Source organism: Vipera berus (assembly GCF_964194415.1).
Source record: "Vipera berus genome assembly, chromosome: 11".
In the NCBI taxonomy this organism is placed as follows: Eukaryota; Metazoa; Chordata; class Lepidosauria; order Squamata; family Viperidae; genus Vipera; species Vipera berus.
In genome coordinates this window covers 21,914,378-21,986,466 of record NC_138214.1, presented here as the reverse complement: position 1 = coordinate 21,986,466, position 72,089 = coordinate 21,914,378, and the positions used below count along the sequence as shown (strand labels likewise).

At 46.0% G+C, this 72,089-nt stretch overlaps 1 protein-coding gene across 1 annotated transcript; it reads left to right on the top strand.

Moving 5' to 3' along the window:
- Nucleotides 1-17,610: 17,610 nt before the first annotated feature.
- LOC308673064 (vomeronasal type-2 receptor 26-like) lies at nt 17,611-46,760 on the top strand (the record flags this gene model as incomplete). The annotated part of the gene is made up of 5 exons (XM_081336444.1): nt 17,611-17,828; nt 18,456-18,751; nt 31,415-32,190; nt 43,963-44,089; nt 45,086-46,760. 5 exons carry the CDS (start codon nt 17,611-17,613, stop codon nt 45,994-45,996), a joined length of 2,328 nt encoding a protein of 775 aa, XP_081192570.1. The 3' UTR covers nt 45,997-46,760.
- Nucleotides 46,761-72,089: the final 25,329 nt, after the last annotated feature.

Sequence of the window (72,089 nt, the reverse complement as noted above, 5' to 3'; positions counted from 1 at the left end):
ACCGCCCTAGGCGCCTAATGGACCCTGATAAGTTCCAGGCAGCGCTTAGGGACACACATGCACTCCCTGCTCACAGCTTGGCGGATGCCTTAGTGGAAGCCTGGGAAAAGGCAGCCACGGAGGCTCTGGACCGAGTTGTACCCTTGCGGCCTCTGACCCGGCGCAGATCCCAGCGAGCCCCATGGTTCACCGCGGAGCTCCGGGAGATGAAGCGTCGGAGACGGGGCCTAGAGAGCCGTTGGAGATCCAGTCGATCCGAATCCGACCGATTGCGATTAAGAATCCTCACCAGGTCTTATCTCGCTGCGATAAGGGTGGCAAAATCCAACTACTTTTCCACCCTCATCGCGTCCGCAGATAATCGCCCGGCTGCCTTGTTCAGGGTGACTCGCTCCCTATTGAACCAAGAGGTGAGGGAGGAACCCTTGCAGGGTCGAGCCGAGGAATTCGGTCAATATCTGCTGGATAAAATTGCTCGGATTCGAACTGGCCTGGACTCCAACTGGGCTGAGCTGGAAGAACAAGACATGGACAGTCCTGTCGACGTCATCTGGGAGGAATTTGATCCTGTGACTCCTAAGGAAGTGGACAGGATTATGAGAAGGTTGAGCGCCTCCACATGCTTACTGGACCCGTGCCCTTCCTGGCTGGCCTATGCAGCTCGAGAGGGGACACGAGGCTGGTTCCTAGCGGTCATCTCTGCTTCTCTGAGTGAGGGTCACTTCCCCACCGCCTTGAAGGAGGCGGTGGTGAGACCTCTCCTCAAGAAGCCCACCTTGGACCCATCCTCTTTGAATAACTTTCGTCCTGTCTCCAATCTTCGCTTCCTTGCGAAGGTTGTTGAGAGCGTGGTGGCGCACCAACTTCCTCAGATCCTGGATGAAGCGGTTTATCTAGACCCGTACCAATCGGGTTTCAGGCCGGGCTACAGCACGGAGACGGCATTGGTCGCTCTGATGAATGATCTCTGGAGAGCCCGGGACAGGGGCCATTCCTCTGTCCTAGTCTTATTAGACCTCTCGGCGGCTTTCGATACCATCGACCATGGTATCTTGCTGCGACGCCTCAGGGGACTGGGAGTGGGAGGCACGGTTCTGCGTTGGTTCTCCTCCTTTCTCCAGGGTCGCTCGCAGTCGGTGCTGGCAGGGGGACAGAGGTCGACCCCGAGGCCTCTCGCTTGCGGAGTCCCTCAGGGGTCGGTCCTCTCGCCTCTCCTGTTCAACATCTACATGAAACCGCTGGGTGAGATCATTCGCAGCTTTGGAGTAGGGTACCATCAGTATGCTGATGACACCCAGCTTTTCATCTCAACCCCAAACAATATCAGTGATGCCCTCGACGTGATGTCCCGCTGCCTGAAAGCGGTCCGGGAATGGATGGGGAGGAACAGGCTTCAACTGAACCCGGACAAGACTGAATGGCTGTACGTACCGGCAAGCCAGGATATTCAGAACGTCCCATCCCTTAACATCGGGGACAAGTTACTACCCCCTGTTGATAGGGCCCGCAACCTGGGTGTCCTCCTAGACTCGCAGCTCTCCCTGGAAGATCACATAGGAGCTGTGACCAAGGGGGCCTTCTCCCGGGTTCGACTAGTTCGCCAACTACGGCCTTATCTGGACCTGGATGCCTTACGTACAGTCACCCATGCCCTTGTGACCTCTCGCCTAGACTACTGTAACGCTCTCTACATGGGGCTGCCCTTGAGATCCACTCGGAAGCTTCAACTGGTGCAAAGTGCAGCGGCACGGACACTCTTGGGAGCCTCCCGATACTCCCATATCACACCTCTCCTCCGTGCGCTGCACTGGCTTCCGGTTGCCTTCCGTGTGAAGTTCAAGGTGCTAACAATGACATACAAAGCCCTACATGGCATGGGTCCGGACTACCTACGGGAGCACCTTCTGCCAATGTCAGCACCTCACCGTCCTGTGCGCTCCCACAGAGAGGGCCTCCTCAGGGTGCCACCGCTCAAGGAATGTCGGCTGGTGGCCCCCAGGGGGAGGGCATTCTCAGTGGGTGCGCCAGCCCTCTGGAACAGCTTACCAACCGAAATCCGGATGGCCCCCGACCTCCGCACCTTCCGGCGCGACTTAAAAACCTTCCTGTTCCAGCAGTCCGGCCTGGCCTGATAGCTTTAATTGGGGTCCCAGTTTGTTTTTACTATTGTTTTTTATTGTTCAATCTGTATACCTTCCTTACTCTGTACACCGCCCCGAGTCCCTCGGGAGAAGGGCGGTTTATAAAAACAAATAAATAAATAAAATAAATAAATAAATAAATAATTTACCCTGGCTGTTCAACAATTGTCATAAAGTATCGTTCAGGAAAGTGGAACTGGAGGACAAATATATTTAGAATATTATATGCTGTTCTGGATATTGTCCTCAGCATCTATATTCTTATTTTCCAAACAGCTTCAACAGTTTATTACTTTATATTCTAGCTGCCTATTGTCATGATTTGGTGATGGCAGGCAACTTCCTAAGATGATTAAATCTCCATGAAAAGTCTCTGAAAAGAGGTAAGGCCACATTAAATGCTATTAATGTCTTAATCTATGTCAGTATGTTTGTCTTTTTAAAATAATTTATTTTTTTTAGTGTTGCAGGAAGAACAGTGTGGACTTCCTGCAATGACATCTATAAAACAACAATAAAAACGTATTGGGGAATGTAATACTGTATATAGTTGCAGTCAGTATGCAAGATGTTAAAAATGACATTAACATTTGGAATATTGCATTCAGCTTCAGTGTTTTTAATTACTGTCTGTAAGTTTGTGTTTTTAAAATATGGTATTTTGTCAGTGTTGCAGGATATGTAGCTGTAATCAGTATATAAGACATTAACATGAAAATAAATACAACTCCTTTTGGTTAGGTTATCTTTAAAGGTAAAGGTAAAGGTTCCCCCGCACATGCGTGCTAGTCGTTTCCGACTCTAGGGGCCGGTGCTCATCTCCGTTTCAAAGCCAAAGAGCCAGCGCTTGTCCGAGGACGTCTCCGTGGTCATGTGGCCAGCATGACTAGACGCCAAAGGCGCACGGAGCGCTGTTACCTTCCCACCGTAGTGGTCCCTATTTTTCTACTTGCATTTTTACGTGCTTTCGAACTGCTAGGTTGGCAGAAGCTGGGACGAGTAACAGGCGCTCACTCTGTTACGCAGCACTCGGGATTCGACCCGCCAAACTGCCGACCTTCTGATCGACAAGCTCAGCGTCTTAACCCACTGAGCCACCGCGTCCCTAGGTTATCTTTATTTCCCTGCAAATTAAATCAAAGATGCTGAAATGGAAAGTACATTTTTTAAAAAAATGTGTGGTACCCTTCCCCAATATTTTTGTTACTTATCATTGCTAAGGCATGTACTGGTTGGGCATCCTCTTTTGTATAGGCAAAAAAAGCCTCTGCTTTTTTTGGAGAGGGAACTAAGTCCTATCGTCATTAGCACTCTTTCTGATAGCTGTTGAGGCCTCTAACAACCAGATGACTGCAAGGAATATAAATCTTTTCATCCTGCACAGTTCAGTCAGAACTGAAAAAGTTTCTTGATGAGAAGCAAAACATTTTCAAGGAAAAAACAAGGTCCAGTTGCATTTTGAAAAGGCACTTTTGGGACAACCATGACCTGGATGACAGAATCTCCCTAGACTGTTCAAAGTTACAACGGCGCTGAAAAAACTGACATGACCATTTTTCACACGACCGTTGTGGCATCCCCACGGTCACATGGATCAAAATTCCAGTGCTTGGCAACTGGTTCATATTTACAACGGCTTTAGCCATCTTCTGACAAGCAAAGTCAGTGGGGGAAGCCAGATCCACTTAACCGCATTGCTAGCTTAACAACTGCAAGGGACTGTGGCAAGAAAGGTCATAAAATGGGGGGAAACTTCCTTAACACATTTCTCACTTAACCACAGACTTTTTGGGCTCAATTGTGCTTGTAAGTCAAGGACTACCTACCTGTATTTGCTCCAACTAGTGTGATCAGTGGGAAGAGATGATGAGAGTTGTAGCCTAAACTAGATACAAGTGCTGGGGGGGGTGACTTCTGGACTGAATGAGGCCCAGAGACGATGTTTGTGGCTGGTGAATTCCGTGAACCCACGGAAAGGAGCTCGGATCTGATCCTGCAAATATGTACAGAGGTTTTTATGTAAATATTGGAGGGTTCAGAGTTTCAACTTTTTGAGACAGATAGAAAAGCCATGTATTATTTCATAAACTTCATTCCCATCACTGCTTCGTTTCCAAAGACCTCAAAGTAGGGCTGGGGAAGCAGCTATTGGTTCCATAGCAACATGCAGAGAGAGAATGTCTGAAATGAATCTTGCGTGTTGTGCTGGACGAAGTGCTTTCTGTTTCTGCTTGGCTTTCAGTTAAGACTAGTGCTGGTTTTCTTTGTGGGATTTGACCGCAAGTCTCAGAATTGCCAATTAGCAGGCTTGGAATTCTGCGTCTCAAAGTCACAGCCCGTCTGAGGATCACCAAGTTGGAGGAGGCTGTTCTGAGACCTTAGTGACTAAAGGGAGAATTGTGTCCCAGCTGTCATTTCCTTTTCCTCGCAGCTGCATCCTCTCTCACTGTGTCTCTCCTCCAGAATGACTAATCCTGCTGGGGTAGAGTGAAGGGGCTGTTGAACAGGATTAGATGGAGGTCTTCAAAGACCAGTGAAGTGATCCCGTCTAGTGATACTACAACCAGAAGCAGGCACCGTCGGTAAGTTTCGGCTTTAGGAATATGATGCTGGGATTATTCAGATACAGGATGGAGTGTTGAACCTTGGATACTGACCACCGAAGGAATGTGGGGGGGGTCTGTTCCTGGTCCTCATAGATGTGAGATCAATGAGGGTCCTTTTAACTCTACAATCTCAGTTCAGGTACAATATGAATGAATACAATAGGAATCATCTTTCTAGACCAGGGGTATCAAACTGCCGGCCCGCAGACCGGATGCTTCATGCTGAAACCGTGCCCATCCCATTGCTGGCAGTGGAAAAAAAAGTTGTGATAAGTCATCACACATCACGTGACATTGTGAGTTTAACATCCCTGTTCTAGACAATCTAACCGCATGGCTCTACCTGTTACTGCAGGGAGAAAAAAAGCTTGCTTGCTAATTTGTGTATTTATTTACTTATATCCTGCCTTTATTATTTTTATGAATAAGTCAAGGTGGCAGACATATACCTAATACTTCTTTGTCCTCCTCCCCACAAGAACAACCTGGGAGGGTTTGGGATGAGGGAGGATGCCACTCAGTTGGCTTTCATGCCAAGGGCGGGACTAGATTTTCCAGTCTCCTGGGATCTACCTGGTACCTTAGCCACTATCTATCTAGATGTCAAGACTCTAGAACAGACATGTCAAACACAAGGCCCGGGGGCCGGATCCGGCCCGCAACGTGGTTTCATGTGGCCCGCGAAGCCATCCTGGAAACAGTGAGGGAACGGCCCCCACTGCCTTGGCCCTGGCCCAGAGACCCTCCTCCTGCCAGAGACCCTCAGATCTGTCCCACTCCTGCCCAGGCCCCCATAGGCACCCTTGATGCGAACGATGTAGAGCTGGCCACGCCCACCCAGTAGGCCATACGCACTCTAGCCACGCCCACTCTGGCCATACCCACCCGGCCCCTTGAGGGCAACCACAATGCTGATGTGGCCCTCAATGAAATTGAGTTTGACACCCCTGCCCTAGACAATAAACCTTATTATTAATATTAACAAAATAATGTATCGGTCAATTATATGTTCTTTTCTTTTTTTCCTTCAATTCACGGAAAAGGTGCTTGAGGGTGTCACTGGAGCAGCCATTTATTTTTTACACCAGCCAGTCAGAGGATGTTAAGGCAGCACTCATCTTTGCTGCGAACAACCTTCCATAATCCTTTAATATCATTATAACCAGCATAGATGAATCAAGAAGGATGTTGGACATCCTTCCCTGCTCAGTAATTAGATCAAACAGGTTGGTGTTTGATCTAATTTGGTTGCCAGTTTTTCTTTATTTTTCCATTATAAAGATATATTATTGTTGTTTAATTTTTAGATGGATTCCATGCAGAAAAACCCAAGTGGCCACAGTCAGTGGACAACTTGGAGGTTACAAGAAGTGAGTGGACCAAGGACCTGTCCAAAAGAAGATTAGTCCTAGTTGAAGGCAGAGGAATTGGATTCTCTTGAGGTTACCTGGTGTCTTTTGCTGGTTTGTATTTCCTGCTTTGGGTTTTTGGGTGGGGATAGTTGCCCTGACAGTTAAAAAGAAAGAAAACCAGGAGCTTGGTAATGTTAATATTATTTCAGTTGCTACGTTTTATTAATGTTTCTTGCTAATTTATTCAACGATTGTCCTGTAAGGTCACTGGCTCTTGGCAAAACTTGAGAAATCATAAAAATTCAACCATGAAAACTCAAGCAGAGGCTTCTTAAAGGTACAGCGCTTTACCTTTAACGATCGAAGTAAGTCCTGGGTGGGAACACAATCTGAATTCTGGCAGCAGTTGCGTTCAGAAGTGCCACACTTTAGAAAATTAGTAGCATTGCTTGATAAACTTTGTTAGCCAATCAAACAACAGAGTTATTACAATATAAGGAAGACATAATAATTCCTGTACATTCCCTTATTCCCTCCTTCAGTGCATCACATCTGTGTACATGTTTCCCACACTCACATAAAATTTGTCCCTGACGCAAATGCTGATTACAGAAGTGAGATAGCAATAGTTAGGCTAAATCATTTATTTCTTTTTTCTAGTTCCAGTTACAGAACCCTACAGTCCTAAAGAATCATTCTGATTAGAGGAACTGGAAGGCAAATACTTTTATAATAATATGTGCTGCTTTCAATATTACATTTTCTCTCTGAAAACCTATGTTCTGCTTTTTCCACATAAAATGTTAATGCTGTGACTAGCTGCTATGATGGAACACAAATTAAGGTGCTTTATAATTAATGGTCCAAATAGCATAAACTCTGCAGAATGGTGTTCAGAGAAGGGCGGAATATAAATGGAATTAAAAAAAAAATCCTAGGCAGACTTACATTTGCTTTTAAGATCCTCCAACATGGCACATCTGTCCATCCTGACAGTGTAAAACAGGGGTGTCAAACTCAATTTCATTGAGGGCCACATCAGCATTGTGGTTACCCTCAAGGGGCCGGGTGGGTATGGCCAGGGTGGGCGTGGCCTACTGGGTGGGCGTGGCTAGAGTGCGTATGGCCTACTGGGTGGGCGTGGCCAGCTGTCCATCGTTCGCATCAAGGGTGCCTATGGGGGCCTGTGCAGGAGTGGGACAGATCTGAGGGTCTCTGGCAGAAGGAGGGTCTCTGGGCCAGGGCCAAGGCAGTGGGGGCAATTCCCTCACTGTTTCCAGGATGGCTTCACGGGCCACATGAAACCACGTTGCGGGCCGGATCCGGCCCCGGGCCTTGTGTTTGAGATGTCTGGTGTAAAAGATTGCAGGTAAATTTACCCCATATTGTTTGGAGCAAAGAAGCATCCTTGTATGCATTCGTGAAGAGATGTAGATTGTAGAACAAAGACAAAGGCAGGAAGTCCTGCTATAAAACTTAAAACTCCACCCACTTAACTAGGTAAGCATGGTATTCACTAAACAGTCAGATTACCATTCCCATAAGGCACCTCTTGAGGAAACAACATTTAACCCTGTAAATGCTACATGTTCTTACATACAATGCTTCTAATATTAACCCTGTAAATGCTGAATACACTAACACAGTTCTCAATTCCTAAACTAGATATAAAATACAGCAACTGAACATATACTGGTCCAGCACAGCTTCCAATCATCACTATTTGGTGATGGCTGGCAATTTCCTAAGATTGAGGCTCCATGAAAAGTCCCCAAAAAGAGGAGAGGGGGAGAGAGAGAAAGAGCCCATATATTTTTTGTCTTGTGTTTGTCCTCATTGTTCTCTGCTTTATTTTTGAAATATATTTTTAGTTAAGGCATCAAACCAGAAAACAGGAGACCTGGTGTCATGTCCCCTTTTGGATGCCCTGCCATTCTATTGGAGGGGAGGGGAAGGAGGCGTGATGCATCCGGCCCTCAGGCCAGCAGTTTGACATGCCTGGGCTAAGGGATCAATTCTCTCATACAACAATTCCCTTTCAAAAAACCCATGTTTTAAGGGAACTTTTTAATTCATTGATCAAAATGTGAGATTATAACAAACAAAATACCAAGTGTTTTTAATTAGTTTTAATTTTAAACAAGTCTGATAATTGAAGTAAAAAACCCTAAGAGGGCTAACTTTACTGTGGTCTTGATATTTTACAAAAGAAATCAGAAAAGCAGATAGACCAGCTCAGAAAGGAGAATCAAAATCTGAGTTGCAGAGTTCAAAAACAAGATGGAGAGAAAACAGAATTCGTCAGAGAAAATAACAATATTAAAGAACTGAAAAGGTGAGAAATATTTATATAGCAATGTTTTTTCTTTCATTCAAATTTATTTATTAGGGATGCAATTGACATGAATTGGGGATAGCAGCTATCCTGCACGTCAGTCTTTGTACTCAGATTGCAACTCTTTTTGTGCTGGGAAAAGTGGAGAACTCAGATAAATAACTGTCTCTTTATACAGACAAATAAGCAAGCAAGCAAGCAAAACTCACCATTCTTTAACACTGACAAAGCAGTGTTTGTGTTTATATGGAATCTTATCACAGCCCTGTAGAGACACAGAAATTTCTCTTCCCAGCTGGAAGAAAGAAATGGTTCATGTGGAATCCAATAAACAAGGAGACAGATAAATAAGATAATGTTCTGCTATTTATATATGTAATGGCAGGATAGCATTGCCTGGTTATCATTACCTTTGATGGCTACACATTACAGCCTTCCAATACAACAGAAGTTGGAAGAGATCTTAGCGATCTTATAGTCCAAGGGTCCCCAACCTTCAATCCATGGACTGATACCAGTCCATGGCCTGTTGGGAATTGGGCTGCACAAGCGGTGGGTGAGTGCATGAAGCTTCATTTGCACATGTGTGGAATCTAGGTAGTGTGCATGAAACATCCTCCCTGCCACTGCCGGTTCATGGAGCCAGAAAGGTTGGGGACTGCTGTTCTTGTCCAACCCCTGCCCATGGCAGGAGATCTTATACAATTCTGAATAAATGTCTGTCTGGCCCCTGTACTTTTTAAAGAGAAGAAAGACGGGTCCCTTAGACCAGGGGTCAGCAACCTGAAACAGCAAAAGAGCCACTCGGAACCGGTTCCGTCACACACACACAAAAGTGGGAGCCACAAAATGTGCACGCACATGCGTGCACACACATGAATGCGCAGAACAAAGCAAAACGTGCACCAGCCCTGGCCCGGGGGGAGACTCGCAGGCCGAGATGACCGTGGAGGGCCGCGCAAAGACGAGGAAGGAAACGTTCTTTCAGAGGATCCCGCCCAGCCACCCCCCCCTCGGAGGCAACGGGCCTTTCCCCAACTGAAGGAAGCCTCAGGAGCGTCTCCCGCAGCACGGCTCCCCCGAGCCGGGAGGCACCTGCGTGGCAGCAGCAGCGGGTCTCCCTGGCTCTGGGTCGCAGCGCCGCCTTCAGCCCGGGCACCGCCGGAGCCACCCAAGCGCCATGCCCCTCCTCCCAGGGCCTCCAAACCTCCACCGGCCCATTTGGAGAGCTGCTGCTGCTGCCTTCGTCAAATATGGATGAAGGCAGCAGCAGCTCTCCAAACCGCCGCCGCCCGTTTTGGAGAGCTGTTGCCTTCTTTCGGCCCCAAAAGGCACCAGCTCTCCAAACCTCCGGCGCCCCATTCTCTCAATGGGACTTTCTTACTCCCACTTTTTTTACAGAACGGCGGAGGAGGACTGGGAGCCGCAGGAAACGGCTTAAAGAGCCGCATGTGGCTCCGGAGCCACGGGTTACCGACCCGTGCCTTAGACTATGCATGGATTATCATGGATTGAATTGTATCTGCATCAAGATTATGTATCCTCTCCCCCTCATGAGGGAAATGCTGGGCTACCTAGCCAAGGTGAAGATTTTTATTAAGCTGGACTTGAAGGAAGCCTATTACTGAATGAGGATTAAAGAGGGGGATGAGTGGAAAACTGCATTTAACTGCCCTCTGGCTTGCTACCAAGTTCGGGTGATGCCATTCACGCTGCAAGGGCGCCAGCAATATTCGTGGAGTTAATGAGATCCTGTATGAACACCTGTACAAAGTGGTGCTGGTATACTTAGAGGACATTCTAATTAGAATGGAATGGAATGGGATAGGATAGGATAGAATAGAATATCTTTATTGTCATTGTGTAACTCACAACAAAATTTATACTGAGACCATGTAAGGCTAGTGACAGCAATATTTGAAAAGTTACACAAAGCCCAGCTCATATGCAAAGCTGTCTAAATGTGACTTTTCAAAAAAAAACAAAAAAACAGCCCAGACTATCTGTGGTATTGCATCTCTAATGATGGGATGGAAATGAAGCTAGGTAAGGTGAAGGTATTCTGTGGTGGGAGGCCCCCCCGGACCTGGAGGCAGTTGCAAAGCTTCTTGAGATTTGCAAACTTTTATTGGCAATTCATCCCCATTTTTCCCCAGATAGCCCTGTCAGTCACGAACATGATGGGGCAAGCAGAGCTCAGGCGATGTGCAGGGACCACCCCTTCCTGATCCTGGAGCACGGAGAGTGGAGAGGAGGAGGGAACAACGCAAGCAGGCCCGACTACTCAAGAGGAGAGCACCCCACCCCTCTCCACAAGGCACACCTGGGGACTGACACTTAAGGAGACGCTGTGGGGAGAGGCATTTGTCGGGAACAAACACTGAATTATTGGAGGTTTGTGTGCCGTTGTCAATGTTGGGAACAACTCTGATCTCTTGTTCTGTGTTGTGATTTCTACTTGTAAATCCTGAAACTGACCATTGGACTGGGTGACAAACTTGATTTGGTGCTCCAAATCTCGGATTGAATTTTGGCTTCTCTTCTGGAACTACTCAGGCAAGCTTGTATTTCCACAGACTCATTAGATTTTGATGTACCGTATTTTTTGGACCATAAGACGCACCTGACCATAAGACACACCCAGTTTTTAGAAGAGGAAAACAAGAAAAAAAAATATTCTGAACCAAATAGTACCGGTATACTAAAACAGGGCTTTTCAAAGCCAGGGTTTGGCAGCTGGCGATGCGCTTGTGCAGGGCATTCCCGGGGCTGGCAGGCCGAATGGGGACTGGCCTCTCCCTCTCCGTGTTAGAGCAGTACCCGCGGAGGTGGCCCTGCAGCCCAGCTTTCTCTTGCAGAAAGCAAGCTGAAACGGAGCGAGGGAGATTGCCAGGAACGCAAATCAGCTGATCTCATGCTCCTGCAATCTCCCTCGCTCCGTTTCAGCTTGCTTTCTCTTTTGCAAGGGAAGCTGAAACGGAGCAAGGGAGATTGCAGGAGCGCGAGATCGGTGTTTCTCAGGATGTGCCGATTCGTGCTCCTGGCAATCTCCCTTGCTTTCCACTTGCGGAGGTTGGGGCTGGCCATACGGATCACCTTCGGACCATAAGACGCACCCTCGTTTCCCCCCCCACTTTTGGGGGGGGAGCGCGTCTTATGGTCCAAAAAATACGGTATGTTCCTTTCTTTGTTATCTACTTGGCCTTGAGTAAATTGTTGTTCTAATCTAAAAACCTTTGAAATGACTTGCAGTCAGAGGCTGCTGAAGGTGTGTGTGTGAGTGAGAGAGAGAGAGAGAGAGAGAGAGAGAGAGAGAGAGAGATTGTTCTGAGATTTGCCAGAAACATGGGAGCATTTGAGGGAACATTTGGAGCAACAAAGGGGCAGTTTGAACTGCCAGCTGACTGTGTTACCTCTGTGCCGTGCCCTGGGTCATCACATGGCCTCCCGCATGTTCCAGTACAAAAATGCCCAAGAGGAAGTAGTTAACTCCATCATCCCATTCAGGCAGCTTGCAGCGCCAGCAATTATGAGACAGCAGAGAACGGTCTTTCTGCAGCCACTAAAAGATGCCTTGGGGGGAGGGGGGGACAAGTGGTTCCAAAGATTAAGGAGTTAAGGAGGGCTTGGCATGGAAGGGGAGTAAATTGTACATCCCAGCCAGCCAGAGAACCTTGGTCCTGCAGAAGAGCAATGACACAAAGCCGCAGGGCATTTTGGGTTTGTGAAGACTCTTCACCTGGTAAAGACTGTTTTGGTGGCCAAAGATGAAAAAGGACATAGAAGCCTATATAGCCAGTTGCCCTGTGTGTACCTCCTTGCTACAGTCAGTAGCCAACCTATGGGAGGAGATAACCAGGGCTTTTTTTGTCATAGAACGCTCAGAATGGAGTTCCGGCACCTTTTTTGGATGGAACCTTGTAGGGTAGGCAAGGCAGGTTGTATGACGTGTGAGTTCCGGCACCTTTTTCTTTTACAAAGAAAGCAGTGGAGATAACCATGGACTTACCGTGGAGTTGCCAGAGAATGCTGGAAACACAATAATATGGATTGTCATTGACTTGTCCTCAAAACAAGCAGACTTTGTAGCATGTCTGAAGGTTCCTTCTGCCCGAATATTAGCCAAGATGTTTGTACAACATATCTATAGACTACATGGAGTCTCAAAGTACATTATCTCAGAGAGGGAGTGCAATTCACTGCAAAGGTTTAGTGGGAATTTTTGAAAATGATAGGCTCTTCCCGAGGGCTTAGCTGTGCCTGTCATCCTAGTACCAATGGGGCGTCTGAATGTGCTAACTCATTGGTACAGTAATACCTGCGCTGTTATGTAAATTATCAGCAGACTAATTGGGCCGAGCTCCTCCCTTTCGCAGAGATGGCATATAACAACTCAGTACATACCAGTAGTAACACTGGGTTTATCCCTTTTAAGGTGGCCACAGGAACTGAGTTCATGCCTATGCCAGAGCTCCCAGAGGGAACAACCTCCTCAGTGTCGTTGGCTGATTGGATGGATTCTCTAAAAACCACATGGCCTACCATGCACAAAACACGCTAGGGAAAGCCAAAGAAAGCAAGCAGATCGAAAAAGGGCCCCCCAGAAAGAATTTACAGTGGGGGATTAAGGTGTATCTATCCATCAAGTATCTAAACCTGAGGCAACCTTGCAAGAAGTTAGGGCCTTTCCAAAACGTTTGGATCATGAATCCTGTCACAGTGGAGCTGAAGTTGCCAGAAAGCCTCAGGCGGGTCCATCTGTTGCTCGCTGCAGTCTTTTAAAACCCTTTCATGAATCTGGCTTAAGGCCGGTCAAGGAACCATTTCTTCCCATTCTAATTAAAGGAGAGGAGCACTATGAGATCAAAAAGTTTCTCAATTCCAGATACCACAAGGGAAAATTACAATACCTAGTACTGTGGAAAGGCTACCCGTTAGCAGAAACTGAGTGGGTGGCTGCTCCAGATGTTAGGGCAGTGAAGTTAAGTTTCATAATAGGTACCCTCAATGGCCCCAATGAGGGGTGTGGCCACAGTTGGTTTGTGAGTAGTGATGTGTATATATGTTTATTGTTGTTTCAGATCTATCCTTCTGGGGGATCAGCATATCAAGACTGATTTGCACTTTCACCTATATTCTGCTTCACTTGCAGCTTGACAAAGAAAAGGGAGGAGTGGGATGCAGAGTGGGGGGAATGCATCTGAGCATTGTCGGTTCCTATGGGACAGCGCTCCAACCCAAGGACACGTCAAGCAGATGGACTAGCGTGGCTCGCTGGTTGACATAACAAATGAACAGAAGTGATTGGTGGACGTAATGGACTGTGGCTGGCCCATAGGGAAAGGGGGGAATTAACCGCTAGCTTTTGTGCGGGAAACCCAGAGCTGGTTTTGCTTCATCTGTGCCAATATGATTTATTCAGTAAAATTTATACTCTTGGTAACCCAGGAGTTTCTTTTTCTGGCTATAGTTCTGTATATTTGTTGAAGGTTGGAATTCTGGGGTGTCTCTCTGTGTGTGTCCTTCCTCCCTCTTTCTCACACTCACCTGAAATTCTTAAGTAGAATTTTAATAGTAGCCAGCCTAGCTGGGGTGCCTAGTGGTGTCCCCCTTCCACATCTTCAGGAGCCCCAAGGGTTCCATTCCCAAAACTTCATTGGGAAAAGAGTGCAAGTTGATACTGAACCACATGTGGAAGGCCCAGGGCCCCAACCCTTTGTGATATAGATAAATCAGATTCAGTTTGGGGGCCAATGAAGTTGTGTATTTATTAATATTTGACGAGCAGAAAATCCAGCCCTACAAGTGGGCCAGTATAAGCCATCAAAGCTGGCCAGAAAATTGAGCTGGGGAGGAGGGGCTGATTCAAACTTTCGGGAACCAGAGAATTGCACAGGAGTCAAGATAATTCCATGTTTGTGCAGCAACCCTGCAGCACAGGGCCTCCCAAACTTTGCCCCACCGCAACCTTCTAACATTTGTGCAGCCCTCTCCCTAAGAGAAAAACAGATTATTTCTTTGAGATTGGGACTGGGCCAGAAATAGACCCCTCCCCTTTAATCACTGAATGGTAATTGGCCATCTCCACATTATAGATTCTAAAACTTTGCGGCATTGCAAATGCTTCTGGCAACGTGAAGAACAAAGCAAGGAAGGCCGTTGGATAGGATAGGACTGACCCTCTGCCTGTACAAAGCAGGTCTGGTTCAATAATAATTTTCACACCCCTCTTAGTTTCTTATCAGCCCCTTATTTACACTGCCAAACCTGAAGGATAAATCTTAAGTTTTCAAAAAAAAGGCAAACGCCACCCAACAATTACAAGTTCTGGCAGCCTGAGCCCAAAGCCACCAAGGATCTGGTAGCCAGGCTCTGAGAGTTGAATATGAGGGGCAGACAGTGGGACAACTTTCAGGTAGTGGGCCTGGGCTATGGACCGTCCCTTCCTCACCATCAGGATGGACCTGCCTATCTGTCAGGGCTGCCTCCCTTCGATCCCTTGGCTCCGTAGATTTAGAGAAAAGGTACTTTTCCTAGGAAGGAACTGAATACAGGAGTCAGGGAAAATCTCAGACAAAAAATGCATGAAGCATCAACTTGAACCAAACCCTGGAGCCCAACCCCTTGTAGCTAAGCAACCAAAGGTCAAGCACCAGCCAGGAAATGTTTGATTCAGGTGCATCATCTCTGGCTGTTACATACCAAAAGCCGGAAGATGTCCTTGGACATACCATATTTTCCAGCGTATAAGGCGACTGGGCGTATAAGATGACCCCCGACTTTTGAGAAAATTTTCAAGATTTTTCGTCTTATACGCCGGAAAATACTTACATGCCAGTTGCCAAGTGTCTGACACAAGCCCGATCCAGCCCCGTCTGATGCAGATGGTGCAAAGCCTCCCTTCTGAAGCCCAAAGGGGCTTTTCCTTCCACCCACCCTTTGGAATACACGCACTCTTCCAGGCCAGACTCTGCAAACGGCATGCCAGAAGCCGCAACCACCGCGGGAACTCAGTCCCTGCCTTTCGGCAACCTGCACAGCCAAGCGCGATCCGGCTTTGAGATAACATTTGCAGATGGAGCAGCCGCCGCGTCTGGAGCCAAGCCCTGCCCAGGAGGCGGTCGGCCAGGTGGGCCCGGAAGACGCGCTGGAGAGCCGGGCTTGGGGCGGCCATGCCGAGGCCGGCTGGTGAGGGCCGCTGTGTGGTCTGCGGGCGAGAGGGGCGCCAGGCCAAGTACCGCTGTCCAGACTGCCGGGAGAGATAGCGGGTAGCAGGGCGCGCTCTGCTTATGCTCAGATGCCGCTTGGGTGAGGGGGAGGGGCATCCTGCCGCTCCCGGGGTCTGGTGTTTGCAAGGGGGAGGGGAAGGGGCTTAGAGGCTCTTGGGGGTGGGAAGGGAGAGTCACGGAGGGGGGACTGGACTAAGGAGGCTTGAAGTTGCTTTGCAAGAACGGGGGCACTCGATTGATTTATGTACTATTTTCCGGCGTATAAGACGACCCCCCAACTTTTGAGAAGATTTTCATGGGTTAAAAAGTCTTATATGCTGGAAAATACAGTATAAGCAAAATCCAAGCAGGCAGTTGAAAAACTGAGCAAAAAAAATCTCCACTATCCTCCAGCACACTTCCTCCCTCCCCCCCCTGCGTTTCCCTGGCAGCAACCTGGCTGATATTATCCCTTCAGTTCCCCCCTCCCATTCAGCCCCCCCGTTCTGCCTTGTCGACCAATGTGGACAAATCATTGCCCCTTGTTGTGTAGTGGGTTCTGAAGAGTAGGAATGATGCCAGGCAGATGAGTACAGTCAAACAGTTCTTTATTTGGTGACCAAACTCTACTGAGGGTTTAGGGGGTACTTGCACTCTTTATATACCTTTCTGAGTAAACAGCCAACCAATCAGATTGAACCTAAATCTCCCGCCATAATTGACTCCCGCCAAAACAGTTACAGTTCAAATGCATACTAGTAGTGACTGTTATACAAGTACTTAGGTGTTTCTTTAAACCTTAATACACAACACCACCCCCCTCCAGATAAGAAACATACTGTAATCCCTCAACAATTGATCCAGATAAACCAGGAACACAACAGCACCTTTAAAAAAATGGAGGTATTTTGTGGGGGTTCACACACAGCTTCAGAAATGGGATTGTCAAAGAGATCGAAGTGCATCCACAGAACCAGAAGAAGGGCACCGTGTCCCCCTAAATCTAGTCTCTGGGTGGGTGTGGTTAGAAATCAGGTTGCATCATCCACCGTGCTGTGTGCACGATCTCAGTTGCAGACCTAGCCCAAGGTTTGTTTAATAAACTAAGAAAGTACAAAATATAAATGATCTCAGGGTCTTAAATGTATGCAGAAAGACAGAAAGTGTCAAGGAAAAGAAAATTTCACTTCAGACACAAGCAATCTTAATATCGTCTAATTCAGAATTGATATATGAAATTCTGATATAAGAGAAAAATCACCAACAATGATAAATGTAACTGGCCCTACTCTTAACATCAGGCAGGGTTCAAGGGTACTGACTGCTTCCTTGGTGTCAGAAGACAGACAGCTCTAAGCCACATCAACTTAGAGTGGCCCTAAACTCCATAGCTCTGGTTGACTTTTCCCAGCAGTCTCTGGAGACGAGAGACCATGTTGAAGGACAGCAAAAGTCAGTTCCCTTGTTACTGAACTATCTTCTTCCTGCATTACTTTCTGGACATGTCCAGGGAGGGAGGACCACAACCACTGCTAAGCAGCGACCCAAGGGGTTTATCTGTGCTTTTTCACTCACCTGCTTTTCTCCAGCCTCTCCTCTGCACATGGCAATCAGAAAAAGTTCAGGGTCCCAAGAAAAGAAGCTGCTTCTCACTGTAATTGTCACCATCTGGGCCTTTGAGACCTTTTCTGCCACTCCTCAAGTGACTGCCTTTGATGTAAACATCAGACTGAAAGAACATGCAAGATATCTTTCATCAGAAAAGATAAAAGCTTCAGGTCATGCACTGGGTTACACAGGTTTGGGGAGAGGCAGGGTCTGTGCTCTTGAATGTACCTTTCTGTCCTTGCCAGATGAAGCTCAGTTTGTCTCTGTCTGAATCAGGAAAGCCACTGGCGTTCTTGTTTTGTGAGAGGGCTTTGAATTCTTCTTTTGAATTGGGAAGGGGGTTGATTCATCTCATGAATTATGGACCTCCTGCTTCTGATTCTGATGCTGCTGATGTCCCAGCCAGTCTCTGGAAAGCTTAGAATGAAATGCCCACCGAGTTTGGTGAACCAGGATGAAAACAGACCATGGAGCTATTACAGCCCAGGTGACCATCTCATTGGCATGGTCCGCAGTGTAATAAAACTATTGCATACAACACTGACTTTCAACCAGGCTCCTTCTAATCAATTTGACTTGTAAGTCATTCAGTGTGATGGAGTTGCATTTGCAGCTCTTAGGGTCTCCTTTTTTTCTTCTTATTTCACTTAGTACTATATTGCAGGACCTGTCTAATTTGTTGAATCATTTTGATTTCCGTGACTTCTCTCTTTTCTCTGATTTTGTGGAAGGGATTTAATTCCAAAAATGGGGCAGAATAAATCTTGTAAAAACTCCAGATTATTTTCCTCTCTCCATCCAAACTTGAGTTCATCACTTGAATGCTAACTTTTGTTTAAAGTAGTGATTGAAACAGGTGTCCTTGCCCCCGGCCTGCCCAGTTCCATGTTTTAATAACTGCTCGTTGATATACAATTTTTGATCCTTAAAGAAACAAGTGACTTTTTTTTAGAATTGCCAGATTTTTTTTCACTTATCAAATTTCCTCTTCCTTTTATGATGTTTTTACTTTCATGGGCAGAAAAAAAACCTTCTACAAATAATATTTGTGACTCTTAGTGTTGGTGGAGGACTATGTCGGTCAGTATCAGTATTGGATCAGTGTTGGCATAAGACCTGGCTTGTGGAGACACAGAGGATGAATTTGATAAAAGTATTTTGTTTCTGTTCATGATGATGATAATAAGATGAACGTTGTTTTACAGATCTTTCACTAAAAGTCATTTCTTATTGCTGTACTATATTTTTGCCATTGAACTGGTCAACAAGAATCCCCAGCTCTTGCACAATCTCACATTGGGCTACAACATCCATGACAACTATGTGATACCACTTGGCACTTCAGAGGCCTTGCTGGACATGCTCTCCACTGGAGAAGGCAATATTCCCAACTACGGCTGCGGAAGGAAAGACAATCTTTTGGCTCTTGTTGATGGAGCTGCCAGGGACACCTCCATCCAGATGTCAACCTTAGTAGGCCTCTACAAAGTCCCACAGGTTTGTGCGTGCATGTGTGTGTGTGTGTGTGTGTGTGTGTGTGTGTGTGTGTTTAATCTGGTAGACTGATGGGTGAGCAAAAGATCCAATCATATTTTCTCTAAGGAATTCAAGAGCTGATTTTCACCATGGCTGTCGTAGGGGTCAAAGCTGGGGATTGGGACCCACATTCTGTCATGACACCTCATTACTTTGGGGGCTTCTGCTGCACACTTTTGAACTGGTAAGACAAGAGTGCACACATTAACCACTGTTATTCACTCTAGACTTTAATGATTTTCCAGGATTAATTACGGATCTTGAAGTAAACATGCCTAAGGAGCTAAGTCCTTCTTTTTATGCTGACAATATTATAATCTCGAGTTGGAAAGTTAGTTGAGAAGAGTTGATTCCTACTGTTGTAATAATTATTGATTATCAATAACACTCAGAAGTTATGGTCTTTGGAAAATGACATCATAACCCAGATGGCTATTTGATGATGAGTCAATAGAGTGAATTGACATTTTTCCTTGCTAGGGTAGTTTTCTCTGAAACTGAATGTTAGCTCCCTCTTCATCAATGGAGCTCAGTTATAGCAAGGTCCTAAGTGAATTTGCTGCTTAAATTTAAAAAAGCTATCCAGCTTCCTTAACAGCATATATTAAAGTCTGTACTGCCAAGGTTACCCCTAAGCTCTTACATCAAGCTGAAGTTTGGTAAAGATGCATCACTACTAGGACAAACCTAATCACAGCAACTTGGGGATTGATAAAAGGGCTTCAGCTTTTGTCCTCAAAGCTGATTTGGGAATTTATACATTTTTTCTTTAAAATCAGAACATATTATTATTGAATTAAAACTAAAGCAATGGAAACTGAGAGAAGAGCCTTGGTGGAGCAGTGGGCTAATGCCTCCTTAAGTAACACCAGCTGCCTGCAATTAGTGCAGGTTCGCATCCCACCAGGCTCAAGGTTGACTCAGCCTTCCATCCTTCCGAGGTAGGTAAAATGAGGACCCAGATTGTTGGGGGCAATAAGCTGACTTTGTAATAATGCCGCTTGGGGGGTGTATGAAAGCCCTAATAAGCAGGCATATACATAGAATGAAGGCTACTGCTAAGCTTGTAAGCCGCCCTGAGTCTTCGGAGAAGGGCGGGATATAAATGGAATTTTTTTAAAAAAAGAATCCCAAAATTAGGTCTGTTAGAACAAAGAAATTTCGATTTAAGACTGCCTCAATTACACATCTCAAAATTATATTAGGAGTTGTGGTTTCCCTGTCTCTTTTGTACTTGGGGAATAAGCTCAGATGATTGCTGCACAAAGAATTTGCTATATCGAAGCAGAGAAAGATATGGCCATGTTCAGTAAGGTTGACATGAACTGCTATAAACAGACCTTCCAAATAGCCAAGTATTGAAATGCTGAAATGTCTAAACATCTTAGGAGAGTATTTACTTGAACAAGATGTGAGCAGCTGGACACAAAGATTAAATAAAGATGGTTAAACCAAGCCCTTATAATGAGCAGACTTTTATTTGCAGAGCAGCAGACACAGAAGGTACAACACATGTATAGTTTCAATGTCAGTGTGAGACTTCCGATTTGCCGTGAAACTGCCATGGACGTTTGGAAGATGAGTGTCATCTTCCCCGTCCAGTTTCGCATCGCTGGGGGACCCTGAAAAGGGTCGAAAGTCACCCCATAGAGGCGACCAGCAAGGAGGGGCCTTTGCTGGATCATGGGAGAGCAGCAACTCTCCTCTTAGAGCCAGCAATTCCCTCCAAACCGGCAGATGAAAGACTGACCATAGAGATATGGTCCATCACAAAGTTGCAGACAGCCGAAGTCACACCTACCATCTGGCAACACAAAAGCAGTGTGGAAGAGACTGGGTGAGATCTACCTCTCTTACATCCTAATTACTTACTTACCTGCATAAGCTGCTAAAGTACTTTCCCCCCCTGTGGTGAGGGAAGGGAGATTTTATCCCTCCCCCCAGAAACAGTGGCAATCGACTATCCAGGGGAGCTTAAAATGTTGAAAAAAAATTCTGGGATCCTATTTGGAACTTTACTTCTTAAAATTGGTGGATTACAAGATTTGTAATTTTTTATTCTTTATTTTTTTATTGAAAAGTTTTACAATACATTTTTAACAAGAAAAACTCTCTCCCTCCCCCTTCCCTCCCCCTAACCCTCCTTTACCCTCCCCTCCCCCCCCCCAACTTCCCAGAGCTGAATACAGGGTATAAAATTTAGAAACTTAAGCTAAAATATGCTAACAAACAAAAATAAAACATTAAATTCTATCGTGCTTTAACTCCCCTTAAACATAAATAACAAATAACAACTAATAATACATCATATAAAACCTATACTTATTTAAATGCTAAATGAAACTTTTTAGTCCCATATTTATTCTGAATATATTCGATCCATCTTCTCCATTCCACAATATATCTCTGTTGCGTTTGGTCTTTCAAATACGCTGAAATCTTTGCCATTTCCGCCAAGTTAGAAACTTTCGAAGTCCACTCTTCTATAGTAGGCAGTTCCTCCTTCTTCCAATATTGCGCTACTAAACGTCTTGCTGCCGTAATTAAATTCAACATCAATTTAGTATCTATAACAGTAAAATCTGTAATAATACCCAACAAAAACAACTGTGGAGAAAACCTTATCTTTTTCTTAAATATCTTCTGCATGTTCCACCAAATTTTAATCCAAAAAGCTTTGACTTTTTTACAAGTCCACCATATATGATAATACGTTGCATCCTCACAACCACACCTCCAGCATTTAGGTTGGCAGTTCGGATACATACTTGCTAATTTTTTAGGTCTAAATGCCACCTATAAAACATTTTATAAAAATTCTCTCTTAAATTTTGAGCCTGTGTAAATTTTACATTTCTGACACAAATCTTTCCCCAAGTATCCATTGTTATAACCTCCTGAAAATTCTGGGCCCATTTTATCATACAATCTTTAACAGGTTCCGTTTCTGAGTCAATTTCTATCAATACATTATATATCCTTTTTATATGTGCTTGACCTTGATCTCTAATTTGTTTTACCAAATTTCCATCAGTTATTGAAATACCAACTTTCTGATCTTCTTTCCATCTTGCTTGTAACTGCCCATACTGAAACCAAGTTTGTACAATCTTTTCTTCTTTTAAAATATTATATGGCTTTAATTGCCATACATTCCTTTCTATCCTTAAAATTTCTTTGTATGTAATCTCATGTTTAAATCCAACATTTATATTTTCTATTGCATGTTTAGGTATTGCCCAAATTGGTAATTTGTAATTTAACTTATGTCTATATTTTTCCCATACTCGCAACAGAGCATACCTTAATATATGTATCTTAAAAACATTATCCACCTTCTTATCATACAATAAATATGCATGTCAACCAAATAACAAATCATAACCCTCAAGATTTAATAATCTCCCTTGTGTTAAATTAAACCAATCACTAATTGATGATAAAGCAGCAGCCTCATAATATAATTTAAGATTAGGCATTTTAAGACCACCTCTTTCACGTATATCTTGCATTATCTTAAATTTAACTCGTGGTTTTTTCCCCTGCCCAAACAAATTTATTAATACCTTTCTGCCATTCCTCCAAATCTGAATCCTTTTTAAGTATAGATATCATTTGAAACAAAAATAAAAATTTTGGCAAAACATTCATTTTTACTGCTGCAATTCTTCCCAATAAGGATAATTGTAATTTTTTCCAACCCTCTAGCTCTTTTTGTATTTTTAACCATAACAATTCATAATTATTTTTGTATAATTTTACATTTGAAGCCGAAAGATATACCCCGAATATTTAATCTTTTTAACTATTTCAAATCCCGTTAACTCTTCTAAGACAACCTTTTGTTCTACCGTCATATTTTTAGACAATATTTTAGTTTTTTGCGTGTTTAACTTAAATTCTGAAACTTTCCCATATAACGTTATTATCTCCATCAATTCTACAACTGAGTAAGTTGGTTGACTTACTGTAATAACCAGGTCATCTGCAAACGCTCTCAATCTATACCGTATTTTCCGGTGTATAAGACGACTTTTTAACCCATGAAAATCACCTCAAAAGTTGGGGGGTCATCTTATACGCCCAGTCGTCTTATACGCCGGAAAATCAGTGGGTGGCGTCTGGCGGGAGCCGGCAGGACTGCCCTGCCGGCTCCCGCCCGACGCTCTTCCCTCTTGAGGCAGCATTGCTCCCCGGCTCCTAAGGAGTCCTCGGGGATGCTGCCTCAAGAGGGAAGAGCGTCGGACAGGAGCCGGCAGGGAAGTCCTGCACGCTTTCATAAGGCGCGTTCCTTTCCAGCGGGCCCGTCGGACGGAGGTGGGATGCGGCTGCTTGGAGGAGGGTAGAGTAATCTGTTCGCTGCTTTCTCAGGCTTCCCTTCGGGGGACGCATTGAAAGTCCCTGGCCTTGCTACCTGTGGGACTGCTCTGGAGGAGTGAAGGTGCAGGAAGCGGGTGGGAGGGGGGGCGATTTCTTGCAGCTCCTGGTGAAATAGCCCCCTCTGATCTGGAGTGCGTTTGTTTGCTTTCTTTAAGGACAGAGCCAATACCGAGGTTTTCTAAAAAAAATTTGCAGGGAGCGTCGCCTGGCTCTCGAGTTAGTGCCTTCCCCGCTGGTGAAATACCGCAGGCGCCGCGCTGGCCAATCCTTACCACTCCCCCGTCGGTGAGGGATGAGTTGTGCCTGGAGTTTGCACAGTTTCATCGTGTGCTGGCAAAAGGGCGGGATCTAAGTTTGGTTTGACCGGGGCTTTGCCGCTGTTTCGCTTTTTTCTAGCACGATAGACGGACCGGCCGCTTCTACTTTTTCCCCTCTCTCATCCTCCCCCTGCTGCCTCAAGAGGGAAGAGCCGGCTCCCGTCCGACGCTCTTCCCTCTTGAGGCAGCATCGCTCCCCGGCTCCTAAGGAGTCCTCGGGGATGCTGCCTCAAGAGGGAAGAGCGTCAGACGGGAGCCGGCAGGGAAGTCCTGCTCCCATCCGACGCTGCGCTTCCGCCAGGTGGTGCTGGCCGAGACGAGCCAGCAGGCAGCCGCCGTGAACGCGGCGCTGAGGGGCAGTGGCAGGACGGCCAGCAGCCCCATGCGCAGCAGCAGCCGCCGGCTCAGCAACAGGTCCGAGCGCAGGAGCCGCACCGCCAGGCTGCCCAGGAAAAGCAGCCACACCGAGAGGCTGCACGCCCAGTCCAGCTCCATGAGGGGCAGGGCGGGAAGCCGGCCGGGAAGAGGGACCGGGAGCCCGGGCCGAGCGCGCCTCGGCCGACGGTGAGAGGGAAGCAGCACATGAAAAAGAGGCTGCGGGCGGAGCTGCCCCGCCCTGCGCCGAATGGGAGAAGTTCAAGGCCTGGGGGGGAAGCAGGAGGGGCGCCGGCCATGGCGGGGTGGTGGCTGCCCTCCGGCGCTGCCTGCCGCCCGGGAAACGCTGTGCCTCGGGGGCCGGCAGAAGCGCGGGAGCAGTGGGAGGGCCGGCGGGGCCAGTTGGGCCTTCGCCTCCTCTGCGACGGACAGGGAGGGCAGGGCATGTAAGTATTTTCCGGCGTATAAGACAAAAAACCTTGAAAAACTTCTTAAAAGTAGGGGGTCGTCTTATACGCCGGGTCGTCTTATACGCCGGAAAATACGGTAATCTTGATCTCTTATTTTAATTCCCTTAATTTTATTTGAGTCTCGTATTTTAATCAATAATATTTCCAATGTTAAAACAAACAGCAAAGGTGACAACGGACACCCCTGTCTTGTACCCTTTTCAATATTACATGTTTCTGTCAAACTACCATTAACTACTATTTCAGCTGTTTGCTTCTGATATATTGCTCTAATAGATTGTAAAATTTTTTCCCCAAACTCCATTTTCTCCAATGCCTTAAATAAAAATTGCCAATCCAATTGATCAAAGGCTTTTTCAGCATCCAAAAAGATCAGTGCTGCAGGAACCTGGTTATTTCTATCCAAAAATTCCAATAAGTCTACAATATGTCTCACATTATTCTTCATTTGTCTACCACTTATAAATCCAGTTCGGTCACTATGAATCATTTGCTGCATTACCTTCATTAATCTATTTGCTAAGATTTTTGCAAATATCTTGTAATCAGTATTTAAAAGCGATATTGGCCTATAGTTTTTGGCTTGGGTAGTATCTTGATCTTCCTTCGGAATCAGCGATATAAAGGCTGTTTTCCACGATGGAGGCACTTCTCCTCCCAGTTGAATTGTCCTAAACAATTCTCTTAAAGGTTCCACCATTTCTGACTGTAAATCTTTATAATAGACAGCAGTCAAACCATCTGTTCCTGGTGCTTTCCCCACCTTTAATTGCTTAATTGCTAAAATAATTTCTTCATCATTTATCAATTGATTCATCCCTTCCCTTTGCTCTTGTGTAAGAACAGGGATATTAACTTCTCGTAAATATCTATCTATATCTACATCTTGAATCTTGTCTCTAACATACAACTTAGAATAAAAATCAACAAAAGCCTTTTAATAAGATTCTGCTGAAACACCACTTTACCCTTGTAATCTATTCTATCTATATTACGTGACCTTTGTTTCTTCCTTAACAAATAAGCTAACCACCTACCCGGCTTATTAGCATTGCAAAAAGTATTATGTTTAGCATACCGTAAATTGGTTGCTACTTGATCTGCCATCAACATATTAAACTGGCCTCTTAATAAAGTAATTACCTCTTTAATCTTCCCATCAGATGGATTCAAAATTAAAGCCTTCTCTTTCCTCTTAATTTCCTCCTCTAATTCTTTTCACCTATGTTCCAGTTTACGTCTATACTTATTATTCAAATATATTAACACTCCTCTCATATAAGCTTTACTTGCATCCCAAACCATTTCAATAGAAGTACCCTTGTTCATATGCATATTAAAAAATTCTTTCATCTGTTTTTTACACTCTTCCACATTTTCTTGATATCTAAACAAATTTTCATTAAGTCTCCAAGACCGCCTGTCTCCATTGTCTTTTTCTATTTCCAACCATACTGGACTATGATCTGATATAGTTCTTGGACATATCTTAATCTTCTTAATCATAGAAAAAAGATCATTAGTAATTAATACAAAATCAATCCTGGAAAAAGTTTGATGCCTATCGGAAAAAAAGGTAAAGTCTTTTTCTTGCAAATTTCTTTCTCTCCAAACATCTCTCAATTCCAAATCGTCTTTCATCTCAAAAAAAGATTTAGGCAATCTGGCATGACTTGGTATACTTCTAAAAAGGCCTTTTTTGTCCATGTGTACATCCAAAACTCCATTCCAGTCTCCCCTAAAAATACAAGATTTATAATCCCATTGAGTTATCTTGCTATGTAATAGTTTATAAAATTCTCCTTGCTGTTGATTAGGAGCGTATAATCCAACCAAAAGTATTTTCTTGCCTTCTATTAATAGTTCAATTATAACATATCTTCCTTGTTTATCTGTTTCAATTAAATTAGCTGTTAAGTTATTCTTAACATAAATAACTACTCCATTTTTCTTGTCAGGAGCAGACGCAATAAACTGTGTACCCAGCCTAAAGTTTATCAAATATTTTTGATCAGCTGCTTGAATATGCGTTTCCTGTAGACAAATAACATCATTTCTAAATTGTTTTAAATACTGAAATACTTTCTTTCTCTTATGCGGGGAATTTAATCCATTAACATTCCAAGTTAGAAAACTTGTCGGCATCTTTTGCGACCTGAAGCTTTCGGAGCGCCTCTTCCAAAGCCACCTGCACTCTCTTCGGTTTCGCTCCTCCCACTGCTTCACTGTAAGTAGGTTTTTGAGATATAATTGCAGCTTTCTGTTGTTCTTGTTCTTGTTCTTGTCTCATTCGTCTGATAGCAGCCCATGTCATTCTTTATTCTCTAACCTCTTCTGTTGGCACCTGGGTCTGATCCACTCCTGTAATTTGCTGGGATTCTTTATCCTCCTTTATCCTCCACTCCTGTAATTTGCTGGGATTCTTTATCCTCCTTCAGCTCCTTGTATACTCTCTGTTCGCGGCTGACACTCTCCTTCACCATTTCTGTTCGCGGCTGACACTCTCCTTCACCATTTCTTCCTTTAAATTCTGAAGATAGCGGGGAGACTGCCTTCAAAATATTAGAGTAAAAATCTCGTCCCTGCAAAGCTGTATTAAGACGATATCTCGTGCCTGCATACATCACCACCATGCCTACTGGAATCTCCCATCTAAACTGAATCTGCCATTTCTTTAATTCATCTGCCAAAAAAGCAAATTCTTTTCTTTTCCTTAAAATTCTTGGAGGAATCTCTTTCAGAATTAAAACTTCTTGCTCAGCAACTGAGCAAGAAAAAAAACAAACCTGTAAATCTATTGTTATAGAAGGCTTGGATAACCACATTTCTAATTGCTCTCTTTGTAAAATAAACCACCACATCTCTACGTAACTTTCTTTGTCTTGCAATCCAAGAGTTAACATGAAATATTTTATCTATATCGCCCATAATATCTTCTGCTGGACGCTCCAAAACCAATTCAAGGGCCTGTGCCAGTAATTCTTTCAAATCTTCCTTAGGATCTTCTTTCAAACCTCTGATCCTCACAGCAAATTCCATGTCCCTGTATTGCAATATTATTTTATTTATTTATTTTATTTTAATCCCATTTATAACCCGCCCTTCTCCGAAGACTCAGGGCGGCTTACAATCTAAGCACAAATCAAATGTGCTTAGCAATAGCCTTTATTCTATGTATATGCCTGCTTATTAGGGCTTTCGCCCCTCCCCCAAGCGGCATTATTACAAAGTCAGCTTATTGCCCCCAACAATCTGGGTCATCATCATCAATCTTTTCCATCACATTTTCAGCATCCAGCATTTTAGCATCTAATCTCATATTGTTTTGTCTGAGCTCTTCCACACGCTCATCCAGACGCTCAATACAAACTGCAAGCCCTTGAAATGCAGCCAAAATGTCTGCTGTTATTTCGGTATTCTCCTCAATAAGTTCAGCTATTTGTTGGGATTGTGTTTTCAAAGCATCTTGTAAAGCATCTTGCAAATCTTTTATTGTTAATGCTGGTGCGGGTGTGGGTGCTACAGGAGGAGGCATCAAAGCCTGTAATGAAGAATGCTGAACTGGCGAAGCACCAGCACTTCTAGGAACTTTGGTTGATTTAGAAGCCATCTTAACACCAGTTAATTTCTATTATGCACTTTCGCTTTCCGCACCGCTTGCAACTTTTTCTCTCAAAGTATTCAGAGTTAAAGTTCAAATATTTGCTATTACAGCAGGGGTGTCAAACTCAATTTCATTGAGGGCCACATCAGCATTATGGTTGCCCTTGGGGGGGGGCAGGTGGGCGTGGCCGGGTGGGCGTGACCAAGTGGGTGTGGCTGGGTGGGCATGGCCAGCGGCTCCACTGCTGGGGGCGTGTCTCAGCCAGGGCCTTGCAGGATCTGGGCTGGGCGCCTCTGCTCGCTGCTCCGGCTCCTCTGCCGGGCTTGTTTCGCATGCGAGCTACTTTGGCGGGCGCTGCTGAGGGTGAGCAGAGGCGCCTGGTCCGGATCCTGCAAGGCCCGTCCAAGACGCACCCCCAGAGCGGAGCCGCTCCAGCTCCTCTGCTGGGTTTCTTTCACGCACGGGCTCCTCTGCTGGGCTTGTTTCGTGTGCGAGCTACTTTGCCTGGCGCTGCTGGGGGCGTGTCTTGGCCGGGCCTTGCAGGATCCGGCCTGAGCGCCTCTGCTCGCCCTCAGCAGCGCCCGGCAAAGTAGCTCACATGTGAAACAAGCCCGGCAGAGGAGCCGGAGCATCTCCGCTTCCAGGAGCACATCTCGGCCGGGGCCTTGCAGGATCTGGGCCGGGCGCCTCTGCTTGCTGCTCCGGCTCCTCTGCCGAGCTTGTTTCGCATGCGAGCTACTTTGCCGGGCGCTGCTAAGAGCGAGCAGAGGCGCCCGGCCCGTATCCTGCAAGGCCCGGCCAAGACATGCCCCCAGCAGTGGATCCGCTGCAGCTCCTCTGCCGGGCTTCTTTCATGCACGGGTTCCTCTGCCAGGCTTGTTTGGCATGTGAGCTACTTTGCCTGGCGCTGCTGGGGGCGCGTCTCTGCCGGGCCTAGCAGGATCCGGGCCAGGCACCTCTGCTCGCCCTCAGCAGTGCCCGGCAAAGGAGCCCATGCATGAAAGAAGCCCAGTGTCGAGCCCCATGGGCCCGACACTACAAGGGGGCTCTGGCTGCAAGCACAGGCCACACTATACTTACCCGTCCTGATGCCACGTTTCCTGCACCTTACGGCTCAGTGGCCCAGACTAAGGTGAAGAGGGCTGCCAGTCTGCAACAGACCCGACGGCCGACTGTTCTTTGGCTCCCAACCACGCCTGCACAGAAGGACCTCACCGAAGGCCCCACAGGCATCCAGAAAAACAGCCCGGACTGCCTGATTGAGGAGAAGCCCAAGCCGAGAGGGCTTGCAACTGTTCTTCGGCTCCCAGCCATGCCTGCATGGAAGGACCTCACCGAAGGCCCTGCAGGCATTCAGAAAGACAGCCTGGACCGCTCGACTGCAGGGAGGCCCGTGCCGGGCTTGCTTGTAGCTTGCCGTGCAGGTGCCCAGCAGGACAGACTTGCCAACGCTATTGCCAGCTGTAGTCTGGCACTGCCGGCTCTGGGCAAACTGGAGCCGTAAACTAGCGAGCCAACACCTGGGGCCACACGGACGGGCCTGCTCAGCCGGGCCAGCACCAAGGTGGTGGGGGCCGGACCTTTATAATTTCTGTGAGAGTTGTGTGGGCTGGATTCAAACATGTGGCGGGCCGTTTGTGGCCTGCGGGCCTTGTGTTTGACATGTCTGTATTACAGCATTCTCCTGCACAGCTCTGCCTGCATCCAAGTAATCCACAATTTATTCTCGATGGCAGGGATGGTTGCAGCGTCCTGCTCTGCTCCAAAGCCTTGGAGCAAAGGCGTCCCGGAGTCTGGAGCAAACTCAGGCTTCGGGGGGGCTCACACCCTTCAACCACCAGAGTTAAAACTCTGGTGGTCTAGGGGAGCTCTACCCCTACCTAAGCGCTCACCCCCCCTCTTCTCCCGAGGAGCAGATTTCCAAGCCACCAAACAGCTGATCGTCACTGTTTTTAGCGGCTCTACAGAAAGCAGCAGGGCTGACGGCCGAAACGATCGCCATCAACAGAGCCTTGCGACCCAGAAGTCCTTTTTATTCTTTATTTTTCTCGGATTTATTAAGAAGCATAAATATTTAAATAAGAATATTATATTGTTTTATTAACTTGTTAAGGTAGATGGTAAGAATCTATATGTAAGGTGTGTATCTTAAGCATTAGATTGTGTGAGGAATTGTGATAAAGGAATTGTGGTTAAGTAAAGATCTGGAAAAATATTAAGCATTAAATTTAAATATTAAGGGAAAACTAAAACGGAAAAGTTTATTAGCGGCTAAAAGATTGAATTAAGATTCAATCTTAATTCAATTAAGATTTGAATTCAATATATTGTTATGAGTTGAGACAGAAAAATTTTGGTTAAGTAAAGCTTAGAAGTATAAATATTAATAATTAAATTTGTATATTGGTTTGTGGTATAAATGCTAATAGTTTAAAAAAATAGTCTCAAATATGAGATAGGAGACATAAAGGGGGGGGGAAGAGGTAATACTAAGTATGGAAATAAAAGAAATTTTTGCTGTTAAATTTGAGATCCTATTTGACAATTACTAGAAAAATAAGAATATTACTTTGTATTATGAACTGGTTGATGTAGACGGTGAAAATCATGTATAGATAAGAGGTGTATCCAGAACTTTAGACTCTGGGGGAATCATGATAGAAATTGGGGTCATTTAAAATTTGGAAATGATAAAGATTAAACATTAAATTTAAAATATTAATGGAAAATTAAAATTAAGAAAAATTTACTAGACCATTGTCTAAAAAATAGAATGTTAAATTAATTAAGATATGCATAAACTGAAGATTATTGATGAATGCTAGAAAGTTATTTTTTTAATAGAATAAGAATTGTGTTGAATAGGAGACAGTATATATTAAGGGGGAAAGAGAGGGAATTAGTTGTTGTAATATTTTGAGATCTGTATTGATGATATTTAAATGCAATGGAATTATTGTACTCAGCCGCCACATTACTTTTCAAATATGTGAATGAAATATTAGAAAATTAATAAAAAAACATTTTAAAAAAGGTACAGCACATGTATAGTTTCAATGTCAGTTGTGTAAGAGAGACCACATATTAGATGAATGACCTATTGGGATCCTTTTATGTACACAACATATTTTCTGTGCAGTCAGAATTCAAAAGTAACATATAAAACAATCTCTTATGTTAGCAAAACAATGTTTTTGAAATCTTCATATGTGGATCTGATTGTGGTAAATTGTAGGGTTGATTCAGAAATAAGATTTTCAGTCTTTATTGTTACTTTTTATGCCATTATTTCCTTTTATCCTATTATTACATGTGGTCTTGTTAATGTTCTCTGTTTTATATTCTGTATCTTGAAAAGGCCTAATTAGTAATTTGTTCATGAAAACTAATTAGATTTATTAAAAGCAAATATTTTGGATTTGATCTGGACTCCAATATAATACAGCATTCTTCACTGCTTTTTCAGACGAGTGTTTCTTCAGACAGTTCAAAGGCTCTAAATGATAAAAGTCAATTTCCTTTTTATCACCCGATGCTCCCCTCAACTGGAATTCAGTACCCAGCAATTGTCCAACTGCTGCTCCATTTCAGATGGACCTTGGTTGGTCTCTTTGCTTCCGATACAGAGAAGGCAGAGAATTTCATGAAGACTTTTACTCTGATGCTTGTCAAGAATGGCATTTGTGTTGTTATGTCACAACGATTTTCAAAAACTGGAAATATAGTACCCCTCAGGGATGTCCTCACTAAGTGGAGACAAGTCAATGTCTTTGTTCACTTCACAGAACGTATGTCCATTTTGGACAGAATTCTTCCTTTCCATTTAATACTTATGCGTATGCCAGGACCCATTGAAGGGAAAGTCTGGATCTTGACACGCTTGGGAGATCACGGAATACGAAAGCACAGACTTTTCAAATACGTTCATAGTACTTGGAGCTTCCCTGAACAGTTGAAAAAGAGGCGTTATGCCTTTCAACCCAGATTCCTTTTTGAACCCCGGTTTCAAGATAAGTATTTTCATTGTTCAGTTTCAAAGCACATCTTTTCTGTCAAAGACCGGAGAAGATGCACCCAGAAAGAGCCAATGGAGACTCCGGGGAAGAAAAATGGCCACTGGATCATTATTGATTTGCTTGTTTATAATTATATTGAGATGCTGGTCCATATCTTGAGTGCTGCATATTCCTCCCAATCCAGGAGAAGAAGGAAGGAGGATGAAAAGATGTCAGGGACTCAAAGGCTGCAGCCATGGCAGGTATGGGGTCCTGACAAGATCCATCAACCTAGTTTCTTTGAAGAAGCAATTCAAAGGAGAAGGAGGGGAACCATCTCAATCTCCTTGTGCTACAAAATGTAAACGGGTTTGGCCAATCCTTAATCACTTGGGGAATAATGTTCCAAAGAAAGGGCACAATGATGAATTTCTTTTGATATTAAATACAGCTAATTTAGAGTAGGATAGGATAGGATAGGATAGGATAGGATAGGATAGGATAGGATAGGATAGGATAGGATAGGATAGGATAGGATAGGATAGGATAGGATAGGATAGGATAGGATAGGATAGTACAGCTGGAAGGGACCTTGAAGGTCTTCTAGTCCAGCCCCCTGCTCAAGCAGGAGAACCTATACCATTTCAGATAAGTGACTGTCTAGTCCAGTGATGATGAATCTTTTAAAGACTGAGTGCCCAAACTGCAACCCAAAACCCACTTATTTATTGCAAAGTGCCAGGGCTGCATCAGCATTGTGGTGTGCTCAGGGGGGGGGGCAGGGAGGCACCTCTGAGTGCCGCCTTTGGCATGCAAAAACTGGGGGCACAAAAACAGCTGCTGCGGCACCGCAGGATGCAGATACAAGGCCCTGCACCATGCAAGAACAGGGCAGGGCTAGTGAGTATCACGCAGGCAAGGGGTCCTGGCACTTGAGTCTGACTGTTTAGCAGAGTAGGCACAATGGTTGCTGAGATTTGGCTGGTTTGCCTGGTCAGGGGTTCCATGTTGCACTTCTGAGCTGCCATGTTCCTCTTCTGGATCAAGTTCCACCAAGGAAGGAAAACCCTGGTGGTACTGGTGTGAGCTGGCCTGGATGCCAGCTTGAGGACCTCAGGAGGGATTTGTGCCATAGTCCTCACTTAGTGACCGCTCTGGGAATCTTTTTCTAAGTTGGTCAATATGTCTTCTGACCAGTTGCCCTCCCTCCAACCCCACTTTGTAAGATAGGGGTCCGGATTCTTTGACCACCTGACCAGGAATCCACAAGTTTCCAGGCCCATAGTTTCTGGCCCAAACCCAATCACCTGTTTGCAGCCCCCTCGGGGGTTTTGGTTTAGAGCAGGGGTGTCAAAGTCAATTTCATTGAGGGCCGCATCAGCATGGCGGTTGCCCTCAGGGGGCCAGGTGGGTGTAGCCTGGGTGGGTGTGGCCTACTGGGTGGGCGTGGCTAGAGTGCGTATGGCCTACTGGGTGGGCGTGGCCAGCTTACATCATTCGCATCAAGGGTGCCTATGGGGGCCTGGGCAGGAGTGGGACAGATCTGGGGGTCTCTGGCAGAAGGAGGGTCTCTGGGCCAGGGCCAAGGCAGTGGGGGCTGTTCTTTCACTGTTTCCAGCATGGCTTCGCAGGCCACGTGAAACCACTTCGCGGGCCGGATCCGGCCCCCGGGCCTTGTGTTTGACATGTCTGGTTTAGAGGCTTCGGATGCCACTCTCTCTGGATGCAACCTGTCCAGTTTAGTAATCACCTTCCCCAATGAAGCTCAGCAGGACTTTTTCCTGTGGCTGTGCAGGGTATAGTGTGTTGACAGAGCAAGAAATCTGCCAGTCTATGGTGCCAGTCACCTGTGATGATGCGCTTGAGTGCTTTCTTTGTTGTCCTCACCATGCGTTCAGCTTGTCCATTCATAGAGGGGTGAAATGGTGCAGACGTAGCATGTCTGATGAGGTTAGCTCTGAGAAAAGCCTGAAACTCAGCAGCAGTGAATTGAGCCCCATTATCAGAAACCAAAACATCAGGCAACCCATGTGTTGCAAAGAGTTTTCTCAGCACCTGGATGGTCCTAGCAGTAGTCATATTAGGGACTGGAACTACTTCCAGCCATTTTGAGTGGCTATCCACTACTATCATAAAAAGCTGTCCTTGGAAGGGCCCAGTGTAGTCAATATGAACCCTAGAACAGGGCGTATGTGTTTCTTCCCATCTATGAACTGGGGCCTGAGGCATTTCAGGCCTAGACCTCTGACAGGTATAGCAATCATGGACTTGATCCTCCACAGCCTTATCCAGGCCAGGCCACCAAAGATAGCTTCTAGCCAAAGCTTTCATCCGTACAATGCCTGGATGGCCTTCATGTAAGGAATGTAAGACTCTGTCCCTCAATGATGTGGGAATAATAACTCTGTTGCCCCATAATATGCAGCCCTTATGTGCAGACAATTCATGTCTCCTGACAAAATAACTTTGGAACTCAGGGCCTGGACTTTTTCCCAACCAGCCCATGTGTACACATGACAATACTCTGCTCAGAATTATATCTGTAGCAGTCTCAGCAGCAATATCCCCAGCATGAAGGGGAAACTCAGGTAAATCCTGAATAGACAATATTTTAGCAGCAGGAGCTGGATCAGGATCCATCAGTGGCAGTAGTAATCTGCTGAGGCCATCTGCATGGCCCATTTTCTTTCCAGGTTTGTGAACTAACTTAAATTTGTATGCAGCCAAAAATATAGACCATCTCAGCATTCTTGGAGACAGTATGTGGGGAGTTTGCTTATCTGTGGTGAATAAGCCCAAAAGGGGTTTGTGATCAGTGAAGACAGGGAAATCCCTGCCATATAAATAATCATGAAATTTTTTGACTCCAGCCATTATGGCTAAGTCTTCTTTATCGATCTGTGCATAATTATGCTCAGCAGCAGATAAGGTTCTAGAATAGAACACAATAGGAACTTGTTTCCCATTCTTCTCTATGTGGCTTAAGACTGCCCCCACCCCGTAGGAAGATGCATCACATGCAAGACATAGAAGTTTAGACTCAATGTAATGAGTTACAGTGGATTTTTCTGAAAGGAGGGACTTTAGATCCTGGAAACTTTTTTCATGTAATTCAGTCCACTTCCAAGGGGCTTTTTTATCAAGTAACCTGTGAAGGGGCTCAGCTATTGCAGCCTTATGAGGTAGAAATGTGTGATAAAAATTCAGGAGGCCCAAAAATGCTTGCAGCTCTGCTTTTAATTTTGGGCTAGGAGCCATTTTGATGGCCTTAACTTTTGACTCAGCGGGGTGAACCCCACTAGTATCCATACGGAAACCTAAGAATTCCGTTGAAGAAACCCCAATACTACATTTGTTTTTCTTTAACTTGAGGCCCACATCGCGTAGCCTTTGTAACACAGTCCTGAGCCTGTTGGCCAATACTTCTGGGGATTCCCCGGCAATGAGAACATCATCAAAATAAGGACAGACACCCTGAATTCCTTTAAGTGTGCACTCCATAATTCCTTGGAAAATGCCCGGTGCAACGCTAACCCCAAATTGCAAGCGTTTGACTTTGAATGCTCCTCTATGAGTCACTATAGTTTGAGCCGCGGCTGTGGCCTCATCTACCGGCAGCTGCTGATACGCCTGCACTAAATCAAGTTTAGCAAAAATGGTTCCCCCTTGCAAAGAGGCTAAAATATGGCTGACTATCGGGACCGGGTATGCATGTTGATTTAAGGCTTTATTTAACATGCATTTGTAGTCTGCGCAAATGCGAACCTCCTCATTGGGCTTTAGTGGGGTGACAATAGGAGTTTCCCACTCCCCCCCATCAACAGGCTGCAATACACCTTGCTCCACTAACTTATCAATTTCAGAATCGATTTTATGTTTTAAGGCGAAAGGAACTCTGCGAGGTTTGATTCTTATCGGAACAACGTTAGGATCTAATTTAAAAGAGATGGGTGGCTCAGTATAAGTTCCTAGTTTTGACTCAAAAACATCTGCAAATTACTCACAAATAGCCTTGAGGTCTGCTGTCTGTGTCCGGTTAATGCCTGTTATTTGAATGCCCAAAGCCTCAAACCAATCAAGTTCTATAAGACTTGTTCTAGGGCCCTCTACTACTATGACAACCAGTTGCCCCAAAAACCCTTTAAATTTCACCAATAAGGTGGCTTCACCCTTAACTTTAACCTGAGCATTCTGAAAATCTGTTAAAATAATGTCTGACAGTCTTAATGTGGCCCACTGTCTGCTGCGTCTGCATACAAGGTTGAATGTGTCGTGTGAAATAATTGAGACCGCCGAGCCGGAGTCCAATTCCATTTTGCATGGAATTCCTTGTAGCTCTACTGAGAGCTTAAGTTTAGGCTTACGGGGACGAGCCCCGGTGCAACAAACGCTTCTCCAGCTCCTGAAGAACCCCACACTGACTGGACCCAGGGCCCCAGTACCTTTCCTAGTCGGTTCCTCTGACTGGTGCTTGTGTGGCCTGTCTCTCTGGTGGGCTCTGCATACCACCGCGATGTGCCCGGTCCTACCGCAAGCTCTACACCTGGCCGAACGGAATCTGCAGTTTGCGTGGGAGTGATTGCCTCTGCACCCTTTACATCTAGGTAAGAGAACTGCCTTGTAATTGTTCTCTCTTTGTTGATTTCCGTGGTTTTGCATGCTTGACTGTCTCTGGAGCTTGTTGATTTCGGGTTCCTCTTCTTCTGATGATTCTTTGCCGCAAATGGTGACCTCGTGGTGGATGGAATCTTCTGTCTTTGGGGCTTTGGTGGGCTGTACTGTTTGTACTGCACCTCCAGATGCCTTGTCAGCCATGACCTCGTCTTGTGCTTTGGCGAATGTGAGATTTGGTCTGGCAAATAATCTCTGCTGCAAGGTTCTGTCTCTGTCCATAAATGAGTCGGTCTCTCAGGCGCTCCTCTAAATTCGAAAATTTGCAGAGACATGCGGCCTGCCTTAGGCCCACGATAAACTCGGATGCTGTCTCACCAGGAAGCTGCACTCGTTGGTCGAATTTAAACCGCCAGGCCATCTCCAACATTTTTGGCTGGAAATGCCCGGTCAGCTGCTTCTTCAGGTCAGCAAAAGATACTGCTTCGATGGGTGTTGGCACGAAGAGGTTCTCAGCTAGATTGAAAGTCGCTGGCCCACATACACACAGCAACGTCGCAGCTTTAAGGCCTTCCTCTGCTATCTGGTTAGCTCGTAGGTAATTTTCTACCTGTGAGAGGTAAGACAGCCAATCTTCTGAGTGTTTAATGTCAAATTCTCTGAGTTTGCCGACCTTTGGCATTTTCCCTCAATTCCTGCGCTGCTGTTGAATCCTGCTTCTAATCTCAGGGAACGCTTCCTCTGAGCACGCGGCCGCTAGCGTAGTTTACTAGCTGGCTAGAGAGGGGGTGGGAAGATGCCTCTTCCCTCCAGCGAGTAATGCTGTCCCCTTGTGACAGCAGGGTACCATCCTCGTTGCCACTATTATGTTGTGGGCTCTGATGAGCAGGAACGAGAACACGCAGATGAGTACAGACAAACTCATACTTTATTTAAGCAGAAACTGTACTGAGAGATTGGAGTCACCCTGCTTCAATATATAGCCAGGCCCTATGGTATTAACCAATCAGATTGAAGCTATACTTGCCACCCAAAGTTGACCAATGGCATGACCAGAGATCCTGTCTGGGTTGCTGGAGAATTAATGGTTCTCCAGCAATTCACGTGGTGATATTCCAAAAGCCCAGTACATAACAGTAGCCTTTTAGTAAAGTAGAGGTAGCTCATATGGTCATGTTTCCTATCTGGTATAACTGAGAGAAGAATAGCCTGGCAACTTCCTTCTTGACAAATCTACTCTTTCTGATAATCACCCTGGTTTTTTCCCCAAGTAGTATATGAATAATCTCTTTGTTTGTTTCTTTGTTCAATTTATTAGTGATCTCTTAGATTAGGTGAGACCTAGCTCAAAAAGAGTAACGTGAGAGGGACCTTGGAGTCCTAGTGGACGATCACTTGACTATGAGCCAGCAGTGTGCAGAAGAGCCAAAAAAGCTAATACAATCCTGGGTTGTATAAAGAGAGGCATAGATTCAAGATCATGCAAAGTATTAGTACCACTTTATAAAACCCTAGCGAGACACACCTGGAATACTGCAAGCAGTTCTGGTAAACCATACTACAAAAAAGATGTTGAGACCTTGGAAAAGTTCAGAGAAGAGCAACTAAGATAATCCAAGGCCTGGAGACTAAGACATAGGAAGAACGGCTGCAGGACTTGGGTTTGGCTAGTTTAAAGAAAAGAAGAAATACAAATTTTATTGGTTTTCCAGTTTTACATTTAAATATTTGGAAAACAGTGTGGTGATTGGGTAATTGATAGTTCAATAACAAAATCTTTAGTACATATCTCAGGTTGCATTGTCAAAAATTCCTTCTCTATTTCCCTTAACATTTGCTATATCATCTTTTAGCTAATACATTTCTAGTTATAGCACATTCAGTTAAAACATTTATCAATATATTTTTACTTATACATATCCATGTCCTGTTTTTAAATTTTACCTAATTTTTAATTTTTAATTACAATATTCCAATTTAACCTTTAATATCCATAGTATTTAAATTTCGGGTAACCCAAATTTCCTTTATTTCACTACATAAAAATTGTCATATATAAAATACACATATTACTTACTTAAATACATTCTTATTTCATTTCATAAACTTTTTCTATTTCTCATCCCAGTGCCTTACAACTTACTAATAAAATATCCTTTATTGTCTCACTCCATCTTTTATATTATAGTTCAAAACTGTATCCTAATAGTTAATTTTCATTTCCCTTATAAATCTAAATCCTAAATATTAAGCCAATTAGTCTGTTTTTTATCATTTTCTACAATATTTAAATCTATATTCATATTTCCCTTTATCTCAAAATCTCCCTTTAGCCCATTAATTGAGACCTTAGACTCTTCTTGTTGTGTCCTTAGTTACGGAGGGTTCTCCTTCAGAGGGAAGACTCAGAGCAGCCATTGGCTGTTACCCTCGGTGACAGATTCCAAGCCAGGGATTGGTTACGTTTGAAAGAGCAGTTAGTATATAAGGTAGTGTTTAACCGTTAGTTAGTCAGTTGACATATGTGAGTTCAATAAATGTTCCTTGCTAAACCTCGCTGTCTCTGCTCGTCAATCCGGACATAACACTTCTATCATAAATCGAAAAACCCCATTTTTTAAATCTAAGTCTAGCTTTCTTTTTATGCCAAGCAGGTTTCCACACCAGTTGTCTTTAAATCCTCAGATGGATCTCCCTTCATTCCTGTACATGTTACCTGAATCAAAGGAGACCATCTAGACTAGATGATCTAGTTATCAATTTTCCAAAGGAACTGGCCCATTTATAATCATTAAATTGCTGCCCTGGTAGTTCAAATCTCCATGTTTGCTTTGGTATATTTATCTTCAATTCAGTCTGGTCTTCCTTCTTCCTCAGGTTTCATCTGGTTTAAGTAAAAAGTCATGTCCAATGTTGTAGTTGTTGTTTGGTTGTCTAGATTTTCAATAATCTGTACTTGTTGATCTTTAGCACCCTCCATCTTGGTATTGCTTTCTTCTGCTTCTATTGCTTTTTGGATTGTAAGTTCTTTAATTGCAGTCAGCGTTTGGCTGTCAAAGTTCTCAGTAGATTGTGCTTGTTGATCTTTAAAATCCTCTGTCTTGATATTAATTTCTTCCTCTTCTGTTGCTTCTTGGATTGTAAGTTTTTTAGTTGGAGTCAGGGTTTCATTTTGTAGGTTTAAGCTGGTGCCTTTGTCTTTCAGTCTGCATTTCATTATTTCAGTAGCTTCAAGAATGTTTTCAAGTATAAGCTTATAGTTAGCCAAAATTTGTTGGTGATATTCCTCCATTTCTAGGATGGTTACAGATAGTCCTTTAGTGGAGGCTATTTTTTAATAAGAGTCAGTAAGTGTTCACCTCCACTATTCCTAAAGGGTAGTTTCACCACCCATCTGTTTCAGCTTTTTATCTTTTAGATAATAACAAGGACAAGTCTAGGCTGTAAGCAGATCTCTCAGTCAAAAGTACTCAGTTGCTATACCAGGCTTCACCACAAGATGTCCCCAATGGCAATTAAAGTCTTTTTCAAAATTCAAATTAGGCTTTTATCCAATTTAAATTCTTTTTCACCTTTTAACAAGTAGATAAGGTAATAGGTCCCCGTAGAAATAGGAACTTTTTGGGACCCCAAATATCAAAAGGGCAACTCCAAATGTAGTTGTTCTTTTAGTTGATTTTTAGTTGTATTTTTAGTTGTTTTATTTGTTCTTTTCAGGGCTTTATTTCCCCAAGGTAGTCAACGCCACCATTTTAAAGGGGGGTGGGAGAAGTTACAAGAAGCTTTTACAGGAAAATACTTGGGATACAAAGAAGGTAAGTTCTCACCCAATTCCTCCGCGGTGCTTTCATTGTGCTTGGTAGTAATTTTGGCCACGGCTGGTAGCAGCTTAGTGATTGGCCATGTTAATGGCCGATCTTTTCTCCGGGGTCCAAAGAGCTGCCCCGGATCAAACAGAAGGGCTGCTGCCCTTCCGTGATCAGTCGGGGGTCCTCTTCACACTCGTCGCCTCTCCAGGGCAACTTTTGACCCTTTTCAGGGTCTCCTGGCAAGAGAAAACTGGGTGGTGGAGAGAGTGATCACTCTGAACATCTGCTGGTGCCGCGATCGGATTTTGTTATTGAAATATTGATTACCCAATCACCATGCTGCTTTCCAAATATTTAAATGTAAAACTGGAAAACCAATAAAATTTGTTTAAAAAAGAAAAGAAAAGAAGAAATAGAGGTGACATAATAGCAGTATTCCAGTATTTGAGAGGCTGCAACAAAGAAGATGGGGTCACGTTATTCTCCAAAGCACCAGAGACCAAGACAAAAAACAATGGTTGGAAACTGATCAAAGAGAGAAGCAACCTGGAATTAAGGAGAAAGTTCCTAACAGTGAGGACAATTAACTAGTGGAAGAGCTTGCCTCCAGATATTGTGGGTGCTTCATCACTGGAGGTTTTTAAGAAGAGACTGGACAGTCACTTCACTGAGATGGTATAGGTTCTCCTGCTCAAGCAGGGGGCTGGACTAGAAGACCTCCAAGGTCCCTTCCAGCTCTCTTCTCTTCTCTTCTCTTCTCTTCTCTTCTCTTCTCTTCTCTTCTATTCTATTCTATTCTATTCTATTCTATTCTATTCTATTCTATTCTATTAACATTTCCTTCAATAGACAAATCTGGTCATTTTTTTCAATATATCACTGACAAATTTTGCTGATCCTTCTTCATTTTTGAAGATAGTGGCAACCCCATTCTCCCAACTTACAATATTTGCAAATTAGACAAGTACAGAAGAAAGATTCAGACATGGAAAGACCACATGTAGTAAGAAACCAAGGTTACTGCTTTTAAAATTTCTGGATGTTTCCATTTTAGTTTCATTCTTTTCTGGTGAAGAATGAGTTTTGTAATCTTTCCCTCTTGAAACTGTACTTGGACCAAAATGGAGATATAGCAGCAGATCTGAATATCTCAAGCTCAGTGGTTCTCCCAAAGTTGAATTGCAAAAAAGAGCAACTCGGGAGTTTTGAAAGACACGGACTTACTATCAACAAAGATGCTGTTCTACGGCTCAAGTTGCTAAACAAGGTGGGGAAAATATTGCTGGTTTTTTCTGCTTTCCAAAGATTTAGGACCCATTTCAAGTGGGCTATGCCTAATCACAAAGGTGGATAACCTTTGTAGAAAATTGAATGTTGGGTGTAGAACACATAGAGTCTTAGACTGCTTGGAAGACTTCAGTTGTGTTGACCAAGGTGCCCTTGCATGTTATATTTTGGAACACTTTTTAATGCTAGTTTAGCCAGGTCCAATTTGGGATGCTTGGTGAAAGTTATTTTAGGATTCAATTTCCAGTTTGGGGACTGTGACAGAGCAGGATGATGGGCACAGTCCTGGAGGTAGCAAGTAGGATGACAAAGAATTATGGTCATCACAACACACACAGAGCCTTGGTGGAGCAGTGGACTAATGCCTCCTTAAGTAACACCAGCTGCCTGCAATTAGTGCAGGTTCGCATCCCACCAGGCTCAAGGTTGACTCAGCCTTCCATCCTTCCGAGGTAGGTAAAATGAGGACCCAGATTGTTGGGGGCAATTAAGCTGACTTTGTAATAATGCCGCTTGGGGGAGGTGTGAAAGCCCTAATAAGCAGGCTTATACATAGAATGAAGGCTACTGCTAAGTTTGTAAGCCGCCCTGAGTCTTCGGAGAAGGGCGGGATATAAATGGAATTAAAATAATAAAAAAATATTCATACACATACAAATGCTGAGGCCCTAGAAAGTATGCAGAGAAGAGCAACAAAGATGATTAGAGGTCTGGGGGCTAAATCATATGGTGAATGGCTAGGTATGTTTATCTAACAAAGTGAAGGCTCATGATAGCATCTTCCAATACTCGAAGGGCTATCACTGGGAAGAGAACATCAATTTATTTTCCATAGCACCTGAGGGCAGATAAGAAGCAATGGGTGGAAGATGACAATTCAACCTGGAAAAAGGGGAGGAATTTCCAGACATGAAAACAATTAATCAGTGGAAAAGCTTGCCTCTCAGAGTTGTGGGGGCTCTATCACTGGAGATCTTCAAGAAAAGATTGCACAACCATTTGTCCAGGATAGTATAAGGACTCCTAGTTTGGGCAGGTGGTTGGACTAGAAGACCTCCAAGCTTTTCCATGGTCTCTTGGACACAGGTCATGGCTGTTTTGTGTATCCTCTGCAATCTGATATTTTGGAGAAAAAGGCCCTCAGGTGCTGGGGATTGTGTTGCTGATAGCCTCTTGTTCCTTGTCCTCAGATAGCAAAGAAGAAGGCAATTCTGTAAACAGTTCCCAAGTTCAGATTTGGACTGAATCCAATGAAGTTGAATCAAGAGTGGATAGATATCCTCTTGGTCCCAGTGGCAAATAAGCCTTGGGATTCAGTTTGTCATTGTTGGGGACAGTGTCCATGTTCAGTGATGTTTTTAAACAGCTCAGACCTTGCAGAGTTATCCATGGTTTTCTTTCAGCCCACTGGGATAGTGTAATAGGATTTCCACCCCAAGGAAGAAGCTCCAAAGCTTTCAGTTCATGTGATATCAAAATGACTGGTCTGATGTGAGATCATGCTCTGACCCAGGAAACTGAAGCTCTGAAATATAACTTTGACCCTAAGAAAAGTCCTTTCTCATATCTGAAGTAATGAGGGAGAATTTGAAAGGAAATGCTACTTAGATTAGGCCTTTGGCTTGTAAGATGGCACTTCATCTGAAAACTCCTTGGATGCAATTGTTTATCTAGATAGTTAGCTATCTTAAATCTCTGGCAAAAAGGATACCACAAATTTAACTAATAACGAAAGTGGGACTGCTTTCCATTCCAGTTGCTATCACCTAATTGTAGTTCTTCAACAGAAAGGACCTTGTCTTGGATACCAAACAGGGTCTTAGAAATATCCCTTTCTGACACAGGATTCATTCTAATGTCCCATCAACTATATCAAAAGACTTTTTTGACTTTTCTATTTGAGGAACACATTCTCATGATCTCACCTCCATCTGATCTCAGATCTTTTCCAGAAACTAGCCAGTAAGTTTTAGAATAAATTGTATTCTAAAATTTAACTTGAATACTTTATCATCCTTAAAATTCGTGGATATATCAAGAATGGAGGAATGAATATTAATATGGCTATGAGGAAGAACCCATTGGTTTCCTTTAACTATTAAATCTTTTCTCAATTCCATTCCTCCAGACTTTTTAAGTAGAAAAGTGCTAGTAGTTGTGTCCCTTGTAATCTTTTGGGACTAGAGATTTCATATTTACCCAGGTAAAATCCAGAGGCTGTTTGTGTAATGTCTACATTTACCTCTATTTTCCATGATTGGTGAATCTTAACACATTTTCTTTGGCATTTCTTGTTTTCTCTTTGGCACTCCTTGTTTTTCTCCTTAGTCTCTGCCTCAGTCCAAATGTGGGGAAAATTGTCATCCTGGATTTTTCAAGAGGGCTCGAGAAGGAGAGCCAGTTTGCTGCTATGACTGTATTCCTTGTCCAGAGGGGACCATCTCCACTCAGGAAGGTGCGGGACATCAAAGAAAATGTGAAACTGGATTCATCCACAGCATTTTTATGAAAATGTAGACAAAATTTAAAAAAAATGAAGCTCAACTATTTTCTTGTTAATTCAAAATGCAGTTTTTTAGGACATCGCCCAATTTCACCTTAGCTACCGTGTTTCCCTGAAAATAAGACCCAGTTTATATTTTCTTTGCCTCCAAAAGAGGCATTAATTTCTATCTTTTTCCCCCACTGTCTTGCCTCGCAATGGCAGCACCAATAGCCCTGTCCAGCAGGGGCCCAAGTGGCCGCCACTGGCCCACTTCTTCTGTGGCCACTCACTGCCAGTCACACACATCGTCCCTGGCCTCCATTTTGCCAGCAGATGCCTTCAGGAAAGGCCTCTGCAGCCTGGAATGGAGCTCCAGATTGATGCGTGCACTGCCCCCAGCCTCCGTTTTGTTGGCTGAGGCCTTTTCCTAAAAGCCTCTGCTTGTGAAATGGAGGCCGGGGGCAATGCACACGAGAGGTGGCGAGTGGCCACAGAAGTGGGCTGGCAGCAGCCCCGAGGGCTCCTGCTAAATGGGGCTGTTGGTGCTGCCACATGAAGCAAGGCAGGTATTGGGGCACGGGAGGTCTACTGTAGCGATCCTGAGGTAAGCAGGTGTGGGGCACATGGGGCACTTCTACTCCCCATCCCCGCCCTAGCTTGATTTTTACACATGTGCCTCACCCCACCTCATGCAATCAGATGATGGGACAAAGTGGGCAGGTTCGTCACTAGGGCTTATTTTGGGGGTAGGGCTTATATTAGGCACAAATGTAAAAATCAAGCTAGGGCTTATTTGGGAGGAAACACGGGACATAGGTTTTAGAAAACAATATTTCCAATTTATTCTGTGGAATTGCTAAGCAATGCATCTTGGAAAATGTCCCTGTTATCATCTGTTGTCCAAGGAAGGTATTTTTTGAAATGTAAAAGAAATATTAAAGAAATATTGGCTTTTGGTTTTCTCAGATATGGAAAAATGTACCAAGTGTCCAGATGATAAATATCCAAATGAAGACAGAGTCCAATGTATCCCCAAAGTTGTAACCTTCCTGTCTTATGAAGAACATCTGGGCATCATCCTGGTCTCTATTGCCCTATTCTTATTCCTAACCACAGGCCTTGTCTTAATCATCTTCATTAAATACCGAGAGACTCCCATTGTCAAAGCCAACAACAGGGACCTCTCCTACATCCTCCTGGTCTCTCTCCTACTTTCCTTCTTGTCTTCTTTTCTCTTTATTGGTCAGCCAAGGAAAGCCACCTGCCTTCTCCGACAAACAGTTTTCAGCATCATCTTCTCAGTTGCCGTTTCTTCTCTCTTGGCCAAAACTATTACAGTGGTGCTGGCTTTCCTGGCCACAAAACCAGGAAACCAAGTGAAGAGATTGTTGGGGAAGAGCTTGGCCAACTCCATCATCCTTTCTTGTTCTGCTGTCCAAATTATTACCTGCTCTATCTGGCTGATAGTTTCTCCCCCATTCCCTGACGTTGATCCCCACTCCCAGCCTGGAGAGATCATCCTGAAATGCAAAGAAGGGGCTGTTGTCATGTTCTACATCACCCTCAGCTACATGGGCTTCCTGGCTGCCATCTGTTTCATGGTAGCTTTCCTGGCCAGGAATCTGCCTGGGGCCTTCAACGAAGCCAAGCTGATCACCTTCAGTATGCTGGTCTTCTGCAGTGTCTGGGTGACCTTTGTGCCTACCTACCTAAGCACCAAAGGGAAATACATGGTGGCTGTGCAGGTCTTCTCCATCCTGGCCTCCAGTACTGGTCTGGTGGGCTGCATCTTCATCCCCAAGTGCTACATTATCATTCTGAGGCCAGACCTGAATTTAAAGGAGCAGCTTACAACCAGAAAAAATCTGGAAATGTGAGGCAGAGGAATTTCAACACTCAACATCAAAAGAAAGAGACCAAATAAAAGAGGAGATGGATTTGCATTCTATATAAAAATAGCTACACCTACATAAACACACAAAAAAAAAATAAAAAAAATAAAACCTTCTTCAATGGATTTGGCTTACTATAAAAGGAAAAAGGAATAACATTGCCATAGGTGTATACTACAGACCACCCAACCAAATAGAAGAAATAGATGACCTTTTTGCTAGTCATTTATCTAAGATGTGTGGGAAGCATATTATAATAGTAATGAGGGACTGTAAGGACCCACTTCAAAACCTCATCCCAAGAAAGCAGGACTCTTGGAACACTTTCATTCCAAAAGGAACTTTTATTAGGAGAAGCTGACAGCAGGCATAGAAGGCAGGATCTGAGGGTTTCCCACTTGGATCAATAGGTCAAAGGAGCATCAAGCAAACCCCACCCCAGTAGTTCATCCAGTCAATTCAAACTAGCCAATCCTTAGGTGTTAAGTCCACTATGGGAACGGAGGTGATAACGGAGTTTGTTTCCATGCCTGTGAAGACGTTGTTGGGTCTTTGCACCTTTCTCTTCCGCAGCGAGAGATAAGCCAGATGGCCAGAGGCACATTCCTTTCTCACTCTAGGTTGACATCAAGGGGAAACAGTTTAAAGAGCAAGGAGTTAGAAAAGGCAGAAAGAATACATTGTAGCTAAGCAAAAGGAGAAATGGTGCATTCCATAAGGCCTCCCCACTCCCTCTCAGAAGAATGACAAAACCCACAGAAAGAAGCTGGAAAGGGATAGATCCAAAGCCTCTCAACAAGGAAATAGGTTCTGACATGGGGACTTTAACTATCAACTGGGGGACAAACACTGCACCTAGTGGGAGGACAAACAGGTCCTGACAAACATAGACAACTTTGTTTCCCAAATCTTTTGTTTCCTTGCTTGTAATTGTATGCCACCTGATCTGTAACAACTTTTTTTTAATCTACTACACAACAACCATATCTTCTGTAGTTTCACATATTGCTAAATATAATGATGGTTCAGCAAATTATAAATAGTTTGAAAACCAAATGGGGGAATTGTTATCTGGAGTTTTAGGCTTCATTAGTAATATATTAGCAGGAATAACATTAGCACTTTTAACATGGCACCCTAGGGCAATTTATAACTTTAAGAAAGGAAGTAACAGGTAGTAGGGAGAAAGCAGAACTGCTTAACTCATTCTTTGCATCAATCTTCACAAAAAGAAATTATAGCCCAACACACCAAAAAAAAACTACTGCAAAAGACAAACTAGAAACAAAAATTAAAATAAGCAAGAAAATGGTAGGAGAACACCTATCCAGCCTTGACAAATATAAATCACTGGAACCCAACAAATTACATCCCAGAGTTCTGACGGAACTGGCAGATGTTATATCAGAACCATTGTACCATATCTTTCAAAAATCCTGGAGCACCAGGGAAGTATCTGAGTATTGGAAAAGGCCTGATGTGGTTCCCATCTTCAAGAAAGGAAAAAAAACAGACCCAGGAAACTACAGACCAATCAGTCTAACATCAATACCTGGGAAGATCTTGGGAAACATAATCAAAAAACAAATCTGTGAACAACTAAAAGCAAACACAGTAATAACCAGTAGCTAGCACGGGTTTGTCAAAAATAGATCATGCCGAACCAATCTTATTTCATTCTTTGATAAAGTGACTAAATTAGTAGACCAGCAAAATGCTGTGGACCTAGTATACTTAGACTTCAGTAAGGCATTTGACAAAATACACCACAACCAGCTGCTTAGTAAGCTAGAAAAAGGTGGGATAGACAAGATTACCAACAGATGGATGAAAAACCATTCTTAGTGAGTAGTCCTCAATGGTGCTACATCCACATGGAAAGAAGTAAGCAGTGGGGTACCACAAGGCTCAGGCCCAGTACCCTTCAATATCTTCATTAATGACTGAGATGAGGGAATAGAAGGGAGCTCATCAAATTTGCAGATGACACCAAACTGGCAGGAATAGCCAACACCCCAGAAGAGAAGCTCAGGATCCAAAAGGATCTTGACAAACTTGAACAATGGGCCCTATCCAACAAAATGAGTATCAATGTGGAGAAAAGCAAAGTTTTACATTTAGGCAGGAAAAATCAAAAGTACAAATACAGATTAGGTGAGACCTGGCTTAAAAACAGTAACTGTAAGAGGGACCTTGGAGTCCTAGTGGATGATCACTTAACTATGAGCCAGCAGTGTGCAGCAGCAATCAAAAAAGCTAATACAATCCTGGATTGTATAAAAAGAGGCATAGAATCAAGATCACACAAAGTATTAGTACCGCTTTATAAAACCTTAGTAAGACCACACCTGGAATACTGCAACCAATTCTGGTCACCTTACTACAAAAAAAGATGTTGAGACCTTCTTACATCTTAAGAAGACAGAACTCTTGGAAATATTTTCTTCCAACAGGAATCTTTATTAAGAGAAATTAACTGAAGGCATGCTAGACTGGATCTGGGGAGCCCTCCCCGTCATTCAACATTTTAAAGTGTTCCCAAGCAGCCCCCCCAAAAAACCCACAGTTCTTCTGGGCAATCCAAACTGGCAGATTCTAGGTGTTTATTTCAGGGAAAATAATATCAGTTTGGCTCAGTTGGCATGATCATTCAATTCTTTTATTGCCCAGACTCCAAGTGTTGTATCTTTCCCCCTCCTCTTTTCCCCTCGCTGTCGGCACAGGGAAGATCTTCAGAGAGGCATAGGATGAAAGGTAGATGGCTATATTGTTATGTTTAGTATACCCGGAGTGAATCAACAAAAGGTCACTTTGTAGTGAAGACAGGAAGTGAAAGCAACAAAAGTCCCCATGCATTCCCCCTCCCCTTTTTTCGAATGACAGAATCCAGGAGAACGCAAGGGCTGGATTTTTAATCAGAGAAGATAGGTAGAAATGAAATCTAACTGGATTCTGACATCCTCCTTCCCTTAAAAATAAGAGTGATCCACCTGTAAAGAAAACAAAACAGGTATAAAAGTTAGTCTGGCTTGTTAGGATACTCTGAATGAAACTTCTTTAAAAGCTTCGGGGCTTTTACATGATGTTTGTGAACCCACTCGTTTTGTGAGGAGGGGAGGTGTTTCCATGCTACTAGATATTGAGTTGTCCCATGGTATCTTCTAGAGTCTAGGATTTCCTTTATTTCAAAGTGATTGGAGGTGGTGGTGGTGGGAATTTTTGGCCATAATGGTGACTGTTCTCTTTTCAGCAAACTGCAGTGAAAGATTGGGTGTATCTGTCTAAGATTTTTGGGTAATTCTAATTCTACTGTTACTGGGTTTATGATTATTTTAATTGGAAAAGGTCCAATGTACTTTGGTCTGAGTTTTTTACAAGGTTGTAAGGATGTTAGGTATTTTGTAGACAAATATACCATTTCACCTATAATGAATGGTGTGGGTTCAATTCTTTTTTTATCTGTTTGCGCTTTATATGCTTGTCTAGCTTCGTCCAGGGCTTTTCTAACTATTGGCCAAGTGTTTTGTAATTGTTTTATCTATTCCTTCAGTGATGGGATTACCGGTTCGTTTGGGGTTAGTTCTGGCATGGGGTTGAAACTTTGACCGGTGGCTATTTGAAAAGGAGTGTAACCTGTGCTGGAGTGGACTGCATTATTATAGGCCACTTCGGCGAAATGGAATAGGTCCGTCCAATTTGTTTGCTGGAAATTAATAAAGCATCTTAAATATTGCTCAAGTACTGAGTTAGATTTTTCAGATTGACCATTCGCTTGAGCATGATGACTAGATGTCAGTCCTTGGGTGGTTCCTAAAAGGGATAAAAATTCTTTCCAAAATGCCAGCGTAAATTGCACTCCCCTATCTGATATAATGCGTTGTGGTGCCCCATGCAATCTGTAAATATGCTGCACGAACAGTTTCGCTAAGGCTTTTGTGGTGGGAATCTTTTGGCAAGGGATGAAGTGCACCTGTTTGTGACGGGCCAGATTACAGAATTCCCATTGCTTTCTGGTAATTCCACTATAAAATCCATGGCTATTTCCCTCCAGGGGGCTGAAGGATTTGCCACTCTTTGTAACAGTCTGGGTGATTTCTCTTGCAATCTCTTTGCAGTCGTGCAAGTCGGGCAGCTGGCCACGTAATTTTCTATGTCCTTTTTCATGGATGGCCACCAAAATTGCCTTTTAATTAAGTGTAATGTTTTTACAAATCCAAAATTCCCTGCTGATTTGGTGTCATGGCAAAGCTGCATGAATATGACCCTCTGGGTGGTTGGTATGAATAACCTTTCCCCGACCCAAGGTAGTCTGTCCTTCATTGTGCACACGTGTCTATTTTTCTGGAACCATTCATCCGTGTCCAAAGTTTTCCAGAATTCAATTCTGTATAGCTATCCAGCTGCGGTTTTAATTTAGCTTGGGCTCTGGTAGTTACTGGCACTGCCAGATGTGATTCCGCCATAAGTGGTTTAGAATCGGTGGATCGTGTGCTGTTATATTGGGGCATGAGAGATAGTGCATCTGCCAGGAAATTCTTTCCCCCCAGCAAGAATTTATGCTTGAGAGTAAAGTGGAATTGGTGAAAATGTTGGGACCAACGGGCTTGCTTGGGGTTGAGTTTCCTGGGTGTTTTCAATGCTTCCAGATTTTTGTGGTCTGTCCACACCTGAAAAGGAATTTTATTCCCTTCAAGGAACTGACGCCATGTAAGTAATGACCACAATATACAGTATGCCTCTTTCTCCTACACTGGCCAGCGCTGTTCCATTTCGGTGAGTTTCTTGGATGTATATGTGCAGGGTTGCAATACCCCTTCATCGTTTTCTTGTAACAGTACAGCCCCCACTGCCACATCGCTTGCACCTGCCTGTATTATAAAGGCCTTATCCACGTCTGGGTATTTCAGAGTAGGTTCTGCAGAAAAGAGTCTCTTTAATCTCTCAAATGCCACTTGGCATTCCATTGTCCTTTTTAGTGGCTGGCTAGGTTTTACTGAGGATACCCCCTTCGATTTTAGTAAGTTCATGAGGGGCAGGGCAATCTGGGCAAATGAGGGGATGAATTGGTGGTAAAAGTATGTGAAGCCCAGAAAACTTTGCAGTTGCTTTCTTGTGCAAGGTGGTGCCCATTCTAATACTGCTATAACCTTCTCTGGTTCCATTTCAATGCCCTGTGGGGATATGCGATAACCCAGATAGTCTATTCTTTCCTGGTGGAATTCGCATTTCGATAATTTGGCATATAGGTAAGCAGCTCGCAGTTTCTTTAAAACCGCTCTGACTAGGTTCCCCTTTTGTTTTGGTGAAGATAAGGATGTCATCTAGATAAACCAGGACCCCCTTAAATAGGTGTTCCCTTAGTACCTCGTTGATTAATTGCATAAATACTGCGGGGGCCCTTGTAATCCAAATGGCAAAACTTTGCATTGGTAGCACCCCATTGGGCAATTAAATGCGGTTTTCCATTCATCCCCTTCCTTAATTCTAATGCGGTAATACGCTTCCCTTAGATCTAGTTTAGTAAAAAAAAAATCCTTTCGAGAGGTATGATAACATGTCCTTTATGAAGGGTAAGTGGTATAGGTTGCTTTCACTGATTGTGTTCAATAGGCAATAATCCACACACAAACGTAAAGAGCCGTCCTTCTTCTCTCTAAAAAGGACTGGGGTGGCACTTTAGGCTTGGCTGGCTCAATGAACCCCCTTTCTAGGTTTTTCTTTATGAATCTTTCCATTTCCTCCTTCTCCTTTGGGCTCATGGAGTATAATCTAGGTTTTGGGAGTTTTGCCCCTGGATTTAACTCTATGGCACAGTCCGTGGGTCGGTGGGGGGGAAGCTCATCTGCCCTTTCTTCGCTGAAAACTTCAGCAAGATCTCTGTATTCCTCTGGTATTTCAGGTAACTCCTTTTCTTCTCCCATGGATGCTTTTTCCCTTCTTAATTTTGGTTGATCCCCTTGAGGTTTTAAGTCCGTTGACATGTGTAGCAACCATGTAGTTGGGCCTCGATAGCTTTATCTAGCCCTGGCCACCAAAGGTAGCTCCTCGCCAGTGCCTTCATCCGGACTATTCCCGGATGGCCTTCATGCAGAGACTGAAGAACCCCGGGCCTTAACAAGCTGGGAACTATGACTCTTGTTGTGATCGCGGTCCCAGAGGGTGCTTTATCTTTGCATGCTGACTCAGAGGATGATATGGAAGAGGAGGAAGCTGACACGAGCAACGTGCCAGAGAGGCCGACTCCCCTGGTGAGTCAGCAAGAATTTACTGTGGCTGATGTGCTAATGGACCCCAGTCAAACTGAGAAGGAAACAGAACAGCAAGCAGAGGCCGGCAGCAGCGAGGGGGAGCCCCTATTGGATGCAAGAGAAAGACGTAGGATGCGTCGTCAGCAGCAGCAGCAACTATTGCAACGTCCCAAGAGGCGTGGCCGGGAGATGTAGGGCCACACCCTACAGAGTATAAAAGGGGTGTGGCTGTGCAGGAAAGGCATGGTGAACAATTTGTTGGTGTTTTGAGTACCGTGTAATCAAAGGGGTCTGCCTCTCTGCATCTGGGCTTTGAAGCTGCTGGCCATCTGCCAAAGACGTTGGAACATCGCCCGGTAATCATAAAATTGATATACAATTTAATCCTTGGGAAAGAGTTAACTGTTAAAGGACCAGCTTCTGTTTGTTTAGCCTGCGTTTGATGCTGTTGGATTTTTGAGCCTCTTTAAGGCTACTTATTGGGAGGGGACAGAACAACTCTACTTCCCCACAGAATGCACCCTTTATGAGCTGAAAGCTCATCCTTCCTCATAAAAAAAAACTTTGGAATTCTGGCCCTGAACATTTGTCCACCCATCCAGTGTGAACCCAAGTTAGCACGCGGCTAAGTGTTCTGTCAGCTGCTGTCTCAGCAGCTATGTCTCCAGCATGGAGAAGAGACTCTGGCAAATCCTGTATGGCTAGGATGCATGCAGCTGGAGCTGGAGCTGGCTCCATGTGGAGCAGGGGCAATCTGCTAAGGCCATCTGCATGGTCCATTTCTTTCCCCAGTTTGTGAATCAGCCTGTAGCTGTAGGCTGAAAGGAATATAGACCACCTTAGCATTTGAGAAGACAGAATCTGAGGTGTCTGCCTGTTTGTAGTGAACAACCCTAGAAGTGGCTTGTGGTCTGTAAAGACCGTGAATTGGCGGCCACACAAATAGTCATGGAACTTTTTAACCTAGGCCGCAATGGCCAAGGCCTCCTTGTCAATCTGTGCATAATTGCGCTCTGCAGATGACAGGGTCCTTGAATAATAAGCGATGGGAGACAGTTTCCCATCAGCCGACAAATGGCTCAACACAGCCCCAACCCCATATGGGGATGCATCACACACGATGCAGACTGGCAGCTTTTCGTTAAAATGAAAGTGAGCACTGAGTTCGGGGACAGCAGTGATTTGACTGCCTGGAAATTTCTTTCGTGGACATTGGTCCACTGCCACTGAGTGTTTTTGTCTAAGAGCCAGTGTAATGGCTCTGCTACTGCGGCCTTATGTGGGAGGAATGCATGGTAAAAATTAAGAAGGCCCAAGAAGGCTTGAAGCTCCCCTTTGGATCTAGGGCTTGGTGCCTGCTGAATCGTTTTCAGCTTTGAATCTGCAGGATGAATGCCATCGGCATTGATGTGGAATCCAAGGAACTTGGTTGACTGTACCCCAATCTTGCATTTCTCTTTTTTTTATTTAAGTCCCGCTGTGCAGAACCGCTAAAGGACAGCTCTAAGCCATTCTGCCAGAACTTCTGTAGACTCCCTGGCAATGAGCACATCATTGAAGTAGGGGCAGACCCCTGGAATGCCCTTGAGCATGCGGTCCATTACTCCCTGGAAAATCCCTTGGGCTGCCCCAAACTGTAGGCACTTGACCTTGAAGGCCCCCCAATTGGTAACAATGGTTTGGGCGGCTGCCATGGCCTCATCCACCGGCAGCTGTTGGTAGGCCTGTGCCAAATCTAATTTAGTGAACACACGGCCTTCCTGCAAAGATGCCAAAATATAGCTGACAACTGGCACCGGGTATGCGCGCTGTTGAAGTGCCCTGTTAATGGTGCACTTATAGTCAGCACATATGCGTACTTCTCCATTGGCCTTAAGTGGCATTACTACGGGGGTCTCCCACACCCCACTATCTATGGGCTGCAATACCCCCTGACTGACCAGCTTATCCAGCTCTGCATTGATTTTGGGCTTTAAAGCAAAAGGCACTCGACGAGGCTTGACCCGGATTGGCATTACGATGGGATCAAGCTTGAAAGCTATCAGAGGGTCCTTGTACTCTCCTAGGCTTGGACTGAAAACATCTGCGAACTCTTGGCAGACTGAAGACAACTCTGTCGCCTGTGTTGGGTGAATCCCGGTTACTTGGATGCCCAATGCATCAAACCAATCGAGCCCTATGAGGCTCGTGTGTTGGCCTTCCACAACAACATCTAGTGGGCCTGTAAACCCCTTGAAATTAACCAGAAATGTGGCTTCACCCTTGACCGCCACTTGGGAGTTTTGGAAGTCTGTGAGCAACAGGTTAGATGGCCGAAGTTTGATCCCTCTGTTGCTGCGGTTACATATGTGCCGGAAGGTTCCTATAGAGATGATGGACATGACTGAGCCTGTGTCCAGTTCCATTTTACATGGAACTCCCTGAAGCTTGACTTGCAGTCAAAACTTCTGCTTAAGGGGATGGTGGGCACCAGTGCAGAATACGCTCCTTCAGCTGGAGCAGAAACCTACTCGGTGTTGCCCTGGGGCCCCGGTACCTCTCCTGAATGTATCTTCCTGCTGACGGCCCTTCTGATGACCTCGGCAGATGGCAGCAATGTGGCCTGGTTTGCCACACGCCCGGCATGTTGCTGTTTGGAAACGGCATTCTGTGCATTGATGGCGGCCTCCGCAGCCCATACATCTATGGAATGGAACTGCCTTGTCAGCTGGCCACAGTCCCTTCTCCTGGTGCCTCTGTAGCTTGTTGACCTTGTGGTCAGAGTTGGTGTCTTCCATCCGTTCAGCGTCCTTGTGGTGGACGGCTTTGGTGCTTGGAGCACTTTTGGAGGGCTGCGGGGCTTTAATGGCCCCTCTGGCAGCTTTGTCCACCATGACCTCTTTCAAGGCTTCTTCTAGCGAGAGAGTCTCCTTGGCGAACAGTTTTTGATGGAGTTCTTGGTTACAGAGTCCACAGACAAAGCAGTCTCTTAGTCTCTCCTCCAGATCTGCGAAATGGCATAGTTGAAGAGCAGTGATGAATTCTGTAGCTGACTCACCGGGTTGTTGCTCTCGCTGCTCAAAAGCGTGCCTCCACGCTATGACAGATAATTTAGGCTCGAAGTGGTCTCAAAGCTTCTTCTTCAAGTCCACATATGTTACAGACTCAAGCAGCATCAGTATGACCAGGTTCTCGGCAATGTCAAAGGTGGCTGGGCTGCATACGCAGAGGAAGGTCACGGCCTTCAACCCGTCTTCACTGACCTGATTTGCGCAGAGGTAGTTTTCTATGCAGGAAATGTAGGACACCCATTTCTCCAGGTGTGTCACATCAAATTCTTTGAGCTTTCCTACTTTCACCATGGTGAGTTGCTTGTTTCTCTCATTACCTTGGGCTGCTGGCTTTTGCGTAGGCCCTAGGACGGTTCCTTAGGGCGGGGTGGTCTCCAGCGTGGCTTACTTTGAAGACCGAGGGAGGGAACGTAGTTCCTGCCAGGCTCTGTGCTGGCCTCACCTCCTAGTGACTTCAGACTCTTACAATGAAGCAGCACATCCCATCCCCGTCACCAGTGTTAGATCTTCGGTTCTTTAGGCATTAAGCAAGACAAGGTGTTGTAACAGCAAACAAGTTTATTTAACTCAGAACAGAAGCAAGCTAATAGCTGCTTTGCAGCTATTTATATGGTTGGCCTCTAGGCAGCGACCAATAGGTTTAAAGTAGCAGTTTCCTGCCCCAAACCTCATTATCAGCCTGGAGACAGCAAGTCTGGCTCAATGCAGCAACCAAAGTAGGTCAGACATTAAACAAGTGATCAGACATAAAGCAAGTGATTTTACACAGACAAAATGGCCAATACATTACAGTTATGTTGAGTAGAAGGCAGTGGCCAACCTGTATTGCTATAAAAAAAAACTATGTGGGCCTCTTTGATGACTTTGAGCCAATCAGTAGGTAACTCTGACTTCTAGTTCCATCTCAGGCATCAAAGACAGCTGGGAACTTGAGCCAATCACTAGGAGACTCTGATTACAAATCCTAGGGCACAGCTAGGACTTAATGGCCAAACTGTAGACTGCCCCCTAAAGGCAGTGAGAGGGACAGCTGAAGCTTGTAAAGATTCAGTGTCCTGCAGTTTGTGGTCCAAGCCTTGGTGGAGCAGTGGGCTAATGACTCCTTAAGTAGCACCAGCTGCCTGCAATTAGTGCAGGTTCGAGTCCCACCAGGCTCAAGGTTGACTCAGCCTTCCATCCTTCCGAGGTAGGTAAAATGAGGACCCAGATTGTTGGGGGCAATAAGCTGACTTTGTAAAAATGCTGCTTGGGGGGGCGAAAGCCCTAATAAGCAGGCATATACATAGAATGAAGGCTATTGCTAAGCACATTGATTTGTGCTTCTTAGATTGTAAGCCGCCCTGAGTCTTTGGAGAAGGGCGGGATATAAATGGGATTTTAAAAAAACACCTTGTGGTTCCTTTGGGAAGCTCTTGGTTGCCTCACAAAGTCCTTTCAAGACACAGCTTCAGTTTCACCCTGGTAAGACTGGGCTGATGGGGGGGGCACCCTCTGTGTCCAGGAGTTTATCTCCTTTGCTTTTGGATCGGGTTGCTCTATCCCAGGGGTCGGCAACCTTAAACACTCAAAGAGCCACTTGGATCCATTTCCCAGAGGAAAAAAACACGGAGCCACAAAACTCACGTGCGTGCAGACACGCACGAGGGGTGAGCTTGATTGAAGAGTTTAATTAAAAAGAAATAGTGGCTGCTGTGCATGAGTTCTCTCTCTCTCTCTCTCTCTCTCACTCACTCCCCCTCTCTTTCTCTCCCTCCCTCTCTCTCTCTCCCCCCTCTCTCTCCCTCTCTCTGATCTTCTGCTCACCTGGCAAGATGGCTTCACACTGTTCTCGGACAAGCTGACACACATTCTTATTGGGCTGGCTCTCTTGCCCTGCTTCCTGCTTCCTGTGGAGATGCAGCAAAAGCAGGAGCCCCGCCCAATAAGCATGTCAGCTTCTCGTAGAACAGCATGAGGCCACTCTCTTTTTTACATGCGGGTTGCCGACCCGTGCTCTATCCCAACAGATCTGGTGCATAACTTGGGGGCCCTCCTGGATTTGTGTTTACAGCTCAAAGAATACATGGCACTGTGACTGGAGGACCTTTGCTCAACCACCATGCCCCCAAACCCATCATGCAATAATATTGATAGTGGTTGAGGCATCAGACTAGAAAGCAAGAGGTCATGAGTTCAAGTCCTGCCTAAGCCATGAAAACCAACTGGATGTCTTTGGACCAGTCATTCTCTATCTCTCAGCTCAACCTACCTCATAGGGTTGTTGCTGTGGGGAAAAGAAGAGAAGGAAGGTGAGTTGGATATGTTCACCTCCTTGAGTTATTTGTAAAAATAATGAAACACAGGGAAAAAAATCCAACAAAAACTAAAAACTAAAAGGTATTGCTGTTGTTCAGAAATTGGTTCAGCCTTGCACAGAAGCCAATCAGAGTCAGACACGAGAGATGGGACTTTTGCAAAACTTTTTATTGAAGCGTTTCAGCAAAAGGGTCCCAGTCCAATTTGAGAGCTGAAACCCCTGAAAAACAACAGCATAGCATGATCTTTTATACAGTTGATTTCCAGAAAGAGGGAAGTAACATTTCACCAGGCTACTTCTATTTTTTGAGTTCTACCTTGCTTTTAGTCTACAGGTGAAACTCGGAAAATTAGAATATCGTGCAAAAGTTCATTTATTTCAGTAATGCAACTTAAAAGGGGAAACTAATATATGAGATAGACTCATTACATGCAAAGCAAGATAGTTCAAGGCGTGATTTGTCATAATTGTGATGATTATGGCGTACAGCTCATGAAAACCCCAAATCCACAATCTCAGAAAATTAGAATATTGTGAAAAGGAGTGTAACCTGTGCTGGAGTGGACTGCATTATTATATGCCACTTCTGTGAAAGGCAGTAGGTCCGTCCAATTTGTTTGCTGGAAATTAATAAAGCATCTTAAATATTGCTCAAGTACTAAGTTAGATTTTTCACATTGACCGTTTGATTCCGGATGATGACTAGATGTCAGTCCTTGGGTGGTTCCTAAAAGGGATAAAAATTCTTTCCAAAATGCCGACGTTAATTGCACCCACCTATCAGATATGATGTGTTGTGGTGCCCCATGCAATCTGTAAATATGCTGCACAAAAAGTTTTGCTAAGGCTTTTGCCGTGGGGATCTTTCGGCAAGGGATGAAGTGCACCTGTTTGGAAAACAAGTCTGTGACTGTCCAGACTACAGTGTTCCCATTGCTTTCTGGTAATTCCACTATAAAATCCATGGCTATTTCTTTCCATGGGGCTGAGGGGTTCGCCACTGGCTGCAACAGTCCTGGCGATTTCCCTTGCAGCCTCTTAGCCATCGCACAAATTTGGCAGCTGCCCACATAGCTTTCTATGTCCTTTTTCATTGATGGCCACCAAAATTGCCTTTTAGTTAAGTGTAAGTTTTTTACAAACCTGAAATGTCCTGCTGATTTTGTATCATGACACAGCTGCATGAAATTGATCCTCTGGGTGGCAGGTATGTATAACTTCTCACCCACCCAGTGTAGTCCATCTTTAATTGTGCACACATGTCTATTTTTCTGGAACCATTCATCACTTTCCAAAGACTTTCGGAATTCTATTCCAGTTAGGCTATTCACCTTCGGCTTCATTTTAGCTTGGGCCCTGGTGGTGACTGGTGCTGCCAGTTGTTGTTCAGGCATAAGTGGTTTAGAGTCAGTGGCCCGTGTGCTGTTATATTGGGGCATGTGAAATAATGCATCTGCCAGGAAATTCTTTCCCCCCCCCCCGCCCCTCGGTAAGTGTTTGAGAGTGAAATTGAATCGGTGAAAATGTTGGGACAAGCGGGCTTGCTTAGGAGTGAGTTTTCTGGGTGTATTTAGTGCTTCCAAATTTTTGTGGTCTGTCCAGACCTGGAAGGGGATTTTATTTCCTTCCAGGAACTGGCGCCATGTAAGTAATGACCATCTCACAGAATAAGCCTCCTTTTCCCACACGGGCCAACATTGTTCTGTCTCCGTGAGTTTCCTGGATGTATATGCACATGGTTGCAATACCCACTCATCATTTTCCTGTAATAATATGGCTCCCACTGCCATATCGCTAGCATCTGCCTGTATTACGGCAAATTTAAGGTCCTATGCGCATGCCCAAGATGGCGGACGTGCTGGGCTGAGCTCCGTGGAGAGTTCCGTCTTTTTTGGCATCCTTGGAGGTCTTTCGGGGGTCCGACAGGTCCGCAGAGATGTTCCTTCTCTGTGTCGAGGTTTGGAGTGACAAATGATCTAAGAAGAAAGACGGTCGGCATTTTCGTTGGAGTTGCAGCCCTCCGTTTCGAATTACATCTGAGAGCTTCGGCGTTTTTTTTTCCTGGAGGTCCCTGTGGAGCTGGGAGGAGCCGCGGCTTGGAGGGCTCTGAGCAGCTGATCTTCGGAGCCGACAGAGCCGCAGCCTAGAGTGGCCTCCGGAATTGCTGTATGCCTGTGAAATGGAGGATGGCTCGGCGCTGCTGTGGAGCGGCGGGCAGAGAGTTGAATGGGAGCGTCATGTCTGTTTATGGTCTCTTCGCGGTCTGTTTTGGTGGTTATCTGAGGCTGTTTCATGCCCGTTTTCGGCGGGGGAGACCTACGGCTGGCGTTGGACTGTTGGATTGTTGGCGCTGTGTGTTGCTGGCCGGATGACACGAGTTAGCTCGTGCCGTCCATGTTCTGGCCATTTGGACTTCAGTTGCCTGCTTTGGGGTCCATCCATCTGCTGTTCAGCCTCCCTTGCTCTTCCCGCTTTGAGAAGAACTGTGCTCTCCAATTTGAACATTGTCATCTTCAGGTTGTTATGCCTGGTAATTGCTGCTCTTTTTTCTCTTTCCCCCCATGGACCCACTGGACTCAGAAGGTCTTGGATGAGCCACTGTGAGAGGGTGGCTCGGATGTACCATCAATTATACCAACCTATACCATCTGCTGCCTCCCTAGAGGTGAGAGATCTAGGGAGGTATGCCTTATTTGGGTTGGTATTCCGTCCACTCCAAGATGGATTTGGGCCCTCCGTGAGAGGGAGGTGCCCGATCTACTTTGGAAGTTACCTGAAAGGTACCCAGCTCAGTGGCAGGGAGCTGGTGGACTGGACACTTTCGACCTTCTTTTTTACATCTTCCTGACTGACTGACTATGGGACTGCCTGACTGGACCTACCTGGACAATGGTCCATTTGTCCTATTCTAGCACAGACTTATTTGCGCTCAGGGGTGCCCCCCCTTCCTGGGTGCGACCCGCCTTTGTTTCCACCGTTCCTCTTGATGACGGGCCCAATTATTGGGACCCCGAGAGATGGTTGGGCAGGGATAGGAGCCTCTATCACAAATTTAATAAGAGGCCCCTGGTGCGCTTTTTAGCAAAAAAATTTGTGGGGTTAGGGAGGGGGGTGGGTTCACAGGTTTGGTTGGAAACTGTGGGGGTTCCACCAACCGTTACTCAGACCAGGCCTAGGATTGATCACACCATGACAGGACTTGGGTTGGGTGCCTACGGGGCCCCGGAGCGGGGTGTGGGATTGCCTATTCCCACGGCGGTAGGGAATGGCCGCAGGCATATGAACAGAGGGCCGCATCAATATCTGGGAGTGTGTCCCCGCTGTCTTCAAGTGGTGATGCGCTCCGACCCTCTGATTTCAGCCCGTGGTACCGGGAGCGAGGATGAGCAGCCACCTGAGCTCAGGCTCGTGTATTTTAATGCCAGGTCCGTAATGAATAAGGCTCCTCTCATACGTGAGTTGGTTGAGGAGGAGCATGCGGACCTGGCTTGCATTACTGAGACCTGGTTGGGCCCAGAGGGCGGTGTCCCCCTGGCCGATCTTTGCCCATCAGGTTTCCGGGTGCTGCACCAGCCTCGGGCCCAGGGTAGGGGCGGTGGAGTGGCAGTAGTTGCGAGGGAGACCTTATGTCCACGGGAGGCCACCATGGTCCAGATAGTCGGGTGTGAGTCCCTCCTCCTGAGATATGGCCCTAGAGCTCAGTTGGGCTTGCTGCTGGTGTACTTTTCGCCCAGTCGCGTAGCAGCAGCCCTGCCTGAGCTTCTCGATATCCTCTCAGGGTTGGTGATTGAGTTCCCCAAACTTATGATTTTGGGTGACTTCAATCTACCATCCCTGGGGGGATCATCTGAGTTAGCTCGGGAGTTCATGGCTTCCATGACGACCATGGACCTGATGCACGTTATTCATGGTCCAACTCATGGGGGGGTCACACGCTCGATTTGGTTTTTCTATCTGGACAGTGGTTAGATCATCTGGGTGGGGGTTCCCCAATTGTTACACCCCTGTCATGGACCGATCATCATCTCCTGCGGCTGGTCTTCCGCTTTGCCACTCCCCGTCGTGGGGCTGTTGAGCCAATGAGATGGTTCCGCCCTAGGCACTTAATGGACCCTGAGCGGTTCCAGGCGGTGCTTGGGTCCCCACCTGCCTCCTTTGCCCACAGCTCGGCCGATGCCCTAGTGGAAGCCTGGGAAAGGGCAGCTACAGAGGCACTCGACCGAGTTGTACCCATGCGGCCCTTGACCCGGTGCAGATCCCAATGGGCTCCATGGTTTTCCATGGAGCTCTGGGAGATGAAGCGTTGGAGACGGGGCCTAGAGAGCTGTTGGAGGTCCAGCCGATCTGAATCCGACCGGTTGCGACTAAGGTCGTTCACGAGAACTTATCTCGCGGCGATGAGGGTGGCAAGGTCTAACCACTTTGCCACCCTCATCGCGTCCGCAGATAATCGCCCGGCCGCCCTGTTTAGGGTAACTCGCTCCCTCCTTAATCAGGAGGTGAGGGAGGAGCCCTTGCAGGGTCGTGCTGAGGAGTTTAGCTGATATCTGTCGGACAAAATCGCTCGGATTCGGTCCGGTTTGGACTCCGACTGGGCAGAGTCTGACGATGAGGACACGAGCAGTCTTGTCGATGTTATCTGGGAGGAGTTTGACCCTGTGACTCCTGAAGACGTGGACAGGATCATGGGGAAGCTGAGCTCCACCACGTGTTTGTTGGACCCGTGTCCCTCCTGGCTGGTTTATGCGGCCCGGGATGGGACACGAGGCTGGCTCCAGGCAGTGATAACTGCTTCTTTGAGTGAGGGTAGTTTTCCCACTGCCTTGAAGGAGGCGGTGGTGAGACCCCTCCTCAAGAAGCCTGCCTTGGACCCAGCAATATTAAACAATTTTTGTCCGGTCTCCAACCTTCGCTTTCTTGCGAAGGTTGTTGAGAGCGTGGTGGCGCATCAGCTCTCTTTGTTCTTGGATGAAGCTGATTATCTAGACCCGTACCAATCGGGTTTCAGGCCCGGGTACAGCACGGAGACGGCATTGGTCGCGCTGGTAAATGATCTCTGGCGGGCTCGGGACAGGGGTTGTTCCTCTGTCCTAGTCCTGTTAGACCTCTCAGCGGTTTTCGATACCATCGACCATGGTATCCTGCTGTGGCATCTCAGGGGGTTGGGAGTGGGAGGCAAAGTTTTTCAGTGGTTCTCCTCCTACCTTCTGGGACGTTCGCAGTTGGTGTTGGCAGGGGGGCAGAGGTCGACCTTGAGGCCTCTCATTTGTGGAGTTCCCCAGGGATCGGTCCTCTCGCCTCTCCTGTTCAACATCTATATGAAGCCTCTGGGTGAGATCATTCGTGGTTTTGGAGTTGGGTATCATCAGTATGCTGATGATACCCAGCTTTTCATTTCGACCCCAAACCACCCCAGTGATGCCCTCGACGTGATGTCCCGTTGCCTGGAGGCGGTCCGGGTCTGGATGGGGAGGAACAGGCTTCGGCTCAACCCTGACAAGACTGAGTGGCTGTTCATGCCGGCATCCCAGGAAATTCAGATTACTCCATCTCTTGCTATGGGGGGTGAGCTATTGCCCCCCGTAGATAGGGCGCGCAACTTGGGGGTCCTCCTAGATTCACAGCTCTCTTTAGAAGATCATATTGGAGCTGTGACTAGGGAGGCCTTTGCCCAGGTCCGCCTGGGGCGCCAGTTGCAGCCCTATCTGGACCGGGATGCCTTGCGTACAGTCACTCATGCGCTCGTGACCTCTCGTTTGGACTACTGTAATGCTCTCTACATGGGGCTGCCCTTGAAGACCACTCGGAGGCTCCAACTGGTGCAGAATGCAGCCGCGCGAGTTGTGTTGGGAGTCTCCCAATACTCCCATGTTACACCTTTGCTCCGCGAGCTGCATTGGCTGCCGGTTGCCCTCCGGGTGAGATTCAAGGTGCTGGTAATGACCTACAAAGCCCTACATGGCATGGGTCCGGATTACCTACGGCAGCACCTGCGGCCGGCGTCAACTTCTCTCCGCCCAGTGCGCTCCCACAGAGAGGGCCTCCTCAGGGTGCCTCCGATCAGAGAATGTCGACTGGTGGCCCCCAGGGGGAGGGCGTTCTCTGTGGGCATGCCAGACCTCTGGAACCGCTTGCCGGTTGAGCTCCGGATGGCCCCCGACCTTCGCTCCTTCCGGCGGGATCTAAAAACTTACTTATTTGAGCAATCCGGCCTGGTTTGATGGGGTTGGGGTTGGGTTTTTAACATGGTTTTAACTATTGTATATATCGGGCATAATTATTTAATTTTTTTTAACTTTTGTACTTTGTTTTTTAATATTTATTGCCCTGTACACTGCCCTGAGTCCTTCGGGAGAAGGGCGCTATAAAAATTTTATAAATATAAATATAAATATAAATATAAATATAAATAAATATAAATATAAATATATTACAAAAGGTTTGTCAGGATCTGGGTGTCTCAGGACAGGTTCAACAAAAAAAAGTCTCTTTAGCCTCTCAAATGCTGCTTGACATTCCATTGTCCACTTCAGAGGCTGGCTGGGTTTCACTGGGGACCCCCCCCCCTTGTTTTCAACAAGTTTGTGAGTGGCATGGCTATTTGGGCAAATGAAGGGATGAATTGGCGGTAGAAGTTTGCAAATCCCAGGAAACTTTGCAATTGCGCAGGGGTGCCCATTCTAATATTGCCCTGATTTTCTCAGGGTCCATTTCGATGCCCTGTGGGGATATGTGATATCCCAGATAGTCTATTCTTTCCTGGTGAAATTCACATTTCGATAGTTTAGCATATAGGACTGCTCTGACTAGGTTAATATTCAGGTTTATTTATTTTATTTATTTATTTTTGGGACTTATATGCCGCCCTATCTCCCGAAGGACTCAGGGCAGCTAACAACAATAAAAACAACAATACAAAAGTTAAGAGAAATTAAATAAACAGCCCCAAAATAAATTAACTAAACAATTAAAAATTAAAACATTTTAAAAATCCGTCGTCAGTCCAGGTCAGCCTGATAAAAAAGAAAAGTTTTGAGGTTGCGGCGAAAGGACCGGAGATCCAGGGCCATCCGGAGCTCAAGGGGGAGTTGGTTCCACAGGGCTGGCGCTCCCACAGAGAAGGCCCTCCCCCTGGGGGTCGCCAGGCAACATTGTCTAGCCGACGGCACCCTGAGGAGGCTCTTTCTGTGTGAGCGCACCGGGCGATGGGAAGTTGTCCCCGGCAGCAGACGGTCCTGCAAATATCCCGGGCCTAGGCCATGTAGGGCTTTAAAGCTAAGTACCAGCACCTTAAATCTCACCCGGAAGACAACCGGTAACCAATGCAGCTCACGCAGGAGGGGTGTAATATGGGAGTATCGGGATGCTCCCATCACTACCCGCACAGCCGCATTCTGCACCAGCTGGAGCCCCTGGGTAGTCTTCAAGGGCAGCCCCATGTAGAGAGCATTGCAGTAGTCTATCCGGGAGGTAACGAGTGCATGAGTGACCGTACGTAGGGCATCTCGGTCCAGATAGGAGCGCAACTGGCGCACCAGGTGAAACTGGGCAAATGCCCCCCTGGCCACGACTCCAATATGATCTTCAAAACTGAGTCGTGAGTCCAGGAGGACGCCTAAATTGCATGCCCTATCAACGGGAGGTAACACCTCTCCTCCCATAACCAAAGATAGAACCTCTTGGACAAGTCGAGATGCCGGTACGTAAAGCCACTCAGTCTTGGCCGGGTTGAGCTTTGAGCCTGTTCTTCCCCATCCAAATCCGTACCGCTTCCAGGCAACGGGACATCACATCGAGGGCATCGCTGGGTTGGTTCAGGGTGGAGATAAAAAGCTGGGTATCATCAGCATATTGATGATACCTCACCCCGAAACCACGGATGATCTCACCCAGCGGCTTCATATAGATGTTGAACAGGAGGGGCGAGAGTACCGACCCCTGAGGCACCCCACAACTAAGGGGCCTAGGGGTTGACCTCTGCCCTCCTGCCAACACTGTCTGCGAATGGCCCGAGAGGTAGGAGGAGAACCACCGCAAAACGGTGCCTCCCAATCCCAACCCCTCAAGAAGTCGCAGCAAGATACCATGGCCGATGGTATCAAAAGCCGCTGAGAGGTCTAAAAGGACCAGGACAGAGGAATAACCCCTATCTCGGGCCCGCCAGAGATCATCCACCAGCGCGACCAATGCCGTCTCCGTGCTGTACCCGGGCCTGAAACCCGATTGGTATGGATCCAGATACTCAGTTTCCTCCAGGACCAAAGGGAGCTGCCGTGCCACCACGCTCTCAACAAACTTCGCAAGGAAGCGAAGGTTGGAGACAGGACGAAAGTTATTTAGAATAGCTGGGTCCAAGGCAGGTTTCTTGAGGAGGGGCCTTACCACCGCCTCTTTCAAGGTGGCAGGGAAGCACCCTCACTCAAGGAAGCATTGATAACTGCCAGGAGCCAGCCTCGTGTAACCTCCTGAGCCGCATAAACCAGCCAGGAGGGACAAGGGTCCAACAAACACGTGGCGGCACTTAATTTCCCCATGATCCTGTCCACTTCATCCGGAGTCACAGGATCAAACTCTTCCCAAATATTATTGGCCAAACCCATCGTTTCCCCCTTGTCAGATACTGCCCAGTCGGAGTCCAAGCCAGCCCGAATCTGAGCGATTTTATCCACCAGATACTCACTAAACTCCTCAGCCCGTCCCTGCAAGGGGTCCTTTCCCGTCCCCTGATTTAAAAGGGAACGGGTCACCCTAAACAGGGCGGCCGGGCGGTTATCTGCGGATGCAATGAGGGTGGCAAAGTGAGCACACTTCGCTACCTCCATTGCCACAAGATAAGATCTAGAAAAGGATCTTAACTGTGTTCGGTCAGACTCGGACCGACTGGATCTCCAAATGCTCTCTCGGCCCCTTCTCCGGCGCTTCATCTTCCGCAGGTCCACGGAGAACCAAGGAGCAAGCCGGGATCTGCGCCGGGTCAGAGGCCGCAAAGGCACAACACGGTCGAGAACCTCCGAAACAGCCCGTTGCCAAGCGTCAACTAAGGTCTCGACCGGGCTGTGGGAAAGGGAGGAAGGAATCAATCCAAGCGCCGTCTGGAACCTATCTGGGTCCATCAGGCGCCTGGGGTGGAACCACCTGGTCGGTTCCGCCTCCCAGCAGCGGGGAGTGGCATGATGGAGGCCCAACCACAGGAGATAATGGTCTGTCCATGAAAGGGGTTGAGATGTTGGAGTAACCCCACCCAGACCATTAAGCCACTGCCCAGAGATAAAAATAAGGTCAGGCGTGTTTTCCCCCTCGTGAGTCAGACCCTGAATAATCTGGGTCAGGTCCATGGCTATCATGGAAGCCATGAACTCTCGGGCCACTCCCGACGCACCACCCAGGGAAGGCAGGTTAAAATCTCCCAGAACCATAAGCCTGGGAAACTCAACCGCCAACCCCGAGAGAGCGTCGAGTAGCCCGGGCAGGGCCGTTGCCACGCAGCTGGGAGAAAGGTACGTGAGCAACAGACCCAACTGACCCCCAGGACCCCACCTCAGGAGAAGGGACTCACATCCGCCTATCTGAGGGGCAGTGGTCTCCCGCGGACAAAGGGCCTCCTTAATAACAACTGCCACCACCACCCCGCCCCTACCCTGAGCCCGAGGCTGGTGAAGCACATGGAAACCTGGTGGGCATAACTCAATCAAAGGGACCCCTCCCTCTGGGCCCAACCAGGTTTCAGTAATGCATGCCAGGTCTGCGCCTTCCTCCTCAATCAAATCCCGAATGAGGGGAGCTTTATTCACCACAGACCTGGCATTCAAATAAACCAGCCTGAGCTCAGGTACCTGTCCTCCCCCACCCCCAGAAAAGCAGGATGAAGCCAGAAGGTCGGAGCGCGTCACCGCTCGAAGATAGCGGGGGCGCGATCCCAAGTTTCAATATGGCCCTCTGTTCATCCGTCTGCCGCCCTTCCCAATAATAGTTAATAGTTTAGCATTCAGGACTGCTCTGACTAGGTTAATATGTTCCTCTTTGGTCTCAGTGAAGATAAGTATGTCATCTAGGTAAACCAGGACCCCCTTATATAGGTGCTCTCTTAGCACTTCATTAATTAATTGCATAAAAACTGTGGGGGCCCCATGCAGTCCAAATGGCAGTACTTTGAACTGGTAGCAACCCATTGGGCAATTGAACACTGTCTTTCATTCGTCTCCTTCCTTAATCCTAATGCGGTAGTATGCTTCTCTCAGGTCTAGTTTGGTAAAAATCCTTCCTTTTGATAGGTGAGATAGCATATCCTTCATTAGGGGTAGGGGGTACAGATTACATTCACTAATTGTGTTTAAATTCCTGTAATCCATGCACAAATGAAAAGAGCCGTCCTTCTTCTCCCTGAGCAGGACCGGGGTGGCCACTTTGGGTTTGGCAGGCTCAATAAATCCTCTTTCTAAGTTTTTTTTTTATGAATCTTTCCATCTCCGCTGATTCTTTGGGGCTCATGGAGTACAGCCTGGGCTTGGGAGTTTTGCCCCGGGTTTGAATTCTATAGCACAGTCTGTGGGGCGGTGGGGGGGAAGCTCATCTGCCCGTTCCTCACTGAAAACTTCAGCAAGGTCCCTGTATTCCTCCGGTATCTCTGGTAACCCCTTCTCTTCCCCCACTGATGCTGTCTCCTCTCTTTGGGTTGGGGGGATGCTTTGGGGTTTTAAGCTCCTATTCTCCCCCTCTGGGAAGTTGAGTTCTGCTGTCCTCCAATTTATCCTGGGGTTCCACTTCTTCAGCCATTCTAGTCCTAAAATCATTGGGCATTCCATGCCTGGGGCCACTACAAACGTTATGTCTTCCTCATGAGTCCCCAGGGACAGGTGAATTGGTAAAGTGGCTAGGATAGCTGGGATGCCCCCCCTGCTATTGACCCATCTAACTGGCCAAAGGAGATTGGTTGTTTTAGTCTCCTCACTGGGATGCCCACATTCTCCACCAGCGTCGGGCTGATGAGGCAGCGGGTGCAGCCAGAGTCTATTAGGGCTTTTACTTTGACAGTTTCAGGTATAGAGGAAGCTAATATAGCCACTGTCTTAAGGATGGGTGGAATGGATCCACTTACCAATGGTTCTCCCTCCAAGCTGTCTTCTGAGGTGTCCACCGCCCCTGCGGTATAGGCCGGAATCCAATCCCAGTCCTTGGCAGGGGTTGTGGACTCTACAGCCTCTGTCCCCTTCACGGAGGGTTCTTTTCGGTTGCCTTGGGACCTCCCTGGTCTCCTGGAGGGTGATACCTCTGATTTACACTGAGGGGTTTTTGAGCGGCATTCTGCGGCGCGGTGACCCTCTCCCCCATATTTGAAACAGCCTGTTGATTTCTTAGCCATTGATGGTGGTTTTTCCGCCTCACGTGTTTGCTCGGGCGGCTGGTGGCCCCATGGTTTTCCCCGGCAGTGCCTCTTTAGTAGGTCTATCTCCGCCTCCTCTGCCAGGACATACCAGTCGTTGAGATGGTGTGGGTCTCCTCGAGGCAGGCAAGCATCATACAGGTCGTAGTTTAGCCCATCTTTGAAATGGCTAAGGAGGATATCTTCTGGCCAGTTCAGCTTGCTGGCAATGGCTCAGAATTCTTGGGTATATTCAGCCACCGCCCGTCTGCCCTGCCTGACTGTTTTGATTCTCTCCCGGGCCTTATGATCAGCCAAAGGATCCTCAAACAGCCTCCTCAAGGATGACATGAATCGGTTGAAGTTGTTGAGTTCTGGGACGTTGGAGTCATGCAGGTTCACCACCCAGTCTGCAGCCGGTCCGTCTAAGGCGGATTGCACGATACGGATGCAGGCTTTCTCACTGGGGATGTCCCGTCTGTATTCTTCCATATAGCTGAGGACTTGGGTTAGGAAAAATCCCAAGTGTGGTGGCTCTCCCCTGAATTTTGCTTCCAGGGGCGGTAGTCTTTTAATGGATCGTTGTCTGCGCAGCGGGCGGTATTGCCCCTCATCCTGACCCCTGTCTGTGGTTCTGGGGTGGGGTGCTACTGAGGCGGTGGCTCCTGGTCCAGCAGACGTCCCTGGTGTTGTAGGTTCTGGATCCCCCCCACTGTCTCTCCAGTTGCGGCCCCAGGCGCTGCTGCGACTGCGGTATTCAGCTTTCTCCTCTCTTAGTGAGCTAAGGGTTTTCTTCATCAGGTCAATAGCCCTCTCTAGGTTCCACTGACGTGCAGGGAGCTCTCCATCTCTTGCCTCCATTCAGGTTGGTGGCCGCCCCGCCTCAGGGTCACTTTCCTCAATGCATTTAGAATAGAATAGAATAGAATAGAATAGAATAGAATAGAATAGAATAGAATAGAATAGAATAGAATAGAATAGAATAGAATAGAATAGAATAGAATAGAATAGAATAGAATAGAATAGAATAGAATAGGGCTTTTCAACCTTTTCACCCATTGTACCACTTTTAGGATATGGCAACATCCGAGTGCCACCAGTCGCCTAGCAAGTTGTCAAAAACCTGACCAAAAAAAGGAAAAAAGTGATGAAGTCTTCGATTTACAACAGTTCGCTTAGTGACTGTTCGAAGTTACAATGGCATTGAAAAAAGTACCCCCCAAGCCACAGCTGAGCAAGACAGATGCCTGCCCACCCGGCGGCACTCTTCTCTCTGAGGTCTTCACTGTTGTGAGTATTTCTGTTGAGGATTGGTAGCGGGGATGGGGTGGGGGGGTGTTCGGTTTTTATTCCCCCCATCTGCTGGGTGGTTGCAGCAGGTTTTGGTCACATGACCCTGGGACACTGTGACTGTTATAAATATGAATCAGTTGCCAAGCATCTGAATGTAAATCACAAGACCCTGGAGATGCTGCAACATTCCAGCTGATCGGCGCTTCTTCTGGGCTCAGGAGAAGTGCCAGGATCAGCGCCGAGCTCCAGCTAGAGCCTGGCGCTGATCTTGGTGCTTCCACTGAGCCCTGACAGCCCTGAAAAAGTGCTGATCCTGGCGCTTCTGCTGAGTCCTGACAGCCCTGCAGCTCCAGTCATCTCTCGCTGAGGCTTGTACAGTGCTGCCACCAGTTCAGCTCATTCCCCTCCTCCGTTACCACTTCTCTAGGATGGTCACATACCACTTGCCAGGTGCCAATGTACCACAGGTGGTACCCATACCCCTGGTTGAAAAGCCCTGGAATAGAATAGAATAGAAATCTTTATTGCAAATAGAATACAACAGAACAAAATAGAATAGAATCTTTATTGTGAATATAATAGAAATCTTTACTGCGAATAGAATAGAATAGAACAGAACAAAATAGATTAGAATTTTTATTGCAGATAGGATAGGATAGGAGTAGAGGGAGAACTGTTCAGTTTTAATCCAGATCGCCTCTTTGACTCCTCTTTCAAACCAGTAGTCATCTGTCTAGAACAGACATGTCAAACACAAGGCCCGGGGGCCAAATCCGGCCTGCGAAGTGGTTTCATGTGGCCCACGAAGCCATCCTGGAAATAGTGAGGGAACGGCCCCCACTGCCTTGGCCCTGGCCCAGAGACCCTCCTTCTGCCAGAGACCCTCAGATCTGTCCCACTCCTGCCCAGGCCCCCATAGGCACCCTTGATGTGAACTATGTAGAGCTGGCCATGCCCACCCAGTAGGCCATACGCACTCTAGCCACGCCCACCCAGTAGGCCACGCCCATCCTGTCCATACCCACCTGGCCCCCTGAGGGCAACCGCAATGCTGATGCGGCCCTCAATGAAATTGAGTTTGACACCCCTGGTCTAGAAGGTCAACCTTGCTTCCTGAGCAGAGTTGGCTCTCCTCTTGCAGATGCAAATGAGCAGCCAAATCTTGTCCTTCGGTGTTGTGTCATGCATTCCTGAGATGGTTGTTTAATGTGCAGGTCTGTCACGTCTGCAGAACTCATGAAAAGCACCACCACCACAGGACACAGAAGAGCAATGCAACTCAGGATAGGCCTGGAGATGATCCAAGGACACCTATCCACTTCGGACTGGTTCAAATCAGAGCAAGTAAATAGATTACTTCCCAGAGTCCTGAAGGAGCTCACAGAATTGATCTTGGAGCCACGGAACATAATATTTCACCATCCTTGGAGTACAGTGAGAGCACCAGAGGACTGGGAAAGAGTTGTGGTGCTGCAGACTATGGCCTCCTTCGACAAAATCCAGATACTTGGACATATAAGTAGCACAGTGTAAACTTTCAGTGTATTGAAGTCAACTCCTGTTCCTGATTTATTTGTGCCTGTGGGCATATGCTCACACCAATGGAGCTGCACATACTGGCATACACACAACCTACCACTCACAAGCAACTATCCCCTCTTCTCCCCCCTGCCAGGCTGCCAATCCAGAAAGATTGGGGACCACTGTTGGTTCTTGACCCAAATGATCTACCAGACATTTATATTCCATCAGGAATTTTCCTCAAATTCTAAAATGACCCCCCCTCCTCAGACATACACATCTACATCTCTGTATATAGGTAGACACCTTCT